This window comes from Cantharellus anzutake (assembly GCF_015039405.1).
Source record: "Cantharellus anzutake strain C23 chromosome Unknown EI90scaffold_125, whole genome shotgun sequence".
Classification (NCBI taxonomy): Eukaryota; Fungi; Basidiomycota; class Agaricomycetes; order Cantharellales; family Hydnaceae; genus Cantharellus; species Cantharellus anzutake.
In genome coordinates, this window is record NW_024067075.1 from 3,576 (window position 1) to 74,314 (window position 70,739).

General features: G+C 50.6%; 5 protein-coding genes and 1 non-coding gene across 6 annotated transcripts; 3 read left to right on the forward strand and 3 right to left on the reverse strand.

The window, feature by feature from the left end:
• Positions 1 to 8,013: 8,013 nt before the first annotated feature.
• Positions 8,014 to 8,670, forward strand: EI90DRAFT_3134765 (uncharacterized protein; the record flags this gene model as incomplete). The annotated part of the gene is made up of 1 exon (XM_039064686.1): positions 8,014 to 8,670. The coding sequence occupies one exon, from the start codon at positions 8,014 to 8,016 to the stop codon at positions 8,668 to 8,670; it is 657 nt and encodes a 218-aa protein (XP_038909029.1).
• Positions 8,671 to 16,476: 7,806 nt separating this feature from the next.
• EI90DRAFT_3087136 (uncharacterized protein) lies at positions 16,477 to 17,564 on the reverse strand (the record flags this gene model as incomplete). The annotated part of the gene is made up of 5 exons (XM_039062219.1): positions 17,373 to 17,564; positions 17,133 to 17,319; positions 16,927 to 17,080; positions 16,716 to 16,878; positions 16,477 to 16,666 (listed from the first exon to the last, which is right to left on the reverse strand). Coding segments are annotated over exons 1-5 (602 nt in total), but the record flags the coding sequence as incomplete, so codon positions are not given.
• A 1,119-nt stretch (positions 17,565 to 18,683) lies between these two features.
• EI90DRAFT_3021703 (uncharacterized protein) lies at positions 18,684 to 19,531 on the forward strand (the record flags this gene model as incomplete). Its single annotated transcript, XM_039057689.1, has 3 exons — positions 18,684 to 18,926; positions 18,967 to 19,383; positions 19,448 to 19,531. 3 exons carry the CDS (start codon positions 18,684 to 18,686, stop codon positions 19,529 to 19,531), a joined length of 744 nt encoding a protein of 247 aa, XP_038909031.1.
• A 1,680-nt stretch (positions 19,532 to 21,211) lies between these two features.
• Positions 21,212 to 22,994, reverse strand: EI90DRAFT_3293774 (uncharacterized protein). The gene is made up of 9 exons (XM_039067398.1): positions 22,806 to 22,994; positions 22,548 to 22,602; positions 22,375 to 22,422; positions 22,202 to 22,218; positions 21,978 to 22,117; positions 21,808 to 21,910; positions 21,716 to 21,749; positions 21,377 to 21,641; positions 21,212 to 21,338 (listed from the first exon to the last, which is right to left on the reverse strand). The coding sequence occupies exons 1-8, from the start codon at positions 22,881 to 22,883 to the stop codon at positions 21,412 to 21,414; spliced, it is 705 nt and encodes a 234-aa protein (XP_038909032.1). The 5' UTR covers positions 22,884 to 22,994; the 3' UTR covers positions 21,212 to 21,338; positions 21,377 to 21,411.
• A 2,644-nt stretch (positions 22,995 to 25,638) lies between these two features.
• EI90DRAFT_3134768 (RNA dependent RNA polymerase-domain-containing protein) lies at positions 25,639 to 29,569 on the forward strand (the record flags this gene model as incomplete). Its single annotated transcript, XM_039064687.1, has 7 exons — positions 25,639 to 26,931; positions 26,984 to 27,130; positions 27,181 to 28,123; positions 28,191 to 28,367; positions 28,432 to 28,466; positions 28,514 to 28,714; positions 28,775 to 29,569. The coding sequence occupies 7 exons, from the start codon at positions 25,639 to 25,641 to the stop codon at positions 29,567 to 29,569; spliced, it is 3,591 nt and encodes a 1,196-aa protein (XP_038909033.1).
• A 180-nt stretch (positions 29,570 to 29,749) lies between these two features.
• Positions 29,750 to 29,822, reverse strand: EI90DRAFT_t257. The gene has a single exon. It is a non-coding gene; the product is annotated as a tRNA-Thr (tRNA).
• Between the last annotated feature and the right edge of the window lie 40,917 nt (positions 29,823 to 70,739).

Genomic DNA, 70,739 nt, shown 5'->3' on the forward strand with positions numbered 1-70,739 from the left:
CCAGAGGCAGAGATGTGACCGGAGTTCCAGAGGTGGAGGTGCAATGGGGTTCCGGTACAGGAGTCTGGAGCCTGTCATATCCGTGCATACCTGACCCCGACCCAACTTCCGGACCTCCACCCTCTTCACCTCCGGAGTCATAACCTACCACTGCTGTTCCGATACTCACCTTCGGTCCTGGCTACACACCTCCTTCTACCCCCCACGCCACCTCTACTCCTCCTTAACTCTCCGACCCTATCTCCGTCCGCTCCGATACTCACCTCGGACCAAACACCGCCCCTGTTGCCACCCTCCTACTACTCCTCCTCCTCCTACTCCACTCCCCCTTCACAACACCTCCACCCTCCCGTCATCCTCCTACGCTTCCCCCGTCCACTCCGATACTCACCTTCGGACCTGACAACCCTCCTTTCCGCCACTCCTTCCCCCTTACCTTTCCCCTCTCTCCTCCCTCTGGTACTCCTCCACCACCCTTCCGCCAAGTTACAACCTTCCACCGCTGTCCCGTACTTTGTACTTGGACACCACTCGTACCTTTGCTCCGAGCCTCCATCATAGTCCCTACCTCGGACTTTGACTCCACCTTGGTCTTAGTCCATTGCATTGGTGACCTCATACTACGTAAACACCATTGCCAATATCCCTCAGACTTTCAACCCTGCCTCCGTAACCTCCATAACCTCTGTAACCTCTGCAACCCCCGAGCTTTGCGGATCACCTTCGGCACTTTCACCGCTTGTAATGTATCTCTCGCATTTACCCCTCATCCCTATTTGGACTACTGCTTCTTCCCATTCTAGCCAGTTAGTCATCATCCCCACTTCTCCTCATCCTCCTGCCCCTCTGGGCCTCGCCCTCCCTACCTCCTTTTGGACATATCACAGGTCCTGCCTTATGACCTTCGGTACCGCTCCGCTTCTTCTACCCTTTGTTCCCGTTCGGACGTCTTCGTTCCAATTCGGTTCCCCTTTGTTTCCTTGTGCTTTTGCCCCCTCCATTATATATATCGGCACTTGTACATACTCGTTTTGGTTCAGTCCGAAATCGACCTGAAATGCCCCCTAGAGACTTCCTGCTCACCTACTGTGAAATTAAGGACCAAATGGACAAACAGCAATGGCACAGCGCTCCGCTTGAGTCGCTGAGGCCAAGGTCCCTCCACGCTAAGTCTCCGATTCCACTCCGGAGTCGTCTGTATCAGCCCCATTCTAACACAACCCTTTCATGGGGTGTCCCCTGACCGGAGCCGTGGCTAGGGCATATTTCAACAATGAGAAGGCTTGTTTGCACGGCTCGTGCCAGATCCAGGGAGCCCCATCTTTCAATAAGTCGAAGAGGGGTCTGGCAATGAGTGAATACTATTCCAAGGAAGGTGCGCAGCGCCTTCCTGTTTTGGGGTTCTTTGATCTCCAGTAAGGCTTGCACCTTTTCCCTGTGAGTGGAGAGTCCCAGGCGGGATACCTTTTGACCCAGTAGCAACAAACTCTGGTATCCTAAATGACACTTGGGCGGCGAAAGCATAAGGTTAGCCCTCTTTATAGCATCAAGAACTCGATCATATGTGTCAAGTGTTGGGCGAAAGACATGGAGTATACTACGATGTCGTCAATGTACACTAGGGCGAATTGCCACAGGAAAGGAGCTAGGACTTCCTGCATGACTCTTTGGAACATGGGTGGGCCATTTCGCCACCCGAAGGGCATCCTCGTAAATTGAAACAATCCACGATGGGTACGAAAGGCCATCTTGTCTCTCGATTCTTGATCGAACTCCAATTGCATAAACCCTGATAGCGCATTGAAGGTTGACATATATTAGGAGCCGGAAAGGGCCTGTAGAATATCCATTTGTCTTGGAATGGGGAACTCATCCGGGATAGTGACCTCATTCAGTTTTCACCAATCCACGCAGAGCCTATTCTTCCCTCTTTGGCTGACGATTATAACCGGGGCGCCCCAGGGACTCTGGGACGGCTCAATCACTCCCATCTCTAACCAGGCATCTAACTGTTTATCAATGATCTCTCTTTTCAGAGGGGAGGCGTGGTATGGCGGAAGCGAGATGGGTTTCGCACCTTCTTTTAATGATATATGCACGCGGGCATCATATCGTCCCAGGTTCCCAGCCGTAGCGAAGGCCCTCCCGTGCTTCTGCACCAAGGCTCGGAGCTGTTCCTTTTCTTCAGGCGATAACTCTGGGTTTACGTCTACCACATCCACCAAGGTTTTGGGAAGGACCTCGTCTCCAGGTATTGTCTCCACTGTCTTTGGTCCAACCAAAGCTCCGTTGATATCATGGACTTCTTCAGGTTGTCCCAGGACATTGGCTTCTGCTGCGACAGCCTGTATTAATAGTCCTTTACTCTGGAACTCACGGATCTGAGGCTCGCTTAGTTGTTCGGCGCCATCTAGATCCTTGTTGGGATTACACATGGATGCTATCGTTGTCCCACTCTGGACTTTGATTGGGTATGGGTTCGGATTGGTCAAGGGCAGCCTAAGGGGATGGGCGGTGTTTACGAGCATAGTCAGAGGTGGCAGACAGTCACCCTGCTTCCATCCTGTCCTCTGTCCTTCGACGAGGCGTACTCCCGAGTTGTGGTCAAAGTTACCAGTGACCCCAACCAGGCGGACTGTGTACGGTTCTAAGGTCACATCCTCCGTGATTTTTAGTCGACCTGTACCCGAGACGTTCACTCGTTTAGGTTCTCGAGAATGAGAAGGACCGGCTATACCTGGATAGGCGGGCATGTGATGAATCTGGCTCTTGAGGGGAACCTGGTGGTCTGAGTCTGCCACTTGCCAGAATTCTCATTCAGGTGGACGCATGGTATGCAGCTGGAACGCTGTCTGCACGTCTTCGGCTATCAACAGAGGGATGGTCATCCCTTTGAGTACGTAAGCTTCCACACCCTGCAACAGGACGTGACCTCGTTGTGAGGGCAGGTATAAGTCAATCGTCGTGTAGCCTTGGCATTTAGCCTTCCCTGTTAGCTGAACCAAATTCAATTTCAATCCTTGCTTAATGCGGGTGCCTTCTCCTTTAATACGGTCATACAGGTCAGTCGATATTAGCATGCAGGCTGCCCCAGAGTCGGCCAACGCTTCTATCTCGATCCCGTCTATTGCGTTGATACGACAACGGACTCGACAAGCGTTAGATCCTAAGGACTGCTGACCTGGGGGTCGCTCGAATATCTTACGGGCTTCATATATCTCACCCGGGACCAGGGTGGCCCCAATGAGTCTCTCATCAGGCAGGATCTCCTTCCACATACAGGCCACAATGTAAGAAAAGGAAGAATCTTCGGCATTATCTATGTCAGGTATGTCCGATGATTCAGAATCGGACAGGGTACAAAACTCTGTGTAGGCCACTGCAAATTCTGCTTCCTGACCTTCCACTAAGGCAGCATAAGCCTGTCAGTAGGTACTTTCCAACTTGGATGAGTTGTCACGTTCCTTACGGTCGTTCCTGGCTCGATCAGCCTTCCTAGGGGGACAGTCGTTGTCCCAATGGTTCGCACTTCCACAGTGCCGACACGGTCTGGGCAGTTTCTTCCGCAACTTGAAGTCGCTCGTAGGGTAGGTCTGGCTTCCAGACGTGACGGCGACGCTTCTGGTCTCGACACGGTCTCCTCCGCATTTATTCCTCTCCAAATTAATGCAGGCGACTCAGTTTGCTAAAGCGTCGATACTGAACTCGTCGCTAGCTACTAATTCGTCATGCTTAAGTTTAGTCAGCCATAAGAGTTCTTCAGCTGTGTCGACCTGATCGATGTTGAGATGGGCCCACCATCCTTTCAGGATGTCTTCTAGAAGTCTTTGGGCCTTGCCCCTCAAGACCTCTGGTCCGGGAACATCAGCAAGTGGATATAGGATGCATAAGAGTCGTAGTTTGCGTGTCGCAAAGTCATGTGGGGACTCCTTAGAGTACCTTTCACCCTTACGGTACCTACAAGTGTGGAATCGATCTCGAATCTTGTCAAGGAAGGCGGGTGTTAAGAAGAAATGTAGCACATATCCGTGTAGATCTTCCCAATTGGTGGTAAAATACAACTTGTCGGCGACCGGTACAGTCGACCACCAGTCTGCCAGAGCACCCTTGAAACGATCAGGAAGTATGCAGGTCATTTGTTGGGCAAAAGCAGGTGAGTGCCTGGCCAGGTTCCGACATATGCTGCACCACGTTATATAGCTGTCAATCAAACCATTGAACTCCAGGAAGTCTGACGCAGTATATTTGCGATCCACGTAAGGCTGCGTGCAGTCGAGAGGAGGAGGTCTGTATCCAGGATTCTGCTGAGGCGCTGCCAACGCCCCAGGTCCGGGAGGCGGGGGAGGGGGCGGTGCCCCAGCGTATCTGATGGGTAGAATGTGCCCCGGGTATGGAGCCCCACCGGGCGGAGGTGGTGGTCCAGGTGGAGGTGGTGGTCCTGATGGGGGTGGTGGACCCGCACCTTGTGGTGGCGGCTGCCAGGGGTCGAGAGGCAGTTGTCTCGGATCATGACCTGGATCTCTGGATCCAATGGGTCCTTCATTCGCCAGATGGTGAGGGACACGAGGGGGTTCAGGTCCACAGTTGTCAGGATCAAGTCTCTCCTCAACAGGTCCCAGCTCTGTCTTCCTTCCGACCTTCAGACCTTTCACAAATTCCATGTAACCCACGTTCTCCTTGGGGTTCTCAAAAGCATTGGTCTCTTGACGAACTGTGACAAATGGCATCGAGGGTTCGTCTCTGAGTAGCATCCCTACAGCGACATTAATGCTTGGTCTAGGCACCGGGAAGGCCCTGGACGGTAGGGTGCATTTACAAACGAAAGTGGTCTCTTCTGTGGGAGATATGAGATCCTCAAATGTAGTCCATCCCGACGGGAGGGCTTCAGGTTGACGAGTGGGTCACATTTCGGTCGACCATGCCTCCTCGACTTGCCCAGGATCCGTAAACTTGGCAGGCGAGACATTCGCCAACCTGAGTCCACTCATGTGCGACTCGTCAAATTCCCATGAAGGACAAGCAGCTTTCTTGATGGCATCAAAATGTTTTTCGAAGGAATTGAAACGCTGGTCTAGGAAGTTCCATGCAATGCTGAACTCGGTAGGCGACGACCATCCTCTTATGGTGAATATCAGGGCGAGGTTGCCTTGGGGATCCACTATGAAATCACCTGCAGCTAAGTTGGCCTTGGTGGCTAGCTGGGTGAACTCGGTAATTTTCATGAGCAGGTCGGTTAGCTCGACCCACCAGACGGTCCCTAGTCGATATCTCAAAGGCTCTCCTTCGAGACCGGCTCCAACAGACTCTTTCTCGAGATCAGTGGGAGCGAGACGACACCAATTTCATATATGTTTCATGTAGTTATTCGAATCCTCAAAAATTCCACCTTCAAACTCTCCAAGAGCTTCGATGAATTGCCTGAGAGCTTGTTGTCTTAGGAATGCACCGGGCGAGGAATGCACATCTTCGCCTACTGGCGAGGTATCTCTTGAATTGGATCTACGATCCGACTGACTGATCCTTGTGGGGCAGGAAGGAGGATACAATTCATGTGTCACTTGGACTGGGGTGACTGGTTCATCTCCCAACAGGGACACCGTCTTTGGTGGCATGGTGCGAGTTTCTCGCACCGGGGTTGGGGCACCAATGTTACGGGGATGGGGGAAATTCCCCATTCCTCGATCCGTTCTTATAGTGGGATGACGAAGGTCATATCTAGTCTGTACCATAACAGGATATGTAATCGATGAGTGATCCCAGTCTTGCCTGGGAGTGGACGATCGAATTCCCATCAATTGCAATTGGTGATGTAGTGAGCTATTAAGGGATTGATGGTAGGTAGTCGGAGATGCCAGGATGGACGGGTCAGCCACGGGTACTTGGTGCTCCTCAATGGAGCGTACTGTGTGCGAGGTTGCGACTTGTGAGATGGGTGAGAACTTCATATAGTTGCCATCGGGTACTTGGCATTCGCAGTGCGAACATACCGGTAGCGGGTTGATATCATAAGCATGCAATGAGGACTGACTAACAGGGCCTTCGGTGACTTGGCGTTCCCAAAGGGAACGTACCATTGGTGGGGAAACATGATGACTGATGAAGGAGGGAACAGATGGTGGATGGGCGGCTACTTGGCATTCGCGTAGCGAACGTGCCAGCATCACGGGAAAGTGGGCCTCAGAGTATTCATGATCTCCATGATCATGATGTGACGTCGTATGTCGAGTACTGGGGGGAGAGCGGAGTGATGAGGACCCATAGGGTACAGATTCCATAGGACGATACACATGTCGAGAGTCTTCAACTTGCGACCTCGAGTTCTCACAGCGAGGGCCGTTAGAGGACTCGATATAACCAGACTTATAAGACATATTGAGAGTTGTACAATCACACAGGTTCAGTTGAGTCACAGGGAGGGTTGTTACAGAAGATGACATGCAAGACAGTTGTAGAGCAGTTGTTAGTTAGCAGGAACCGCCTTCAGTGGTTTCCGTACAAGACGCGTGACTATCTACAAATGGTAAGGTCATGGGAAATCCCGCGAAACACAAGTAACCTCGGCCAGCACCAAAACCCCAATGGGGAAAGCTTTGCATGAGGGGGGGGAAAGGGGTAGAACGGGTAAGGAGGATAGGGTATCGGGATAGAGGATGGAAGGGAGAAAGAGGGGAGGAACGATAGAGAGAAGTCTTTGACCATGTGATGGATATGGTCGTTGGAGACTCCGTATCCATAACGACTTCAAAGGCACTACAGTTCCTGAAAATTTTAATTTTTTTTCCCTAATTATTTTTTTCAACTTTTTAGAAGTCCCTATTTTTCAAATTTTCCTCATTTCCCTTTATATTCCCCCCTCATTCTTCCCCATTTCCCCCTTCATATTCTGCAAGCCCAAAAGTGATTAAGTTGCCAGATTAATCATATATCAGGCCATAAATTTTGATTGTGTATTGTTAAGTCTCAATGTCCTTGATATATAGTATAGTGTTTGATCTAAATGTTAGGCAGTGTCTTGTTGTGTTAGTCTTGTGGTAAGAGGCATTCATGGGGGATCTTCCCTCTTTTTTCCTTTTCATTTTCAAATGCTCCAGGAGCTCCCAGAAGCTTCTCACTGTCAGGGACGCGTCTGGGGTAGAAGGGGTCCAGATGTACCGCCCAGCAGAAGGGCCCTCACGGGGTGCAAACCGGGCGTGCATGCTGGCGGGTCCGGGAAGGGACAGCAGTCCCTGGCCACTTAGACTGAAGTGGAGAATGTGTTATTGTTATCAAAAGGGAAAACTATACTACTTACCTGAAGTGGAGAATGTAAGAAGGTTACTTCTTTGGTTCCCACTTCAGGTACATTTATGTACATGTGGCTTGAGTCACATGATGAGTGCCACGTCACCCTCGGAGACAGCTGCAGGCATCCAGGTATCCCTGCGGGGGATCCCGAGAGCATCCACTGCATGTGCACGTGCTGGGCACAGCGGGGAGCCGTCTGGGGTGTGTGGGCCGGACAGGTCAATAGTACATTGATAGAAAGGAAGGTGGTCCGTGTAGATAGAAGGAAATAAACAAGAAAAGGAAGATGAGAGGAATGAGATAAAGAAAGGGGAAGAAAGAGAGAAAGGAAAAGGGGAGGAGAGACAGAGGAAGGAGGAGGGAGAGGGTTGGACAGTGGGGAGTGGGTGTGGTGTGGCTGGGTGGGTCCGGGTGGACCTGGGTCAGGCGGGTGTGCCCTGACACTCACCCCTATACACTTTGAAGCATTTAAATTGTATTTACTGGATATGTTTGTGCACAAAGCAATGCTCCATGCCCTCCTGGGAGTGCCCTGGAGTATCTGGCCAACTCCAGAGGAAATGAGCTGTTCCTGGACTGGCCAATCTCCTCCTGATTGTCATATCCATGCATTCCTGATCCCAACCCGACTTCCGGACCTCCTCCTTCCCCACCTCTGGAATCCTACCCTACTGCTGTCCGTTCCGATATTCACCTTCAGTCCTGGCACCATACCACCCTTCACCTCCCATGCCACCTCCACTCCTCCATCACTCTCTTGTCCTATCTCCGTCCACTCCGATAACCACCTCGGACCGAACACCACCCCTCTCGCCACCCTCCTCCTACTCCTCCACTCACTCCTCTGCCCCCTCCTCCGCTCCCTCCTCACAACACCTCCACCCTTCCATCGTCCTCCTACTCTTCTCCCGTCTGCTCCGATACCCACCTTCGGATCTGACTCCTCTCCTCTCTTCCTTCCCCTCTCTTCCTTCCCCTCTCTTCCTTCCCCTCTCTTCCTTCCCCTCTCTTCCTTCCCCTCTCTTCCTTCCCCTCTCTTCCTTCCCCTCTCTTCCTTCCCTCTCTTCCTTCCCCTCTCTTCCTTCCCCTCTCTTCCTTCCCCTCTCTTCCTTCCCCTCTCTTCCTTCCCCTCTCTTCCTTCCCCTCTCTTCCTTCCCCTCTCTTCCTTCCCCTCTCTTCCTTCCCCTCTCTTCCTTCCCCTCTCTTCCTTCCCCTCTCTTCCTTCCCCTCTCTTCCTTCCCCTCTCTTCCTTCCCCTCTCTTCCTTCCCCTCTCTTCCTTCCCCTCTCTTCCTTCCCCTCTCTTCCTTCCCCTCTCTTCCTTCCCCTCTCTTCCTTCCCCTCTCTTCCCTCTAGTCCTCTTCCACCGACCTCCCACCAAGTTATGACCTTCCACCGCTGACCCATACTTCGTACTTGGGCGCCGCTCATACCTTTGCTCCGAGCCTCCATCATAGTTCCTACCTCAGACTTTGACTCCACCTCGGTCTTAGTCCATTGCATTGGTGACCTCATACTACATAAACACCATTGCCAATATTCCTCGGACTTTCAACCCCGCCTCCGTAAGCTCCGCAACCTCCGAGCTTTGCGGATCCTCTTCGGCACTTTCGCCGCTTGTAATGTATCTCTCGCGTTTTCCCCTCATCCCTATTTGGACTGCTGCTTCTTCCCATTCTAGCCAGTTAGTCATCATCCCCACTTCCCCACTTCCCCACTTCCCCTCATCCTCCTGCCCCTCTGGGCCTCACCCTCCTTACCTCCTTTCGGATGTATCACAGGTTCTGTCTTATGACCTTCGGTACCGCTCCGCTTCTGTCACCCCTTTGTTCCCGTTCAGATGCCTTCATTCCGATTCGGTTCCCCTTCGTTTCCTTGTGCTTTCGCCCCCTCCATTATATATATCGGCGCTTGTACATACTCGCAGGAGGCTCAGTCTGAAATCGACCTGAAATACCCCCTAGAGACTTTCTGCTTGCCTACTGTGAAATTAAGGACCAAATGGACAAACAGCAATGGCACAGTGCTCCACTTGAGTCGCTGAGGCCAAGGTCCCTCCACACTAAGTCTCCGATTCCACTCCGGAGTTGTCTGAATCCGCCCATTCTAACACTGATTCTCCCAGTGCTCTCCATTCTCCAGAACACTCAGGAGCATAACAATATTTTGCTGATGTCCAACAACATTCCCACACCACATAGCATCAAGGTTGGTATTCTCATTTATTTAATTCCAATTTCTTCATTGTTTCCTCTACCTTGATGTCTGACATCCCATCCATTTCTCATCTCACTGCCTGCATTAGCCAGTATACAGGGTAGTCCTTGTGTATGCCTTTCTGAGATGGGCGGAGGCCGCACTCATCAATCTGAGCCTTTTCCATATCAGCATGCTCTCCAGGATATCCTAGACAACGGGTGAATGGAGGTGCAGTGGTGGTGAGTTTATCATCCTCAGCTACTAGTATGAGGTGGTATTTGTATGTAGATGTCGGACTTTGTTGGAGTTGATAGATCATTCTGTCCCTCAAAGTTGGTTGCTATGGAAATAGATCAATGGGTCAATGCTTTAGCAAAGAAATAAACACTAACTGCCTTTGTTTTCTTTATGAACTTGACACTTTAGAGTGGAAACAGGAACCCAGTTCAGCTAAAAGGAGAAGGGCACTAATAATTACATATCCCACACGTGGAGGCTGTCAGAAACCAGGTCGAGACGAAGGAGTGTCTCCGTGATGGAGGGCTTCGGCCTCAGTGACTTATGCCAGGAGCACTGTGCCTAGTAAACACGTCCGTGCCCTAACTTACTAACTGGCCACCAGAACTGAAGAGGGTAAACTCTAGTCGATTTTATTACTGGAGTGTAACCTATGTACAAATTAAGTAGATATAGTTACAGCGAGGGCGGGTCCACAAATGGCGGAGCCGAGTGGAGTGGAGCTAATGGGGTTAGACATTAGCCAATTGAATATTACGGACGAGTCGGGTTACGGGGTTAGCGGAAAGGCAGTTGATAACCCAGAAACGGAAAGGAGGGATAGGCCTGAAGGTGGGCTTTGCAGGGCAAGTGAGTGTATTGTCCAGCGGAGGTGGGAGTGCGCTAGCAGACATCGGAGCTGTCCGGAAGCCTTTGGGGCTCCATACTTAGGTAATAAATTGAAAGGAGGGGGTGGTGACCATTGAGGGGTACCGAGGGAGTTGCAGAATACGGGAGCTCCGAGGTTAGTGGAGAAGGAGCGGGGGTAGACCAGAGGGATCGGAGGGATTGGAAGTCGATGGCCGGGGATGGATATGACAGAGGCAGCCGATATCAAGGGGTTTCCAAGTGGAACTGAAGGTCCTAAAATTGCAAACATGATAACAGGTTGGCTCATACTCTGTGACAGTTTGAAGGATGATTGCATTTCCGGCTCCAGCCAATTCAGTTCAGCTCAGAATGAAGGGCATTCATTTTTTTTGCTGCAATGACAGTGATCAATAATTACATAGTATATAAAAATAGGAGAACTGAGAATTGGTTCAGACTGAGGTTGAGACAGCAGATGCCAGAGGTTACAACAGGGAAAAGGCCGATCTGTAGTCAGCATGATAGGACTGTCAGGGACTGGTCCGGGGTCGAGAGTGTCCAGGTGTATTGCCCAGCGCTGAGGGCCCGGTGCAGGCAGGTGTCCCTGAAGTGGGAACAGTGTGAATTATCATTAGAAGGAGAACTAAACTACTTCCCTGAAGTAGGAATGGTGAGAAGAAGACTGCTTCTCTGGTTCCCACCTCAGGTATGTTTATATACATGGCACTTGGGTCACATGGGGGTTGCCACGCCATCCTCATGCACAGCCCCAGCCATCTGGGTATCCCCATGGGGGATCCCAAAGAGATCCGCTGCAGGTGCACACGTTGGGTGCACCGGGGGTCATCCGGAGCACCCGGGGCTGGGTGTGCATGCATGGATTGTGGACAGGTCAATAGTACATTGATCAATGGAAAGTCATCCGTGTAAATAGAAATAGAAAGAATAAAGAATGATACAGAGTGTCAGGACACAGTGAGGAGGGGCAGTGTTCCTGGACCTTTCCCCAGAAGGGAGGCCAGAGGTAGAGAACGGGCAGGAGGACCATGGCCTCAGCGACTCAGAGAGGAGTGCTGTGCCTACATTCAGTAACGCTTAAGAGTCTGGTCCTTAACTTCAGAACAAGGGGTGCAAACTCTGGGGGATAGTTGTTTGTCAATTTTGCACTAAGGTGCCATCAACTACAGTAAGGACTTATATACATAATAAGAGACAAATGGGAACAAAGGGGAAACCCAAGAGGGACTTACCCACTTGCTGGGTCAGTGAGCTCGTGAGAGAATTGCCTTATCAAGCATTGTGGAGTGGGTAGGTGAAGGGTGGAATTAGCGACAGCTATTGGGAAGTGGGAAAACCTTTGCAGGGTTGGCAGAGGTCCTAGGAGGTCCATAGTAATATTGGGTAGGTAGAAATATTATTAAACGTTTAGGGTGAGGATAAGAGGTACTGGAGAAGGTACTGGAGATCGGAGGTGGAGGTGGACTGGAGGTATATCAGAGGGTATGGCAGAGGTGTGGGGGGAGGATGGACCAGAGGTGAACCGGAACGGTGGCAGAGTAGGTTGGAGGTTAGTGTTAGAGACCTGAGCGAGACAAAGGAGTTGTCTCCGTGGCAGAGGGCTTCGGCCTCAGCGACTCAGACCAGGAGTGCTGTGCCAAGTTACATGTCCATGCCCTAATTTACTTACTGGCAACGAGAACTAAAGGGGGATCAACTCTAGTCAATTTTATCACTGGAGTGTAACCTATGTACAAGTTAAGTATATATAGTTACAGCGAGGGCAGGTGTCATATCCATACAATCCCGACCTCCACTCCGGGCTCCTGGAACTCTGAACTCCGACTTCCGGAGCCCTACTTCCCTTCCATCACCTTCTCCTTGCCGACTCCCAAAAGGTTATCCCACCTCCGGCTTGGACACCACCTTCAGTCCGACTCCGGAACATTCCGGGTCCGACCCCAACCTCGACACCTTCCAGACGAGTATGCAAAACCTATGCTCCCGACTCTGGACCTCCGGTCTTAGCTCCGACCTCGGACTTTGACCCCACCTCCACTTATACCCATTGTATTGGTTAGCTCATTCCATTTAATTATGTTTGCCAATATTCCGGAGTTTAACTTCCGAGTTCAGACTTTCCGGACTTATGTCGGACCTTGCAACTATTGCATTGCTCCATTCAATTCCGCTATTCTCCCTCATTCCTATTTGGGCTGCTGCTTCCTTTCTATTCAGTCAGCTAGCCATTCCCCACTCCCAACCTCCTTCCTTCCTCCTTGGGCCTTGGCCCTTCACTCCTCCTTTGGGAAACACCATTGAGTCAAACCCTTGACCCTCGGTGTTGTTCCTCTTTCCATCTCCCTTTGTCTCCTTTCATCCTACCCTTGTTCCTTTTGATTCCGGACCCCTCCTTATATACAATGTACATAGTAACTTGTAACCTCAGTCCGAAATCAACCTGAATTCCCCCCAAGAGACTTTCCCTCTGCTAGATCCGAAATTAGGGACCCCCAGGACAACCAGCAATGGCACAGCGCTCCACCTGAGTCGCTGAGGCCGAGGTCCTTCCATGCTAAGTCTCCGATTCCACTCTGGAGTCATCCGAATCCGCCCATTCTAACAGCAGGCCTGTGAATAGCGGGACCGAGCAGAGCGGAGCTAATGGGGATAGATGTTAGCCGACTGAATATTACCAACGAGTCGGGTTGCAGGTTTAACGGAATGATGGGTTAAGACCCACAAGCGGAAAGGAGGGATAGGCCCAAAGGTAGACTTGCAGGGCAAGCAAGTGAATTGCCCACTGGAGGTGGGAATGTGCTGGTGGATGTCGGAGCTGTCCGGAGAGCTTCAGGGCTCCATACTTAGGGAGGCATAGGTAATATATTGAATTGGAGGGGTGGTGACCATTGGGGGGGTCGGAGGTGATTGCAGAAACTGGAGGCTCCAAGGTTAGTGGTGGAGGAGTGGAGGTAATCCAGAGGAGCGGAGGTGGTTGAGGGTGGTGGCCATGGATGGATATGACAGTTCCTGGAACCAGGCCAGCAGGTCATCATATTGTTCTTGTGTCACCATAGCAAGGGGGTGGGAGGGGTGAGGGGGGAATGAGGTTGAAGTCTTCTTCTGCTGTCAGGGACTGGTCTGGGGTCAAGAGCATCTGGGTGTATTGCCTGGCGCTGAGGGCCCAGTGGGGTATGAAGCAGGCATGTGTGGCAACAGGCCTGGTGCAGGCAGGTGTCCCTGAAGTGGGAATGGTGTGAATTATCATTAGAAGGAGAACTAAGCTACTTACCTGAAGTGGGAATGGTGAGAAGAAGACTGCTTCTCTGGTTCCCACCTCAGGTATGTTTATATACATGGCGCTTGGGTCCCACGGGGGTTGCCACGTTGTCCTCATGCACAGCCCCAGCCATCCGGGTATCCCCATGGGGGATCCTGGAGAGATCCACTGTGGGCGCGCATGCTGGGTGCACCGGGGGTTGGCCAGGGCACCCAGGGCTGGGTGTGTCATGCATGGATTGTGGATGGGTCAATAGTACATCAATCAAAGGAAAGTCGTCTGTGTAAATAGAAATAGAAAGAATAAAGAATGATACAGAGGAAGAATGGAAAGAGGGGGAAGTGGAAGGAGGAGGAAATAGGAAGGAGGGAGAAGGGGGTAGCGGGTGGAGTGGAGCTGGGTGGAGCCAGGTGGAGCCAGGTGGGGCAGGTGTGCCCTGACAAAGACAGAAACCATTATTTATATGTTAGATTTCTTCATTGTTTCCTCTACCTTGATGTCCGACATCCCATCCATTTCTCATCTCACTGCCTGCATTAGCCAGTATACATATCATATGGCAAGGGAATAAGTTGTCATGACCGACAAATCCTGGGGCTCTGTCAGCGGCAAATCAATGCCGATAGGCAAATCCACCGACCTGAAACCCAATCTAACCAGCCCCAATCCAATGTCTGGCCCCCTGCCCTATCAACCATGCACTGCATCCAGACCTCCACCCGCATCCGGACTTCTGCCCACATCTGGACCTCCACCTGCATCTGTACCTCTGCCCACCTCCACACCCTCTGGACCTCTGCCACTCCTGGTTGCCCTCCACACCCTGTGGTCAGGCCAACACTCCCCTCCGACCTTGCTGGCCATCATGCTGCCCTTGTTTGTGACGGCACTGACGGACCACCCTTGTTATGGAAATGGGAATTTCCCATTTTAGACTCTTATGGGTTCTGTATCACATGATTTGTATAGTAATTGAGTTTAACCAATCAACAATTACCAAAAAACCCGCTGTGCTAACATCTGTTACAACTAATGTTAAACTGCCTGTGATAACATCTGTATAACCATATGAACCCCATTTCCCAACCTTTCCCTCTTCCTGCGCTAAGGACGGACGAAAATGGGTGCCTCCGGCCCCATTTTTGTAACAACCCTCTGTTGCGGACTTGTCAGCACCGCACTGATTTCCATGTCCCTTCATGGACTTGTGTCGGCACCGCACCGACCCCGCTTATTTGCGGACTTGTATCGGCTGTCAAAAACCCGGGTTGGAAGGGGGGGTAAATGCGTGAGTCCGAATGCAGGCGGGGCTCAACTAGAGGGGGTCCAAGGGCTCCAGTAGTGAACCGAAGCTTCTCAGGGAGCCTGGTTCTGCTGGATGGTACAAGAGGCTCTAAGAAGGACGTGGCCTCAGTGACTCGGAGGGAGCGCTGTGCCTCCGTTACGTCTCAGTTAGTCCTTGTATTTCTTATGTCTGAGGTGTCTTGTAGAACAGGAACGGGAATCACTCAGAGGGACTTTGGGTGGCATTTTAGTCGAGATTAGAACTGAGGAACTACAGGTTCTAATATATGGGTATTTATAAAGGAGAATGGGGAGGACTTAGTCAAAGTCCGAAATGACAAATGGGACAACACTGAAAGGTGCCGAATGATACTGAGAGGTACTGAAAGGTCCTGAACGATATTTAAGATGGGGAACCGAGGTGTCGGGCCAAGGAGGGCGGAGTTGGAGGCCGGAAAATGAATGGGGAAGACAAATGGGTAAAGGGGGTTAGCCGACTGAATGGTAGTAAGGAGGTAGTCGTGCTAAGAATGGAAGGTGACTAATAAGTGATAACGTGAGGGAGATCACCGAAGGATGCGGGTAGCTCCGAAAGCGGAGTTGCGTATCCGAAGGATGTTAGGTGACTCCAATAAATGAAATGGGTGGAGGAATGGTTTAAGGGCATGTCACGGGATATCGGAGGTCCGTTGGGATATCGGAGCAAATCCAGGGTCTCCGAATGTTCTGACTCAGGACCGAGCTTCTGGGATGGGAGTGGCCAAGGTTCGGTGTGCTGCAACCAGACCGGAGCTGAGACAGTCAGGAGGGAAGGTGACTTGGGGAGTGGGGAGGCATGGTGTAGGGGATGGTGAAGTTGTTAGGAAGGTGTGGTGTGGTGGGAGTGCGCAGGGTTGGGATTCCGGGATATGACAGTGCCGCACGCTGACCTCCACTTTTCTCTGGCCATCTTGTCACTTGGCAGCATACCATTCATTCGCTTAACTTGCCAATATTGGCACTTGATCCATGTGCTGATGCACTTCTTATTACCTGTCAATATTGGCACTTGATCCACTTTTGTTTAGTTCATTGCCTTCCATTTCCCGGGCTCTTGTCCTTCATTCAGTTGACAATCCCTGCTTATTTCCGCGCTGGACTGCACTGGACTGACCGGTCCTTCTGTGTTTCCCTCCTGCCTATTTATATCCTGTAAATACTTTCAGGGACCTTAGTCTGAAATCAACTAGAGTACCCCCCCTGTCTGGTCTGAGTCCCTCCTTCTGCAAAGGGGGCCTTCCCCCTCTGAGTCCGTGCTCGCGGAGTCCGTGCTCCTCCTACAGGTCCGCTCCGCCTGCAAGTTTTGTTTGAAGTCCGCTGTAAGGTCAGTTTGTAAATACAGGATCTCCCCCAAACGTCAAGCTCAGGGCACAGCGCTCCACCTGAGTCGCTGAGGCCACAATCCCACTCTGCTAACCTTGAACAGCGCTTCCGGACGTGCCGCATATTTCCGCCCGCATATCCGCGCATGCGCGCTCCAACAGACCTCTGCATCACCTCCGACTCCGACAATAATCCAGTCTCTGACATAAGTGCACATTCCTATGTAGGATAGTGTTGGTGCAACCAAGTTGCCCAGGAGCCCATTGTTATTTATGTACAAACATAGTTCAGTGGGTAAGCTTGAGAACGCTGCCAAGAAATCTGTTTACAGCACACAGGATTCCCTGTCACTCAAATGTAAAGTAAACTTGCTGAGTATTAGTAGTGTTGCCAACCTGGAGGAAGGTTTTAAATATCGATACAAGGAATTAGATTGAAACTAACCCAGTCATGGAGGAGACCGAGGATGAGTGGTAAGCCCTCGTATTGTGGTCCAATTTCATATTCCTCTGAATAGAAGACGGAGCCTCCGCCACCACTTGCAGCGTTGTACACAAAAAATATCCACTGTTCTCCACTACTTACACATCCTCTGAGTACTGATAGGCTGAGTAATGGTGTGAGGATAGTATGGAATGAGAATACTTTCTCGCACCTATGTTGTTTACAATGAGATGCAGCGGCCATGATGGCTTGAGGAATGGCTGCTTTCACGTTGTCACGCTTCGCCTCAAATATGTCTGAGGTCATGGGTTCCTTGATCGCGGTTGGGTTTCCAAGGGCAATCGTTGGATTTCCAAGCAAATAACCTGCACAACAGAAGTCAAAATTTAGCACGGAAGGACCATCGTATCTTCCTACGGGTATATCGACCAGGCAGTTTGGTGATGAGGAAGTCTACCACACCGCCGAAGGAGCGATTGCCAGGAAACAAGGTCTTAGGAATAGGATATTCGGGTATGATGTTGACATCCATCTGGTCAGTAGACATGGCGGAGGCAACACGGAGTAATATGAGATTTATCAGAACTCGGCACCCGGCCTCAGTCTAGCAAATGCCTGCAATGAGTTAAATAGAAAAACACAGTACATCTTACTTACCACGACAGACACATGCTTTCGAACCAACTCTATCAGCTCTTTCAAAACCTCCATTGAAAGTGCCTTGCCCCCAATTTCTGTCGATCCCTGTTCTTCGGCTAAAGCCTTCTTCTCTGAAACCAGGAATAGGGGGCCTGACTTGATGTTGACTTGCGGCAATACGAAGGAGTCAACTTTAGAGAAAGAAACGTGCTGTTCGGGCATCAGCAAGTTTCAAATAGATCTGTGCACGCCTTAACAGTTTCAAGCTTCGTGCGGAATTCCTCTAAAGTAGTGATGAGACCAGATGGAAGGTCTTCATCGTCTTCGTCTAGGGCCGTTTGGAACTCGTTGAGTGCAAGTAAGAGCTCATTTCCATCATCGGCAAGGTCAGATATCTTTCGCTTCTTGGAAGGCATTTAGCAAGGTTGTGTTGTTGTTTTGTTGCCGCGTTTGTACGTAGCAACTCTTCAAGTCGGGCGATGCCGACAATAGCGACTAGCTGTGAAACCTGGTTGCCTGTCGGGACCGCTTTGGCATTCACATGCCTCCCCTTACTAATCACGGATCCCTCGTGATTTCTTGCGCAACTTAGCCTGAATGGGTCAAGGGACGCTGCCTCGGACGTATTCTGAATGTTTCGGCGCAGACGCGCGAAGCGGACCATTCAGTGGAGGTACGTACTGAACTTTCGCTGTTGGGGAGAGGACTCATATTGCCTAGGCCGTGCTTATAAAAAGGGGCCCTAACGGCTCCCCTTTCTCCTCTCCCCATCGCCTGGTATCTCGCGCTCCCTCGGTGAGTGAGATCCAACTTGCCGCTTGCTTTTTCCGGGCTTACTCCTTTAACCCGCTGCCACTGCTGCTACCTACACACTGCCCTCCCCCGGACTTGCTGCTGCCAAGACCTTTCCGCGGTTTTCGCCCGCGGTTTTCCTTTGCCTCAGCACTCAGCCCTGTCTCCCTCCTCCCCGCCACTCCTTTCTGTTTGTATATTTTACATTATCTATAACTTCTTTTCGCCATTATTTTTTATTTTTGTACATTAGCTTTTGTGTTTGTTTTTTATGTGTCAATTTTACTCTTATCCTTAGTTTTGTCTCCGTCTTTGTATGTATTGAGCACGGGTCACGCGTCGCGCGCATGCTGCCTGCCAAGTAAATCGAGTCTTTTTGGTCCAGTGATCTATTTAGCTGATCTCGTCGGCCTTTGCCGATTCAAGTTCCTTCACTACCTAACAACCTCGATCTACATCGAACAACCCGAACACACCCTCTCTCGAATTCCCAGCTTAAGGCCGGCCACCTCAGCTTTACCTCCTAGTTGCAACAATATGATGAGACTCAGGAGCGGTCGTGGCTACGTGCCTTTGGTAAGCCGACGTGGCCGATCTCTCTCAGTCGACACATTGGGAACAGTTACTAACGAATTTTCCGTGCACAACGGGAGCCTGTTGGCAGAAGCTGCCGAGATCTCTCCCGAGATACAGAACGAACAGGACACGCTAGCGACGACACTAGAAGTCGAGCTAGGTGCCAGAGAAGCCAACGAGAACGACGGACACGAGATAGATCCAGTAAGAACCTGCAGCTCCGGGGATCGACCCCGTCGTTAAGAGCACAGAACTTGCAGCTCCGGGGACTAGCCCCGTCAATACCTGCAGCGCGAATGACCGCAGCGCGGATGGAACCTCTAGTGACAGAACGTTCGGAGACTACCTCTCAGACGAAGAGGCAGATATGTCGATAGCCAGCGAAGACGACCTTCGTCCAACGGGGCAAGATAACCCAGAACGCCCCATTATTCCCGTGCCCCCTCAGAACTCCCCTGACCCATATCCCCGATTCAGTGAGAAATCTTTCTCATTGTCAGATATCTTAGCGATGCCGGACGACGCTCTCAATAAGATCCTTCGCTTCGAATATATTCAGCTACTGGCACTCAGACGGCTCGTGCGTCCACGTCTACTGAAAAAGGCAAAGGACGCGAACTACTTTCGCCCACGCTGCCAACACCACGTCAGTCGAAAGGCTGTACGTGCGGCTTGTGGGCCAAACGTTCCCGATATAGTTAGTTCGCAATGCAGCACCCTCGTAGATGACTGAAGCCATTGCATGCGATGTGCCCCACTTGCCCGCACGCGGGCGGTTGATACCCTGCCTGCTAGGATTCGAGTGCTGATAGATATACATGCATATGTATGGCAGCACGGACGCTATGCTCAATACATTCTGCAGCAGTTCCAGAGGGGAGAATTTCGTCTGGGATGGCAATCCGCAAAGCGTACATCTACATGCAGGAAGTGTTTTACAGAATTGTGGACAGTGAGGAGACTGTCGGGCCATGTGCCTTTGATATTCTTGCGCTCCCTCAAGTCGTGTCATTCGATAACCATTATATTAACCTCCGACTGGTATATTTGTCCGCCGCTATTTTTGCGAACATGCCATAGTTACGGTGGACTTATGTTCGTTTTTCAGCGTATCGCCCACTGCGCTCCCATGCCCAGTCTACCTGCGCATATTGGGCTGCATCTCCGCTATGATAGGGTACTGCCCTCAACGAACCTTACAATCATGTCCTTGCTTCATGCGCACACCTAAACTCCAACCCCACTGCTACATAGGGTATGTTCACCTGATATAATGATGCCCTGCCGATTCTTTGTTGTTGCTTGGTGGGAAAACTCATCACAGCTCTCGATAGCAGCTGATCACAACGCCTTGGGCTTCACTTACGAATGGAATTAGCCTGTCGGTGCCATGTTCCATGTGGTCGATTATTTTGCCACCATCAGAACAAGAATTCGTTAGTAAACTGCAAATATACGGGCATTCGTAGAATTGATGCAAATAACAAAAGAATTCCCAAACACGCTTTAAGCACCATTTCGCTCCCAGTATGTACTCATCTAGCGCCACCTGTATCATTGGCATCCGTGCAGGCGACTAGCATCGAGGATGATTCTGACCCAGCAGAACCACGATTCTCCCACTGGTTCGCGCTTCCTCTTTGGACGAAGACGGTTCCCGGTTCAGTAATTGTTAGGGGAGGTCCATCCTCAAGGACGGCGCTAGTTCTCCCGACACTGCAGCACGCCAGTGTCAACTTTCGCGATATGGCCGGAATTCAACCACTTAGAATATTGTCATGGCCCAGAGTACTCGTTCGGTGGTCAATCCTAGGGGAGCAGCGAGACTTTGGCCCATCGGAATGACGGTGCCTGGGGCAACATCACCGATAATGAATTAGTCTGGAAAAGACCAGAACGATCCGCAATTTCATCTTTCCTGTCTTTGCTGAGGGATCGCAGATTATCTAAGTTTGCCAATGAATTTCCAAGAACAACAGTTGGTGGATAACTACGCATCGCCAGAATTATCTGTTGGACATCCCCTAATGACCCAGAACCTTGTGCGAGCGTTGGAAGCTATGAGAACTTCGCCATCGAAAATGACGCGATACGGCGCGTTGGCCCAAAGGGAATGGGTGGTACGAAAGTCGTTTCAGACATCTTGAAGACAAGATGGGGCTGGGAGTTGGCACGGACAGGCCGGGTCGGTTGATCGTGCTTGCACGATACACTCGTGTACGCAGCTAGCTCTGAGAACGAGCGGTAGCGCGCGTTTTCAACCAGACCATGGAAGCGATCCGAAGCCAATGAGCTACGATAACACGAATATCTGATCACTAGTGCAATGCGTTCTGTTGGAAAGCGTAGGTGTCAACCGGTATTCTGCCGTGCCGTGCAGCGTGCAGCAGGGTGTTGCGTCAGGTGTTGTTGTATGAGGAATTGAAAACCATCGGAGACGGCACGATTTATACGATGTCAAGAGGCATCACAGGCTACTTATCACGTTGGCCTCCATGAAAATATCGGTATGTGTTTGATAATATAACGGAGCATCTGCATGCCTACCGCCCTTGTCCATATAAGTTACAGATGGGATTAACCTAGTCAACCGCTTTGCCACCATGAGAACAAGATCGAATTCGTGAACGTCACATAACAAGTATTTGCAGTATCGATGTGTGTTACAAAAGAGTGATCTACATATACGTTAAGTAGGGGCTTTCGACCACGAGTGGTACTCCTCCAGCGTCACCTGCGCTCCATCTGCATTCGTGTAGGCGAAAGGTTTAGCATCGAGGATGACGAAGATGACTCTGACCCAGTCAGGACCACGATTCTCCCACTGGTGTGCGGTCCCTCTTTGGACAAAGACAGTTCCCGGTTCAGACAATGTTAGGGGAGGACCATCCTCAAGAACCAGCGTCAGTTCTCCTGATACTGCAGCAAGCCAGAGTCAATTGAGGAAATCTTTTGTGTGATGGTTGAGATCCAACCCGTAGTGGCTGACTTACTCAGAATACCATAGTCAAGAGTACTCGTTCGGTGCTGTTCAGAAACGTTTCGACGAACAATCTTGGGAGTGCAGCGAGACTTCGGCTCCTACCATTGGAACGACGGCACCCGGGGGGACGTCCTGGGCAAGAAAATTTGTCCCATTAGTCTGGAAGATACCAGCACGATCCGGACTTTCATCTCTCAAGTCTTTGCTGAGAATGGGAGGTGATCGAAATTTGTCAACAAATTTCCGAAAACGATCAGCGCATAGATACTCACTTATCTCCTGAATTATCTGTTGGCCATCCTTTAGTGACCCAGAATCTCGTGCCAACGTTGGGGGCACTGGAAACTTCCCCATCGAAAATGGTGGTGCTCTTCCCATCGGGAGTATGGCCAGTGACGATACGACGCGGTGGCTTGAAGGGATTGAAGTCGTTTCAGACATCTAAGGATGAGATATAAGTAAGGCTAAGCCCCACAACGGACGGTGAGGGTCGAACCTCTATACCAGTGCGTGCTATCAAAAAGGGTCAGACATAGGTGCCAAGCGGCATATATACTGCCGTGCAGCGTGCAGTAGTAAGGAAGCTGCGTCAGCTAATAATATTGCTGTGTGGGAGATCGAAGACTTGCAATTGGGGACGACACTATTCGTAAAATGAATGTGACGGACGGAGCATCATCATTTCGCCGTCAAGCGCGCGGTGGGTCTCGTGACTGTCTAAAAATGGTAGGGAATCAGGGTCAATAGTATATTACGTCAGAAATTTTAGCGCTCTGTGTGCGCACTTTGTAAATACGCACAGACAAACGTTCACAAAATCATCAGTTTTTGCCTAAGCTTACATCTGATCTCGCGAGTGTTGCTGCTGAGGTAGCGGATTGCCTTATACGGTACCCCCTATTTCACGTGTATACGGTTGCCGAGCAGGGCCAGGTCTAAGTTTGCATCCGACTCAAGCGCCGCGCGTCACGACCTCATCGCTACGCGTCTATACATAAGTCAATTTGCGTTTTAATGGCTCCAGCGCTGTTGTGGACATACTAGGCACCACACCAACACTTTTTCTCGCTTTTTCCGAGCGAAATTCATGCCTTACATACCTGCGCTTTGAACTCACCGCTACGCGTCTCTACATAAGTTAACTGCATTTTAAGCGACTCTGGCGCTGTTGTGGACATACTAGGCACCACACAATCACTTTTTTTTGGCTTCTCTTCTCTGGTTAAAATTTGGACATTCTTGGAGTCTCTTTGGTCCGCAAACCGCTGATTGATCAAGCTATGTGTCACATAGGTTATGTATTACATAGTTTTGTATGTATACTGGTAACATCCCTGACTACTATCACCCACTTACGGTTGCCCAGCAGGCCAGGTTGAACGTTAACGTTCGCATCATGGCCACAAGTCACGTGATTTTTTTTTTTTTAATTTCATTTTTCTGTTGAGCTCACCGTTACGCGTGTTTACACTGCTACAAACACCACATCAGACTCGTACCCAGTTGTTTTCACTCTGTGGACGTGCGCGCGACACTGCAATGTGGAAATGCGACTAAGTAGTTTTGTATTCAATGTAAAGTCACGTTCTGCTTTCAATACAAAGAGTCACATGCTACTCCGCGCGGCAACACCTCACACCTTAGCAGTGGCAGTCCACTTACGCATTTGCCAAATTCGACGCGATCCTCTCAGAAAACAATTCTGGAACACATGAGGTTCCCCATGTCTGCACAAATTTTCGGGGTAGCATGTGACTCTTTGTATTGAAAGCAGAACGTGACTTTACATTGAATACAAAACTACTTAGTCGCATTTCCACATTGCAGTGTCGCGCGCACGTCTACAGAGTGAAAACAACTGGGTACGAGTCTGATGTGGTGTTTGTAGCAGTGTAAACACGCGTAGCGGTGAGCTCAACAGAAAAATGAAATAAATAAAAATAAAAATCACGTGACTTGTGGCCATGATGCGAACGTTAACGTTCAACCTGGCCTGCTGGGCAACCGTAAGTGGGTGATAGTAGTCAGGGATGTTACCAGTATACATACAAAACTATGTAATACATAACCTATGTGACACATAGCTTGATCAATCAGCGGTTTGCGGACCAAAGAGACTCCAAGAATGTCCAAATTTTAACCAGAGAAGAGAAGCCGAAAAAAGTGATTGTGGTGCCTAGTATGTCCACAACAGCGCCAGAGTCGCTTAAAACGCAGTTAACTTATGTAGAGACGCGTAGCGGTGAGTTCAAAGCGCAGGTATGTAAGGCATGAATTTCGCTCGGAAAAAGCGAGAAAAAGTGTTGGTGTGGTGCCTAGTATGTCCACAACAGCGCTGGAGCCGTTAAAACGCAAATTGACTTATGTATAGACGCGCAGCGATGAGGTCGTGACGCGCGGCGCTTGAGTCGGATGCAAACTTAGACCTGGCCCTGCTCGGCAACCGTACGTGTACCATCCAACAGGCACGTATCATATGGGCCACGGCGCTTCATTTCACGGAGAGTTGCGCATTCTGGTTTGAATATGAATCTCTTCATTGCCAGTGTCCTGCAGCTCAGGTTTCACATCAATCAGACTATCTAGGAACTTCAGCAGTGCATTAGAGTAATGTAATGACACATGTAGACATAATACATTGGTCGGCCACGCGTCTAAGGCGTGCCTTCGTGCGTACAGGCACTGCCGAGAAATCCTGCGTGCTCAACTTGTAACAATAAGGTCCTTGGCCGCAGGTTTGAGGTGTTTTCCCATTACATAATTGTGATGGGTATGTGGGAATTGAAGAGCCTAATCTCCATTTTTGGCGGTGCCACTGGGACAGGATGATGGGCACTTATTTTTCGCCTAAATCATCAATTAGATGAGTTGTGCCCGATATATCCATTAAAATCGGCTGCGCTGTTGGTTTTGACGGCGGCTGAGGCCATCACTCAACTCCAAAATATAAAACTTTGGTAATCTCTTGACAATGATAGTGACCTCTCACATAAGTCGGTTTGGCTAACCGAATAGCTTCTCGTTGCTTTTCGATTATTGGCTCTCAGCTGTTATGCATCCATCGTAAAATGAACTAAAGGCAACCCTTTCCCGTATGATGGTCCACTTACCGCGTGCGATGACATGGGCGGCAAGCTTTGTGAAAAAAATATACTTTTTCGTGGAGTCTCCTTTTTCTGTGGTCGATGTCGCTGAGTTTTAGTCTTCCCCTTTTCTCTCACTATGTGGAGAATCCAGGAAGAGTCTTGGTTACCTGTTTTTCATCTTCTTGCTTGATTGTCGCTTGGTACAGTTGGGTTTACACTTGATCAAATTCTTTTGCAAGACGCTACTGACACGACGCAAAAGACGGTTAGGGTTCTCCAGATTTTTCCAAGTTGCGAGTCGTTACGGAGCAGCGATGCAGTTTCTAATGAGGGAATCCTGTATGGATCAAACGATAACCCCAACGAATACTGAGCGCTTGATATCCCCGATTTGAAATTCCTTCAAATTAGGCAGGTCTATCAGAATAGGACCCCCCAAACGAGCTTGGGGAATCCAAGCGCTGGCATCCGTCTACATTATTGGCGACGAATGTTTCAAGTCCGCAGGCCATGGCTCCGACATTCCTTCAGCAGGGCATGCCGGGTAAATTATTCAGTTGGTTTCTTGTCTCACTCTCTGTTGTACGGAACTCCTAACTTTCGATCTATTCCGGCACATTGACTTTTTCAGCGCGTCATTGATAACCATCGCAACTTAGGGCCGCGCGGCTTCCTACCAAATACTCATATTCCCCTTTCAAGTCACATGAAGCTAGCCCGGTAGGATCCAACTGCTTCATCGCTGTCGCTATCCTAAGTCGCCGCCAGCTTGTGCAAGGCGAGCAGATTTCGTTAGCTTAAGCGTGTTCAAACCACTGGCCTCTCACTCGTCAAGTAATTCTGAACCATGGATATCTTTTTGAAAGCCATCAATCGCAGGGGCTCGGAATTTGAGCTACATGAGCATTTTGCTCGCATCCTCCATAACCCCCCATATCTTGCTCGTCCCTCGGATACACCAGTAAACTTCAGGGTACGCTTTACAAGGGATAGGAAAGGTCGTCCCAGAATGGCCATATTGACCATCTCGGACGTCGCTGTCGCGGAGGCGCTTCTTCGCGCCCAGTCCACTGTGCCTCCATTTCAAGGGACGAGGATTGGGATGCAGCGGAGCAACCGCCCTTTGGATAAGGTTCTACTGAACCTTCTTCAGTCCACACCGTACGAAGGGCCTGGACCGCTCCAAAGACTCCAGGAGGCACGCGACAGACTTGCAGCGGTTATAAATTTCGACACTCTTGCTTTTGGCTGGATCGATCGGGATAACACTTATTCCATTGAATGGAAGACTCAATGTCGTGAGGGTTCCCTCAGTTTTGATGCACTCAACTCGACCATCGAGGTCCAGTTCGCCCAAAACCCATCCTCAGATGACTCGCTGGAATCGATGCTCAGATCACTGTCACTACGCACCGTGCTGAACCATATATCATGTCCCTTTAGGCAACTTGATTCCTTGAGACATCTTGCCACCACCGAAACAGCATACATCGAAATCACATTCAAAGTGCCTCCCGTATTCTCAACGGTTACCACGATGCTGCAGGATGACCCTGTTCACAAAAGGGTGAGGGCCACGGCGATTGGATTACCAAGACGCAAAGTCGGGTTCATCTCTTTGGCTATGATCTTAACGTTGCGAAGTCCTTTTCAATCAGCCCTTAAAAGCTTTAAAGAGATGGCCAGATATATTAATTGCGAATCAGTGCCCATGCAACTGCCACCGGCGAAGCGTCATCACTTTCAACTCAGTTGCCTCGATGACATTGAGGGCTGGATTTCGACGTTCCCGTGGCCAGCGTCATTTCATTGCGCCTCACTTCTCCATAACTGGTTGCTCAGCGCGAAGGAACTCCGCGACATTCGTCCATTCATAAAAGAAAGTACATCAGACATGTCTGGTGACACGCTGGAGAGATTTTTCGAGTATCTGGCTATGAACCTGAGAAGTATGATCGGCGATCGGATTCAACCTGGACCGGAGGCTGGGGAGAAAATTCGAGACTCTCTGGAAAGTTGCGTGCGAGAAGCGGAACAGAGCGCTAGGATCAGGCTACCCTACCAGTCCGCCCAATTTTCGTGCCTATCGGTGAAGGTTACGCCTACACGGATCGTCCTTGAAGGTCCATTTCCTGAACAAGTGAATGTCAACTTTCTTCCTGTTGCATCTGGAATAACTAACGCAGTATCAGTCGAACCGAGTGCTGAGAAACTATGCCGGGAATGAAGACGCGTTTATTCGTGTGCACCTTACGGACGAGGATGAGCATCCTCTCAGAATCGGGGGTGACATGGACCATGGCCAACTTGTCAGGGACATTGTGTGCCAGACATTAAAGGTATGACAACGTCGAGCCACGCCCGAGCTACGCTCAATTTCACTGCGCAGAACCCACTGTCAATTGCTGGTCGGAAGTTCAAGTTCTTGGCTTACTCAAATTCAGCTTTGAAACAACACAGCGTATGGTTCGTTGCTGACTTTGTGGACCCAAGATTAGGACTCGTAACTGCATCCACAATCCGGCGTACCTTGGGGAACTTTGATAAGATTATTACTTGCCCTGCCCGAGTGGGAGCCAGAATGTCTCAAGCTTTCACATCGACGGATCCGACAATAATTGCCGAGAACATCGAATCCATTCGTGATATCACTTCCGAGTTTTATGATCACCGGACAGGCAAAGTCAGGAGCATCAACTTCACGGATGGGATTGGGACGATATCCAGAGAAACCGCCGAGAACATCACTTCTGTGTTGGAGGCCCGTAGCATGGTAAAGCGTCGTCAACAAATGATGAATGTTCACAGTGCATTCCAGATTCGACTTGGCGGGCATAAAGGGATGTTGTCCGTGGATTATACTCAACGGGGCTCTGCGATCCGAATCCGTGATTCCATGACAAAATTCATCTCCGAAGATTTTAAGTCCATAGAGGTTGCACAGACCTTTGAACGCCCCAAACCTGCATACCTCAATCGGCCACTCATCATGATTCTCGAAACTCTCGGAGTGAGAATCGATGTTTTTGAGCGTCTTCAGAGCGGCACGATCTCGTCCGTACAAGCAGCTGCATCGACTCTCGTTGGAGCTCATACGTTGCTTCAGAAGTATAACTTTGGCCGTGCTTTGAAGGTCACAAAGGTGCTATCGGGCCTTCACAAACTTGGTTTCAGAGACAACGTCAACGACTTTTTCCGTCGAGCAATGGACTGTGTTGTTTACGATATCCTAAGGGCCCTGAAGTATCAGGCGCGAATACTTCTTCCAAACAGTTTTACTCTCGTGGGTGTGGCAGATGTTCATGGATATCTCAAGGAGGGCGAGATATTTGGTAAGATTTTGTAGCCATATTCGATGATTCAATCCGTTCAGGTTACTTTGTGGCCCTGATGCATTAGCTTGTGTCCAGGAAGAAGGATGCGACCCGATTTACCTCAGGGGAAGAACGCTCATTACTCGTTCACCATGCATACATCCTGGAGATGTCCAGATTGTGAAAGCAATCGGTCGCCCACCTCCAGGCTCACCGTTCATCCACGAACCGCTGACGAACTGTGTGGTCTTCCCCTGTCAAGGTTTGCTATCCTGTATCCCTGTCTGTATCCTCCGACCTCACCTCTGTGTTCCTTTCGTTTCAAGGAACGCACTCACTACCTCAGTCGCTTGGAGGCGGAGTAAGTCGATGCTAAGTTCTCTTCGACCCTGACGTAATTTCGTGTAGGATCTCGATGGTGACGAATATTCTTTGATTCAAGTCCCAGAATTGTTCCCTCCACGCACTGTGGACCCTGCAGATTATGAACCTGTCGTCTTGAAGCACCTGGACGAAGGGAGGCAATGTAACTTGGATACGAACGAAGAAGTTGCCGACTTCGTAGCAGATTTCATAATCCATGATATTCTCGGAATAATCGCAACGAGGGTGTGTGGTAATATTAATTTTGCCTGACTAGTCCCTATTCCAATGGTTCCCTCACCATAGAACTTGATCATTGCCGATCAAAGTGATCGAATGTCTGAGGATCCTGACTGCCTGTTTTTGGCCAAGCTCGCCAGTCAGGCGGTCGACTTCCAGAAGTCGGGGACTCCCGCTAAATATACCATGTTACCTAAAGAGCGATCACAACTGAAGCCTGACTGGTACATTGGGGAGCAAGGTCGCGAACAGGACACATATCCTAGCCCCCACGCGCTTGGTGCGCTGTACCGTGCCATTGAACTCGGATATATGGACGTCCCGACGAGTGGAAGGGGGAACCATGACCTTGATCGCGTGCTTGGAGCATCTCGCAATAAGGATGTGTTCCTAACTTCTCTGAGATCCCCCGCGCTACTTCGAGATCCCCTATCTAGCAAGCTTTTCTTATATTTGCGAATGCACGGATGCCGATTCATTCTTGATAAAAGTCTTGTTTACGCTGAAACCCTGCCCACCATGCAACACTTTTCTTATCGCATGCGGAACCTTTCCTATCGCATGTCTCTCACATCACGACCTTTATCTGAAGAGGAGTGTTGGGCTGGCGCTATTCTGGACCACTCGCGCCTCCCAAAAGTCAGGAGGGATCGGCAAGCCGATCTTGTGGATCGGTTGTCCAGGCTGTGTGAGGAGACACGCGGGATGCTAATAAATGCGGCGCAGGGTGCTCATGGACGGCTGGACCAGTATTGGGCAGCGTGGGTTGTTGCCAGACATTGCTCGTCGAAGGGTGTTTTTGGGGCAAATTGCTTCCAATTTTTGGTTCTAGGAGAAATTTTTGCATACTTGGATGTATAGCACGTCAGGGATCCATTCAGGCCTTTCTGAAGAATGTATGCACATTAGCCAGTAATATCATTGTTTGATGGTCAGATGGTGTTGGAAATGCGAACCAGGTTGCCTTATCTGGAATGCCGTTTACAAGTTAACAGTGTTGGAATTTGTACACGTGGTCTTGGGAACCTAAATGCTAAAATATGGACATTCTGGGAGTTGAACCGCAGAACCCTGCATAGGTACCAAGAGTGTGTTACCATTACACTAAATGCCCACATTAGGTGGAGGTGGTTTCTAACAAACAGACGGTGTGCCCTCTCACACCATAGTCACTTTCAATTCCTGCTACTCCATAGTGGGTCCTACATGTTTTTCTTGCCAACTCAATTGCCCTATGCACAGGGTCCTTGTGAGGTCTCAGGGGTAGCTCAGCACACCAGAACCGTAAGTGATTCAAAGATGTGTATAAAATGGTAGTGTGTAAGTGTCAGGGCACACTGTTGGAGGAACAACCTCGAAGCATGTATTTACTATTGTTTTGTGGTAACACTTTCCTAATTAAGAGTCCACCATATTCTCGTCCAGCTGCCCTCAACTTGGTTTTCTCTATAGGTTATGAGCCCAGGCGGCTTGCCTGGACAAGCTTAGGTATCAAGGAAGTCCACCTGACTCTCACAGCAGTTGGTCAAAGTGCAGTTGACCACCTTCATAAGTCCTCAGCAGAGGCAGGGGCAATCCCCTGTATCTTAAGTCCTATGTGGCATCTGTTAAGTCTAGGGGTCCGGGTGGATGGGATTATCCAGGATGATCCTGAATTTTTGATCCTGGATGCCGGATTAGGATTGGGGGTCAGCGTGTATTTTTGATCCGGGATTGCTATCCTGGATGATCCTGGATAAGTCTCAGTGTAAGACCACAAGGCCATAGGCCTCAAACTGTGGATGTACACTGTATACGTGCTTTTATTTATTGTTATTCCACGCTCCAAATATTATACAACACACCATGTGTATGCTACCTATATAGTTCTGGAAGTTTCTGGGGTTATTGTTACCTTCAAATCAGGCTAGATATGCTGACACCTCGTGACATGCCCAACCCATCATTGATCACAACTGAAAAATGCATTCCAAGGAAGTGTATACTACCAGATGATGGAAGTTCACAGGGTACAGGCCAACAAATGTGGAATAAGTGCACTCGGGACATCATGCCCAGAAACACTTCTGACCACATGGAGACAAATGCACCAGCCCCAAATACACCTAGCCAATCCACTGCCCCACCAACCGCTACTGATCCTGACATCCAACTCATCACACCCAGCTTGAGGACTGATGACACTGATCACCGGCTTCAAATGCAGTACCGACCTGGTCAAGATTGTGCTGCAGACCACAAAGCATTTGCATTGTCAAAATCTCTCACCTGGACCTTCCTACAGGTTCAGAAATGTAGTGAAGAGTATAATGAAGATGGGAAATTAATTAAGTGTGAACTTGCTTGCGCATTCTGTAATGCGCTTAGTTCATTCAAAAAAGCGTGGGCATGGACGCAGAAGGGGTATGGTCGAAGCACAGGGAATTTTGATAACCATTTTGCTGCTTCCCATCAGGCTATCTGGTGGAAGTCTCTAGAAATTGATGGGGTCGCAAGGGGGGAAATCAAAACTACCGCTACCCAGGGCCAAATTACCTTAGATGCATCTGTGAGTGTTAATCCCAGTAGGTGACTTATAATAACTTACTTATCTTCTAGAGGTTCAATGTGGATGAAATGTATCAGCACATCATAAAGTGGATAGTCTCCTCTTACCAGCCATTTACTGAAATAGAAAACAAACACTTCTGTCATATGCTTTCGTACCTGCAGCCACACCTTGAGCACTCACTAGTAAAGAGTGATCAACTAAGGGAGAAGACCATGAAGGAGGCAGCATCAGCAAGGAAGAAATTGCGGAAATATGTAGAGGAAAGTTTGGTTTACACACTGGCAGTGATGTTGGAAACTGACATATGGGCTTCAACACAGAATCTTCCTGGGAAGGTGGCTTTATCCTGTGATGCCTGGACATCTGGGAATCAGATTGCCTTCATATCAGTAGCTGGGATGTTCATTGACTCTGCATGGAATCTGTGTGAGATTGTGCTGGGTTTCAAAGAACTGAAGGGGCCACATACTGGGGAGAATTTGGCACAGGCTATTCACGAAATCTTAAAAGAGCTAAATTTAGAGAGGAAGGTGAGTTAGTTTGATGCCCTGGTCTTCAGCTTCACAAATGACCCTTACAGTTCATCTCTGTGACGAGTGATAATGCATCCAACCAATGATGGACCACCTAATCCGGCGATTAAGCAAGGCTAATCCACTCTCAGACCTTGATAAAGACCGGTCAACTGTTCGTTGCCTTGCCCATATCATTCATTTGGCTGCTATGGAGGTTCTTGTGCATGTGCATGCAGTGAGGCACGAGAATGTCAAAGCCGGAGATGTTGATGTGGCAGTAGATCTTTCAGAGGAACTGGCAGAGAGCCTAGTGGGTACTGGAGGAGAACTAGAAGGGAAACCTGAAGATGGAGTTGGGGATAGTGACTTGGAGATGGATGGTGCCAGTGTGGCATCAGCAATAAAGCAAGTGAGCATCATGTGATCAATGAGAATAATATTGTAGCTCACTCCCCGTCACTCTCCCAAAACTTATAGATACGAGCTGCTGGGAAATATGTCCATGCATCTCCACAGCGCTGGGAACTCTGGAAATCTACCATCAGGGCTGTGAATGCTAGTTTAGATCGCTCCGGACCTGAAATTGCCGACAAGTTTCCCATCCTTGACGTGCCGACCAGATGGAATAGCACATACTTCATGTTTGAGTGTGCATATGAACTCCATGAGGTGAGGCCGCTATTCATTCTAGCCATATTCCTTGATATCTTAAGATTTTGAAGGTGTTTGATTACTTGTCTGAGCACACCACTGCATATGCTCAGTTCCGTCTCTGCATATCTGAGTGGGCCCTCCTCCACAAGCTGAGTAAACTGCTTCAGGTATGTTTGTCAGGATCTGGTCAATCTTTATCACAATTTTGATGTATTTTCTTGTGGTGAATAGAAATTTCGTGATGCATCCACAATTCTATCCAGTTCAAAATATCCAACCTTGAGCTACAGCTTATTTACGTTCTTAAAGCTTATAAAGGCAGTAAATGATGCAAGAAATGAGTTCAGACACCTTGATAATCCATACCTTCAGGCTGGATTGGATGCAAGTGAGGCGAAGTTAAACAAATTTTATGACAAATCAACGGCTGAGTCAGAATACTACTCTTTTCAACAAGTAAGTATTCCATGTATGTCTTCTTATGTCTAACTAAATAAATTCTCCTAGTCCTTGACCCACGCTTCAACAACCGAATGTTTAAGAACCCAAGAAATAGTGACTATTTTTCGGAATCATGGCTTAAAGATTGCCACAAGAGCCTAATTAATCATATGAAGAATCTCCACCTCCCTCCTGCATCTGGGGAAACCATACTCTTGTCCAACACTTGTGTTAACAGGGAACCATCAAGTTTTTTTGATGATGCTGACATCCTCGGTGACATCAGGGACGAATCACCATTGCAGCAGGAGACTGCTGAAGATGAACTGCAACATTACACCCGTGCTGCCCATTGTCCAATGGAGACAAGCCCCTTAGAATGGTGGAAAGCCAATGGTCACTCTTACCCAACTCTCACACCTATTGCCTGTGATGTGCTCGCAATTCCCGGTATGCACAAGTTCTTTCCTTGCTACAATTTAAACACTTACACAAGAGGTGGCATTTGCAATTAGGTGGATCCATACTGGTAGAATGGTCATTTAATGGGGGCCGAGACCTTATTTCTTTGTGTCGTGCATCTCTTGGTGCGGCAACTATTGAGTCCTTGATGCAATTTCGTGCATGGCTCTTATTTGAGGAGGATTTGTAAATAAATGTTAAAATGCAACTGGTTTCTTGAGATGCTGGCGTATCCAGGATGATCCTGGATGATCCTGGATTTTCATCTGCTGGATTCGGATGGACCATTGAGGAGGGTATCCAATCCGGGATTTGTGATCCCAATCCGATCCTATCTGATCCACCCAGACCCCTAGTTAAGTCCTGTACACCAGGCATCCTTTTAAGTCCTACACGGCATTGTTTTGGGGCACTAAAGTCCAGCCCAGCACCGACTGTTAAGGCCGGTGCATGGCATTCTTCAAGTTTGTCTTTGGGCACAGAAGTCCAGCCTGGTGCCCACTATTAAGGCTGGTGTGTGGCAATTATTCTTGTTTGGGCTCGAAAGTCCAACCCAGTGCCCACTGTAAGGCTGGTGTGTGGCATTCAAGTTTTGTGTTGGGCCCACAAGTCCAGTCTGGCACCCATCTTTAAGGTCGGACTTGGCACCCCTTCGAAGTCCTGGAAGGCAGTAATTGGCAGCCCCCCTTCTCTCCTTGCTCTAAGTCCTCAGACAGGCATGCAACACTCTTATTTCCCTTCCCTTCCTTGCCACGTCACCATTTTTTCATTTTCCCACGGTCCAATTGCATGCGCGCTCAAAGGCAGCAACCCAATCCCACCTTGCACCTGGCACCAGCAGGCCATTGGGGCCACTTGTCAGGGCATGGGAAAACATTACCATGACTCGCCATCAGCGACCGTTAAGGTCTGCTACTCTGGCATAACAGCCCATTAAGGGCGGGGATGACAATTGCGGCGAAACGGGGTTTCGGCTTCAACGACTCGTTTGTGAGCGTTGCGGCTTGTACTTGACACGGCCCTGATATTTCAGAGGGCAGAGGGTGCAACTGAGTCAGACAGGGAGTGCAGGGGGTAACCCTAGTTGATTTTCGAACTACAGTACGAGGTAGTGTACAACCGGTATTTAAGTGTAACGGAATGAATAGAAATAAGTCACCAGATCTCATGGAGATTGCGGGCGGGCTTAAGAAGGAACGAAAACAAACAAAGAGCATGGGAGAAGGACGGCCATGCACGGCCATCAAGAAAACAAGCATGATAAGGAATGACTCATAGGCCTGTGATGGGCCATGGAACAGGTAGCAGTAACAGGGAGGGGTGATGGGCTTGTTCAGGCGGCATCGGGTGGGCAGTGGAGTTGATGGGGTCGAAGCGGAGAAGGGAGAAGGTGTGGGGAGTGGTCACCTGACTGTGGGAATTGCCGGGTCATGACAGTATCCCCCCCTTGGGACTGAACCCTTGAAGTCCCATGGGCATGTGAGAATCCTGCAGCCTATGCTGGGTTTGATTCCGACGGCGATCTTGTCATGGCCCTGCAAAGTCCCCACCCTTCTACCACTTCCATCACTTAGCAGCGCCGATAGTGGTTCCCGTCTACGGCCCCATAGTGGCGCCTCCTTCTTTCTCCCACCACCACTTGAGCTCCTCAGCCATTTGGCCGATATCATTTTATTCTTATTCATTTGCTTAACTTACTAGTGGCCGATGTTGTCGCCGCTGATCCGCTCCTTGTTGACATTTGCTTTATTCCTTTATTGACACTTGGTTATTCCTTTATTGACATTTGATTTATTCGTATATTGGCATTCTGATCCGCCACCATATTGGCGCCTAGATTGTCGGGCTATCCATTCTGCCTCCCAACTTCGCCGTCCTCTGTCCCATTCATTTCTTCTGTTCCATTTCCCTGGTCCTCATCGCTCTTTTAGTACTTGCCATCCCGCTCCCGTCCTGCGCCGGACCGACTGGCCCCTTCTCTGTTCTCCTTTCGTATTTATACTTGTAGTTCACTGTCAGAGACATGATCGAGATGAGGGAGTGTCTCCGTGACGGAGGGCTTTGGCCTCAGCGACTTATGCCAGGAGCGCTGTGCCAAGTAAACACGTCCATGCCCTAACTTACTAACTGGCCACCAGAACTGAAGAGGGTAAACTCTAGTCGATTTTATTACTGGAGTGCAACCTATGTACAAGTTAAGTATTTATAGTTACAACGAGGGTGGGTCCGCAAATGGTGGAGCCGAGTTGTCAGGGCATGCCCCGCCCGACCCTCGCTCCGCTCCCCCGCTCTGCACCGCCTCTCCCTCTCCCTTTCTCCTTTCCCCCTTTCTTCCTTTCTTTCTTTCTTTCTTTCTTTCTCACATGGACCACCTTTCCCGCTGCTCAATGTATCACCGGCGCGCATGCCCATTTCCCCCTCCTGTATCTCACCGTTCCTATATCGCCGCCACCGCCACCGTGCTCACCCTGCACCCACAGTGGGCCCTCTCGGGATCTCCTGCGGAGGCACCCGGAGAGCCATGGCTGTGTGCGAGGGTGACGTGGCGCGCCCCACGTGACCGATCCCGCATGTATATAATAACAGCTGGAGTGGGAACTGAAGAAGTAGCCTTCTTCTCACATTCCCACTTCAGGCAAGTAGTGTAGCCTTCCCTTCTAATAATAACTCACATTCCCACTTCAGACTAAGTGGTCAGGGACACTCACCCCGTGACCAGATCGCCGCTATGCACAGCCGCTACTCGTCCCACTGAGTCCCGCACGCCGGGACCTTGCTGCTTTCGGAGCTGTCCCTGACATGAGTGGAGCGGAGCTAACGGGGTTTAGACATTAGCCAATTGAATATTACCGACAAGTCAGGTTACGGGGTTAACGGAAAGGCAGGCGATAACCCAGAAACAGAAAGGAGGGATAGGCCCAAAGGTGGGCTTTGCAGGGCAAGCGAGTGTATTGTCCAGTGGAGGCGGGAGTGCGCTAGCGGACGTCGGAGCTGTCCGGAAGCCTTCGGGGCTCCGTACTTAGGGAGGTGTAGGTAATAAATTGAAAGGAGGGGGTGGTGACCATCGAGGGGTACCGAGGGGATTGCGGAATACAGGAGCTCCAAGGTTAGTGAAGAAGGAGCGGAAGTAGACCGGAGGAATCGGAGGGATCGGAAGTCGATGGCCGGGGATGGATATGACAGTTCACTGTCGATGTACTTCAGTTCGAATATCGACTAGAATTCCCCCCAAGTACTCTCATCTTAAGTTTGCCTCTCAGTTCCATCTCCGCTTAAGTCAACGTCGCCGCAAGGTAACTCCTGCTAACTTGAAATACGGGACAGCCTAGAATGCGTGGCGCAATGCTCCAGCCAAGTTGTTGAAGCCGAAGTCCCAACCACCACGATGCCTTGCAATGGAGTAGCTCATTAGCTAAGTGTCCACTCATGCCGCCATACTCTGCTCCACTTCCCGCGAATACCTCGAATACAGTTTCTGACAGATCTGAACAAAAGGACTTAACTTTGCTGTCACAACCCAAGATGCCCCCTAAGGCTCACACGATGGACCTCTCTTCCTGGAAAATTGAAGACCTCCAGTACGACTCTGGCAACGAGCAGGAGCTCATGCTCCAGAAATGCCAGGAACACCACAGACGGCGCCAGGTTGAGGCTGATTGCATGGGGAATTGCGTCGCGCAGAAGAGGCTCGCCGCGAGGCAGAGTGACTAGCGGCAGCTCATCTCACTGCTGAAGAAGAGGAGAAGAAGAAAAGGAAAACGGCTGAGTCGGTGATGGGGAAGGTGAGTAGTCCTGGTCAACTGATCGGGGGCGCAGGGTGCTACTGATCATCCTGATCATCTCGATCACAGCGTCCTGCAGCCAGTAATTGACCATCTACAGCAGGAGATGATCCCCCACCTTGCGATCGTTGCGTCCAGCATAAGGTTGCCTGCATCTTGGGTATGGGCAATCGTGGTGTTTGTGCCGAGTGCCAGAGACTGAAGCAGAAGTGTTGACATGGGGACTGGACGTCACCCGTGGCAAAGCGCCCACAAGTGAAGGGGCCTAAGGAGGACACGGAGGTGTTGGAAGTGGATGATGACGAATCGGACGATGATGTCATATCCATACAATCCCGACCTCCGCTCCGGGCTCCCGGAACTCCGAACTCCGACTTCTGGAGCCCTACTTCCCTTCCGTCACCTTCTCCTTGCCGACTCCCAAGAGGTTACCCCACCTCTGGCTTGGACACCACCTTCGGTCCGACTCCAGAACATTCCGGGTCCGACCCCAACCTCGACACCTTCCAGATGAGTATGCAAAACCTATGCTCCTGACTCCGGACCTCCGCTCCGGAATCCCGTTTGCGTCTCTGTCTCCGGAACCTCCGGTTCTAGCTCCGACCTCGGACTTTGACCCCACCTCCGCTTATACCCATTGTATTGGTTAGCTCATTCCATTTAATTATGTTTGCCAATATTCCGGAGTTTAACCTCCGAGTTCGGACTTTCCGGACTTACTCCGGACCTTGCAACTATTGCATTGTCCATTTCAATTCCGCTATTCTCCCTCATTCCTATTTGGGCTGCTGCTTCCTTCTATTCAGTCAGCTAGCCATTCCCGACTCCCATCCTCTTTCCTTCCTCCTTGGGCCTTGGCCCTTCATTCCTCCTTTGGGAAACACCATTGAGTCAAACACTTGACCCTCGGTGTTGTTCCTCTTTCCATCTCCCTTTGTCTCCTTTCGTCTTACCCTTGTTCCTTTTGATTCCAGACCCCTCCTTATATACAATGTACCTAGTAACTTGTAACCTCAGTCCGAAATCGACTTGAATTCCCCCAAGAGACTTTCCCTCTGCTAGATCCAAAATTAGGGACCCCTAGGACAACCAGCAATGGCACAGTGCTCCGCCTGAGTTGCTGAGGCCGAGGTCCTTCCACGCTAAGTCTCCGATTCCATTCCGGAGTCGTCCGAATCCGCACATTCTAACAGATGAGGGGGAACATTCCACTGAGGATCACCTTGCGCGAATCCACGAGGCAATCCTGGCCATGAACAAGACTCTGATGGGCCTGACCGCTATAGCGGGCCACCTACTCGAATACATCACCAATACTGAGGAACGACGCCTAATGGACATGCGGTCGAGGAGGGAACACGTGGAGGCTGAGGAGCGGGGTGCAAGGTTGGGTGGGGAGAGAGTGGGGCAGGCTGAGACTAGTACCTCTGACTCCTATTCCACTCTGTTGTTAGATTCTGCCTTTACCGATTAACAATCCCATCCTCTGTTGTCAAGCATGTTGTGGTCCCAGCTTCTGTTAGACACTGATCTGGAGTCGGCACCGAAGGTCGCCGATGCAGGCCGCTATAGGCCGCGATGGCCGTGATGCTGCGAACAAGGCCCGGGGGTAGGGCATTTGGCCTCAGCAACTCTAAAGGGAGTGCTGTGCCCCCTAGCTGTCTCTTGGCCCTCATTTCGGACTCACTGGGGTTGCCTTGTTGGGGTCAGGACTTAGGGGTCATGGTCACATTGATATTAGAGCTAAGTGTCACGGCCATGCATTCCGGCCCGTTAGCCGCCCGTCCCAATGCCGCCCGAGCCCATTCCCGCTATGCGAGCGTGAGCGCGAGCCCCAACCTCAGCCCTATCCTCCCTGAGGACTCCCTGCTCACTTCCCCGCTTGCCCCTAGGCTCCCCTACACTTGGCCGACTCCCCTGCTGCTGCACCAACCTTCCCACCCTGAGTCCGCCTCCGGCACCGTGCCCAGCACGACTCCCCTACCCCGCCCACTTGGCCCCTACAGGGCCGCTATCATCCCCGCGCCCGACTCCGGCCCAACTCCGAGTCCAGTGCCGCTACGATACCATCGCCGCTATCGCGGCCCTACGCTCTTTCCTTTATTTATCTGTTATTGTTTGATTTGACCCTCGGTCATTGCCGGCCGCTATGCGGCCAACCCCGCTCCTTCTTCTTGTTTGCTTCCGGACCCTTCGGCCTCCGGCCCGGGTCCGCTTCCATTCATTTCTTCTTCCTATATATATCCTGTATGATACTTTATTGTACCTTAGCTCTAATATCGACTTGACCACGACCCCAAGCCCTGACCCCAACAAGGCAGCCCCAGTAAGTTCGAAATGAGGGCCAAGAGACAACTAGGGGGCACAGCACTCCCTTTAGAGTTGCTGAGGCCAAATGCCCTACCCTCGGGCCTTGTCTGAGGCATTGCGGCCATCGCGGCCCTTAGCGGTCCGCATCGGCGACCTTCGGTGCCTGACCCCGGATCAGTGTCTAACACTAAGGTACAATAAAGTATCATACAGGATATATATAGGAAGAAAGAATGAATGGAAGCGGACCCGGGCCGAAGGCCGAAGGGTCCGGAAGCAAACAAGAATAAGGAGCGGGGTTGGCCGCATAGCGGCCAGCAATGACTGAGGGTCAAAACAAACAATAACAGATAAATAAAGGAAAGAGCGTAGGGCCGTGATAGCGGCAATGGTATCGTAGCGGCGCCGGACTCGGAGTTGGGCCGGAGTCGGGTGCGGGGATGATAGCGGCCCTGTTGGGGCCAAGTGAGCAGGGTAGGGGAGTTGCGCTGGGCACGGTGCCAGAGGCGGACTCAGGTGGGGAGGTTGGTGCAGCAGTGGGGGAGTCGGCCAAGTGTAGGGGAGCCTAGGGGCGAGCAGGGGAGTGAGCAGGGAGTCCTCATGGAGGATAGGGCTGGGGTCGGGGCTCGTGCTCACACTCGCATAGCGGGAACGGGCTCGGGCGGCATCGGGACGGGCAGGGAGCGGGCCGGAATGCACGGCCGTGACAGCTTCGCCGGATATCGTGCGTGGAAATTGGCAATGAGATCTGAGGCATGTTCCAGCTCAGTAGCGGGGAGCCACTTGGTTTCCTCGTCAGTGCCTTCATACCCAAGCCAATGTACCAGGTACAGCAGCTTGCAGCTGTGCCATCGGTCAGTCTTGGAATCCAGGATCTTGGCAATCTCGTACTCGAGTTTGCTGTCGATCTCAACTGGCGGTGGCGGAGGCTGTTCCCGGTTAGGGATGGAATTGGGTATTGCGGGCTCAAGTTGGGAGACATGAAAGACTGGGTGCACAGCCTTCATGGTGTTGGGGAGGCGGAGTGTGTGTGAATGAGAACCTGGCTGCGCAATGATCTCAAACAGCCCAAGGTTCTTCTCGGCGAGTTTCGCTGACAGCCTAGTAGTGTGGAAATACTTGGCTTTGACGAACGCTGAGCTGCCGATGTCGAACGGCGGTGCGGGGAGCCATTGAGTGTCTGCAGGGCCTTGGTAGCGCTGCTGGGCGTGGGTCATCTCTTCACGGAGGAACTGGTGGAGGGAGTCAAGATCGACTGAGTACTCTTGTGCTCGCGCTGAGGTCAGATCTCGCTTGGGGTGGACAGCAAGGTTGGGGTGATACCCCTTGTTGGCGAAGAATGGTGAAACCCCTGTGGTAGCATTCGGGGCGTTATTGTAGGCGAACTCTGCGAGGGGCAGGAGTTCCGACCAGTTGTCCTGCTGGTAGTTACAATAAACGTGGAGATACTGCTCCAGGGTTTGGTTCATCTGCTCAGTTTGACCGTCGCCTTCAGGGTGGTATCCCGAGGTGAAGTGTAGCCATATATCGAGGGCCTTGCCCAGGGAGTGGAAGAAGTGGGAGATAAACTCGGATCCCCTATCCAAGGTGATGTGGGAGGGAATGCCGTGCTTGGAGAAGACGTGGAGTAAGAACAGCTTTGCCAAATCCGGCGCTGTGATGGTGTCCATAGATGGTACGAAGATGCACTGCTTGGACAACTGGTCAACAACGACCAATATGGCAGTGTACCCAGAAGAGGTGGGAAGGTGTTCTATGAAGTCCATGGAGATGGAGTGCCACGGGCGTTTGGGGATTGGGAGCTGTTTGAGCAGGCTGTACAGCTTGTGGCAGGGAGTTTTGGTGCGGGCGCAAGCGGTGCAGGAAGACATGTAGTCTTTGACATAGGTGCGCACACCCGGCCAGGTATACTCCCAGCAGACAAGATCCAAGGTACGGTTCCATCCAAAGTGCCCAGAGAGTGGGTGGTTGTGCTTGTATCTCAGTATACGAAGCCTGAGGTCGTTGGTGTCTGGGACATAGATCCGGTTGTCTAGCCTTATGAGGCCATCTGTGTCCCTAGACCAGCGGGAATCCTATGGCAGGGTCAAGGGGAAGGGTGGTGATGATGTCCTTATGGATAGCGTCGACGTCAACAAGGGAGCTTGCGCGGAGGATGGGTTCAGCGAGGTATGTAGCTCTTAGGGAGGACGTGAGCTGCTCCTGCATGAACACCAGTCTGAAGTTTTGAGGGTTAATGCGAGCGTAGTCCCTATCCCCCTCTTTGGGGTAGACGTCCCACCATCTAGTCAACGCATCCGGTTTCGTGCCCAATTTTCCTGGGCAGAAACGGACCACCATGTTGAATTGGGATAGAAACTCTGACCACCATGCCTGATGGTGGGTCAAGAGCTTCGTGGTGCAAAAATATTCCAGGTTTTTGTGGTTGGTGACCACGTCAATGGGTGTTCCCGAGCTCTCTAAGTAGTGCCACCATCCTCGAAAGGCTTCATAGATGGCTAGAAGCTCCTTGTTGTGGGTGTCATAATTGAGTTCCGGCACCGTCAGCGTCCTTGACCGAAAAGCAACAGGGCATATCTCATCATCTGGGCAGTGGATGGAGATGATGCCCAATATTGCATAATCAGAGGTGTCTGTCTCGATGATGATCGGTGCGTCGGGGACCCAATGGGTTAGGATGGGGGCAGAGGTAAAGGCCTGCTTTAGGCATTGAAACGCCACGCAGCAGTCGTCAGAGAACACCCAGGGGACTCCCTTGTGGGTGAGTCGGGTCAGCAGTACCACAATATCAGAATATTCGTGAATAAAACGCCGATAGCAGTTAGCGAATCCTAGGAAGGACTGGATGTCCTTTACCTTACGGGGTTTGGGCCAATCTTGGATGGCCTTAACCTTTTCTGTGGACATGGTTAGCCCATTGGGGGAAAGGATGTACCTGAGGTATTCCATGGTGTCTGTGTGGAATTCGCACTTCTTCGGGTTTGCAAAGAGGCCATGTTGTCGTAACCGGTGGAGGACTTCTCGGATGTGCTCCTTGTGGGAGGCCTTGTCTTCTGAGTATATGAGAATGTCATCTAGGTAGACGATGACACAGACGTCAAGGAGGTCGGCGAAGATGGAGTTGACAAACTGCTGGAACGCTGCAGGCACGTTGGTGAGACCGAATGGCATGACTAGCCATTCATAGGAGCCATAGCAGGTGCAGAAGGAGGTCTTCCATTCATCACCCATGGCGATACGCACAAGATGGTATGCGTGCCGCAGATCGAGCTTTGTGTAGATTTTGGCTTGGCTCGGGGCGTCCAGTAGGTCCGCTATGCGTGGCAGCAGGTATCTATCCTTCTTGGTTATCCGGTTGAGGCCTCTAAAGTCCACGCAAAGGTGGAGTGAACCATCCTTTTTGCAGACAAAGAGCACTGGCACGGCGTGCGCCGACGAAGACGGCCTAATAAAGCTGGTAGCTAGGTGCTCGTCGAGAAATGCTCGAAGGGCCTCAAGCTCGGTCGGGGATAGGGAATACAAGGTTCCCAACGGGGGGTGTGTACCTTCCTCTAGCTCGATCCTCAGGTCGAATTCATGATGTGGTGCCAGAGTGTTAGCCTTGCTTTTGCTAAACACATCAGCATATTCATGATAGGCCTTTGGTACGGCATCGAGGTCGGCAGGCTCGGAGGTCGCAGTTGCACGCAGCTCGCTTGCTCGAGATGGGATGCTCAGGCTGAACGTCACAGAGCCGTCAAGTTTTGTGGCCCAGGCAAATGCTGCTGGGCTAACAAACTCGATGGAAGGGGCCTGGTGGTCGGGGTTACATGGCGTGTTGGTGGCAGGGACCGGTGTGTCTGCTGGAGGGACTACACCCGGCGGGGTTACAGGAGAGCTCTGGGGGGTCGGCCTGGGTTGTTCAGACGTCCGGAAAGATATACTGCTCTTTGCCCAATCAACCAACAGATTGTAGCAGACGAGCCAGTTGTGTCCCAGGACGATAGCACAAGAGCCATCCAATGGGGTGACATAGAATGTTGTCAGGGTAACATCGCCGGTAGCAAAGTGGATGGGGAGATCGACGGCTGTCATGGCTGTGCATTCCGGCCCATTCCTGGCCCATCCCGATACCGCCCGAGCCTGTTCCCACTATGCGAGCGTGAGCGCAAGCCCCAACCTCAGCCCTATCCCCCATGAGGACTCCCTGCTCACTTGTCAGGGCACACCTGCCTGACCCGGCCCCACCTCGCCCGGTGCCCCACCATCTGCTCCTCCCGACCTCCCCCCTCTTCCCCTTTTACTCTTCTCTTTCTTCTTTCCTTTCTCTTTCCTCTTTATTCTTTTCTTATCACATGGACGACTTCCTTTGTATCAATGTACCATTGACCCGGCTGCAGTGTAACACGCCCGGACCCGGACACACCAGATGACCTCCTGCATACCGGACGCTCCTAGGACCTCTTACGGAGGTACCCGGACGGATGTGGCTGTGTGCATAGATGACATGGTGCTTCCCATGTGGCCTCAACCACATGTATATAAACACAGCCTAGTGTCAGGGCTCGGTCCTCGATCAGGGATAGCCCGACCTCAGGCCTAGGTGTGTGCGGTGCTCCGGGTGGTTGGGCGCTAGACCCGGTCCTTAGCTCCTCAAACTCACTGAAGGGACTAAGCGGGGATTGAGTTGTCATGTATTACAGAGGGTAACTACAACTTGCCTAAGCGGGGATTGAGTTGAGAAGAAGGGTAAGTTTCCCTATTCCCCGCTTGGCTACTATAAAAAGGAAGTGTACTGTACAGTTCATAACATGACTCCGGGTAGAAGCCGAGCATGTTCCCGCGACTCGGAAAAGGTGTCACATGGGTTAAGGCGAGTTGCTCGCCTTAACCCACGTGATTTTTCCCGCGGGCTCACATGCGGGCTGAAGTTGTGAGAGGTATGTAGGAATGGGGAGGTCTGGGAAGGTGGTTCTGGGGTGTGGTTGGGTGCCCTGACAGCGGGGTCAGGGGCCGATCCCTGACATCACCCCCCCTCTATGCCACTTCGCCTCGAAGTGGCTGTGGTCCGTGGTTGGGGGGTTTCCTTTATCCTCCTTGGTCTGGGGGCTTCCGGGTGGGCCTGGTGGAATTCTTTCAGGAGGTCTGGGGAGTTCTCCAGGTTCTCTCTGGGGAGCCATTCATTTTCTGAGTTTGGCCAGCCAGAGAATTTGACGAAGTACCAGAGCCGTCCATACCGGTACCTGGAATCCAGGATTTTCTCCACTTCATACTCCTCTTCTCCATTCACGATGTCCAGGCCAGGGAGCGGGTCTGCATGGCGTTCGGAGATTCTGTCTGGGGCGTAGGGGCGGGTGTTTGAGACCGAGACTACCGGGTGAATTCCTCTTTGACGGGCCGTAAGCTGTAGCTTTACTGCTGCTGGGGATACCACCTTGACGATCTGGAAGGGGCCGATCCATCTGTGGTCAAGCTTCTTGGTTGGTCGGTCTGTCGTGTAGTTTTGAGTGTTGAGCCAGACTTTGTCCCCAACTTGGTAGACTGGTGCTGCCTTCCGGTTCCTGTCATAGTACCGTGCCATCTCTTCTGCTGCATGCTCTAGTGCTGCCTTTGCTTCCTCTTGCATCTTCATCATCCGAGAGGCAAAGTCATTAGCCCCTTCGACTTCAGACATGCGGGTCGGTTCGGTCCCCATGCGTGGGTGTTGCCCGGAGTCAAGCTCAAAGGGGGTGCGGTGGGTGGAAGAGTGGATGCGGTTGTTATAGGCGAACTCGGCAAGCGGCAGCCAGTCAGCCCAGTCATCTTGCCTGTGGTTGACGAACACCCGGAGGTAGGTTTCTATTTCCTGGTTGACACGCTCCGTCTGGCCGTCAGTCTGTGGGTGGTAGGCTGTTGAAGGGGCGAGCTTGATCCCTAAGAGGTCTGCTAGCTCCCTGGAGAAGCGGGAGACAAATGCGCTGCCTCGGTCGCTGAGCACTTCCTCTGGGAGGCCATGATGCCTCCAGACGTGTTCAAGGAAGAGCCGGGCCACGCCTGCTGAGTCTACTGTAGTGACTGTGGGGATTGCGTGAATGCGCTTTGAAAGTCGGTCTACCACTACCAGGATTGCGTTGTACCCCTTGGAGTCTGGGAGTTCTCCAATGGTGTCTACTGAAATCACCTGCCACCTGCGGGTGGGGACCTTGTTCGGGATGAGCTTCCCGACTTTCCGAGATGGGAATGTCTTCACTCTGTTGCAGGTGTCGCACCCCGAGACGTACTGTGCGACATACTGTGCCATCCGGGGCCACCAGTAGTTTCGGGAGACGAGCTCCACAGTCTTCCACCGCCCAGGGTGGCCTGTTGCCACCGAGTCATGGTGGAGTTGTACCAGGTCATGGCGGAGCTGTGGGTCTTTCGGGACATACACCCGGCCCCGGTGGAGGATCAGTTCCCCTTCCTTCTCCCATTCATCCGAGTGTAGGGTTCCCCTTTCCAGCTCTCTCATTGCCTTTACCACTCCCTCGTCATGCTCCTTCCCCCTGCGTATCCTGTCCAGGATGTCTGCCTCTTCTCCCTCCACTGTGACCCCCTCCATAGCTCTGACTTCAAACCAGCCCGGGTGTAGGAGGGTCATGTCCGTGTTGTCGTCCTTCCCTTTCGGGTGGTCCGGCCGACGTGAGAGGGCATCGGGCTTCCCCATGAGTTTCCCTGGTTTATGGACTAGCAGGAAGTGGAAGCGGGAGAGGTAGAGGGACCACCGTGCCTGATGCCGGTTTAGCCTCTGGGCTGAGCGGAAGTAGGAGAGGTTTCTGTGGTCGGTGTATATGTCGAACCTCTCAGGGGTGCCTTCAAGGAAATGGCGCCACTCCTCCAGGGCTCGGACTATGGCAAGCATCTCCTTGTCATAGATTTCGTAGTTCCTCTCTGCATCTGAGAAGCCCTTTGACATGAACGCCACCGGGTGGAATTCCCCATCTGTCTGGAGCTGGGAGAGTACTGCCCCTGTTGCGAAGTTGGAGGCATCACACTCCAGTCGGAACTGACCTGAGTCCGATGGGAAGGTGAGGACCGGTGCTGAGGTGACAGCCTCCTTCAGCCCGTCAAATGCTTCCTGTTCCTTTCTCCCCCAGGTCCACTGCTTTGACTTCCGGGTGAGTGTGTGAAGGGGCCGGGCCTTCTCGGAGAAGTCCTGGATGAAGCGGCGGTAGAAGTTGACGAACCCCAGGAAAGACTGGACCTCTTTGACCTTCGTGGGTGCTGGCCAGTCAGTCACTCCCTGAACCTTCACTGGGTCCATGGCAACGTGGTTCTCCGAGATGACAAGGCCCAGGTAGTTGATCTTCCGCTGCTCAAACTTGCATTTCTCCGGTTTGAGGAACAGCTTCCGGCCCCTCAGTGTGGATAGGACCTCCCGGACGACCTTCCGGTGCTCCTCCAGGGTGGGTGTGAACACCAGGATGTCGTCCATGTAGCAGATGACGACCCCTCGGTCTATGAAATCCCTGAGGATGTCATTCATCATGGTCTGGAAGGTGGCCGGGGAGTTGCACAGTCCGAAGAACATCACCATTGGCTCAAACAACCCTCGGTTGGTTGCAAAGGCCGCCTTCCACTCATCTCCCTCCTTGATGCGGACGTTGTTGAACCCCCACCGGAGGTCGAGGGCTGAGAACCACTTGGCATCCCGGAGGTGGGTGAGGATGTCGGAAACTAGGGGGAGGGGGTAGGAGTTCTTGACAGTGATCTCATTCAGCTTTCGATAGTCCTGGACCAGCCTTAAGGAGCCGTCCTTCTTCTTCACGAAGAACACTGGGGCCCCCATGGGGGATTTGGATGGGCGGATCCGCCCATTTGCCAAGTTCTCCCTGAGGAAGTCATCGAGCTCCCCTTGTTCTGCAGGGGACAGTGGGAAGGTCTTTCCTCGTGGCAGCTTAGCCTCGGGGGTGAGGTCAATGGCGTGGTCCCAAGGTTTCCGGAGTGGTAGTTGATCAAAGGCCTCTTTCGAGAAGACGTCCCTGAAGTCTCGGTAGCACTCGGGCACCATCTCCTCGAGAGGCTTTTCCCCTGGGGTGGGGTCCTGCGCTCTTTGGGCCATCCGCTGCGATGGGGTGGTGGTCGCCCTCAGGTCGTGTCCCCATCCTGGGGGAATCACGGCTGCGTACAGTCCATCCCCGGGTTCTACTGTGAGGTCAGGCTCCTTCGGAGCTATTGGCGCCACCCTGAGCCTTTGGCAGGCAGGTGGGCAGCGGGACATGATGACCTTTTGTCGGGCCCAGTCCACCTCCGGGTTGTGGTGTGTCAACCACGAGTGACCAATAATGACTGACTGGCGCCCCAAGTTGGTCACTGCAAAGCGAGCTCGCTCCGTGTGTTGACCAAACGTAAGGAGTGCGTCCACCTCCTCCGTGATGGATCCATTCTCATTTGGGGTGCCATCCACATTGTGGACCGGGATTGGTTGGGGTAGGGGGGTAGTCTCCAGGCCATGCTTCCGGACGAATTCACGACTGACAAACATCCCTGTGGCCCCTGAGTCTAGGAGGGCGGAGGTGGTCACTGAGGCGAGAGAGGTGGTTGCAGTCAGCTTCACCAGAAGGTTGAGGGAGCGAGGAGGGCGTTTGGATAGTACGTAGATCGTGGGTGGGGGAACAGCAACCTCAGCCGAGGCGCATTGTGGGTTCTCTCTGCGGGGTTTTGTGGGTGTGGCTCTTTTTTTCTTAGCGATCACTCGGTGTAACTTAGGTTGCGCTGTAGTCCTGGAATTGCCATGGTATCTACATGCAGGTACAGTGACGCTGGGGGACGACCGGGGCACATCCCTCACCGGTCGTCCTCCTGAAAATCCTCAGCAGGTCTCTCCTCCCCCACTTCCTCCTCTGCACGGTCCCGCTCCTGGGTGAGGGGGCGGTCCTTTAGCAGGTCTGCGATCGCCCGGAGGTCTTCCGGGGCCAGGCGGGTCGTCTCCCTAGGGGCCTCCCCTTGTAATGTGGCCCGGGCCTGATAGGGTCTCGGCCTCAGGCAGTCTCGGGCTATGTGCCCTAGCCGATTGCAGTTATAGCAGGGTCCAGTGCGCCTCTGCTCGGTCCTGGGGGGGCGGATGCGGTCCAGGTCCATGGGTTGGGGGCCGACTTTCGGGGCTGGGGCTGAGGGTGTGGATGCAGCGGGAGGGGGAACGGGCCCGGGAGGAGGTCGGGAGTGAAATGGGGATGGCTTGACAGCCAGGGGGCGGGCTTGAGCTTGGGTGGCTTGGAATCGTCGCCACTGATTGTCGAGGAGGGAGGCTTCACGCTTCCATTCTGCCCATGTCGTGGGCATGGGCCGGAGGCGATAGATGTTTTCGCGAAGGCGTGGGTGAAGGGCGTGCTCAAATCGGTCCACAAGAGCAACATCTCCCATTCGTGACACTGGGCCGTGCAGCTCAAACTGCTGGATCAGTTTGTCTACCGACTCATTCCCTTGTCGGAGTGAGGCAAGCCTTTGACGGGCTGTGGCTTGTCGGTTTGGGTCTGCAAACATAGAATCGAGTTCTGCCGCAAAGTCATCAAAGGAAATGGCTGGGGCTCCTGGGGCAAGGAGGGTGTTGATGCGTTGGGTGGCCCACGGTCCGGCAGTCCCTCCTTTCATGTATGACAGGACAAACAGAACTTGGCTGTGTTCGTCCGGGAACTCGGCATGGCGCATGCTCATGTAGAGTCCACACTCTGCCTTGAAGCGGTCTAGGTCATCTTGTGACCCAGAGAAGGGGGTAGGGGTGGCTACTTTGGGTGGCTTATGAGCCGGAGTGGGTGTAGGGGCCGGGGCTGGGGCCGTGGGTCTGGTCTGGGTGGCCAGTTGGGCCTGGAGATCTTGGAGCTGGCGGGTCAGCTCCGCTATCTGATCTTCCAGCAACATCGGGGGGGATAGAAGTAGGTTGAACCCTTCTTCTGCTGTCAGGGCTCGGTCCTCGATCAGGGATAGCCCGACCTCAGGCCTAGGTGTGTGCGGTGCTCCGGGTGGTTGGGCGCTAGACCCGGTCCTTAGCTCCTCAAACTCACTGAAGGGACTAAGCGGGGATTGAGTTGTCATGTATTACAGAGGGTAACTACAACTTGCCTAAGCGGGGATTGAGTTGAGAAGAAGGGTAAGTTTCCCTATTCCCCGCTTGGCTACTATAAAAAGGAAGTGTACTGTACAGTTCATAACGTGACTCCGGGTAGAAGCCGAGCATGTTCCCGCGACTCGGAAAAGGTGTCACATGGGTTAAGGCGAGTTGCTCGCCTTAACCCACGTGATTTTTCCCGCGGGCTCACATGCGGGCTGAAGTTGTGAGAGGTATGTAGGAATGGGGAGGTCTGGGAAGGTGGTTCTGGGGTGTGGTTGGGTGCCCTGACAGCGGGGTCAGGGGCCGATCCCTGACACCTAGGTGGGAACTGAGAAGCAACCTTCTTCTCACATTTCCCTTGTTAATAACAATAACACATTTCCCACTTTAGCCTGAGTGGCCAGGGACCCTTGTCTGCTTCAGGCCCGTTGTTACATGCGCCTGCGTCATACCTACCGGACCCTCAGCCCTGGGCGATATACCCAGGCACTCTCGACCCCAGGTCGGTCCCTGACATCACTCCCCCGCTTGCCCCTAGGCTCCCCTGCACCTGGCCGACTTCCCCACAGCCACCCCAACCTTCCCACCCTGAGTCTGCCTCTGGCACCGCACCCAGCGCTGTAGGAGAAATAATGGCCACACTATGGAAACCCATTATGGAAATATGCCAGATAAATCACAAAACCTCATACGACAAGTAGATATGAGAACATAGAAGGACCTGAATTTTTACGAATTTTTACGAATTATTATGACTATACACGATAAATCGAAAGAAAGAAAAATAACAAAAATACTTCAAGCTTACCATCAACGAGACGGAATTCTCGGGGGAATTTATAGCAAATATTAAACCAAGAATTAGGACAATCGACCAAGATTTGACTATAAAAATAATCAGAGAACCTCCACGGAAACTACTTTCCCACGTCCGCACACGTAGCAAGGATGGAAGTACCACGGAACAAAGATTCCTCAGGAACTAATGCAAAAGTCAAAGTCGTGTTTATAATAGGAAATGTAGATGTCCCCCAAACGGAACCAATGAGAGTAATTACAGGGGAAACTACCCATAAACGACGGAGATATGACTAAAACTCCTGCAAAACGAGGACAATGTCTAAAAAGCAAGTGCGAAGATTAACTAGTAACGACCGAGACAAGCTTGATAGCCCATTAGAAAGGAAGAGATCTACTCTTAATCCTCCCAAATTTCCATAATAAAAGGATCATGCGTTAATGAGAAATCCAATAACGGGAATAGCGACATCAAAAGTCCGAGCTCAGGGACAAGACGATGATTGCGTAGGATCCATAATTAAAACATACAACGAAATTTACACGGAAATTATGAAAAATAGGAAACTATAGTTATGCAAATTCTCAGCCCAAACGGTCCAGCCGTTGTGAAGTTATACCCATGACGGGAATATAGGAATCCGCATCATGTGTAATGACACGTGAGGGTGGCAATGCGCAGGGAACCGGCCGTCGGAACCGAGATCCGCACTTCGGCAGATCGCGAAGACCAATTTCCGTCCAAATAAGGAAGAGCCCGGTCAAAACAAAGCACGGAAAGTGCAAAACAACCTTAGAACATGAGGGAAAAATCTGAAATAAATCACAGAAGCCCATATGAAAGAAACAAACACCCGCGCATATCATAAATCCCGAACAACTAAACAAAAACGGCTCCCACATACGAACAACTATGGGAATGACGCACGTGATTACCGAATGTGCGCGCGAAACTTTGCTAACTCAACGAATACAGGGAAATAGGACACAACCTTAGTACCATTGGAAAGATGGGAATAAATGAAAATTTATGATACCAAGAACGTGAGAAAACATCCAGAAATGAATGAGATACAAGGACATGAAGTTAGAAACCTGAAAACACGTGGGAAGACAGCTTCAAGAGGTCTAGAGCCCTAAATAAAATACATAAAAATATGATATCTTCGAGGACGACCTACTATAACAACGAACAATACATATGGAGGATTAGGATGTGATAATACAAAGGGGAATCAGGGAATATGAACGAAATTCATGAAAACTACTAAACTACGACGGACCATGGCGGGAATTTTAGGGAACGATGTTCTAATGAAGTAGAGAGCTATAACACATTCGTTTGAGTAATTCTTGATTACTAGCAACTTTTTCTTTCAGTTTTAAACCTGAATAATTCACTCATTTATCATTTCAGTCTCATTTTAACTAAATGTCACTAAATAAAATTGGAATAAATCAGCTGAAGGTCTCAGCACAGTCGCACGCATAGTAATGCGAGGTTTGAATTCAGTATGACCGAGTCATAGCGAACTTAATGGGAAATATGGGGAATTTGAAATAGGGAACTGCGGCAAATGCGGCGCAGACAAATTCTAATTAACCATTAAAATAGCTTAGGCGAGGAAGGACAATAAGGATTCCAGGCGCAGTCTGACCGCAGTAGAGCTGCAGTTCAGCGCAGCAAAGCGCAGTGGAACTATAGCGTGAAAATTTCACTTTTTATTCAGTTTGAGAAAAATACACTGTAAATAAATCCTGTAAATAGAAGGTAGAGCGTGAAAAAGGAAGGCGACCCAAGGAGTATAAAAGGGAGACCCTTTCTGCGACTTTTCGCCCCCCCCCCCAGAGAAGTAAGAAAATAGAGTATTATTTTTCTCAAGCATTTCTGGTTGTCACTCCAGTGCGAAAAAGTGATATACAGTTAAGATTGCCACTGTAGTAAAAGGCAGCAATTAAGGAGAGAAATATTAAGTAGATATTTCAACAGGAGAGCTGGTTAACACTCCAGATTTCAAAGTGTAAACACAAAACAGTTATTTTGCTACTGTTAAAACAAGCGATAAAATAAAGACAAAAATAAAACGAACTCAAGGGACACTCCAGACACCATCCAAATTCATTAACTGAATAGAATCTTTGAAACTTCACCAAGTAGAAGATTAAATTCAAGTTTAAATCCAAATTAAACAACGCTACACAGAATTACACCTAGACAAATTAATAAATTTCAATAAAGAAACAGCTCCGCAGGGCTCGGTTTATCTGTAAGTCAATTCCCAGGAACTTTAAAACTAACCCATAAAAATAGAATTAGCCAAAACACTCGGATTGGTACTTTATTTACAATAAATAACACTAGTACACTTCCCCATCCTAACTAAAGAACCAGGGAACAGCTTGGTGGTGGTCTCGTTTGAACCTCCCAACTGACCTTCCTTCGTTCTCTCCTTCAGCGCGACTCCTCTACCCCACCCACTTGGGCCCTACAGGGCTGCTACCATTCCCGCACCCGACTCCAGCCCAACTCCGAGTCCAGCGCCGCTACAATACCATTGCCACTATTGCGGCCCTACGCTCCTTCCTTTATTTATCTGTTATTGTTTGTTTTGACCCTCGGTCATTGCCGGCCACTGTGCGGCCAACCCTGCTCCTTATTCTTGTTTGCTTCCGGACCCTTCGGCCTTCGGCCCGGGTCCGCTTCCATTCATTCTTCCTCCCTATATATATCCTGTATGTTACTTTATTGTACCTCAGCTCTAATATCGATGTGACCACGACCCCTAAGTCCTGACCCCAACAAGGCAACCCCAGTGAGTCTGAAATGAGGGCCAGGAGACAGCTAGGGGGCACAGCACTCCCTTTAGAGTTGCTGAGGCCAAATGCCCTACCCTCGGGCCTTGTTCAAGGCATCATGGCCAATAGCGGCCCACATCGGCGACCTTTGGTGCCGACCCCGGACCAGTGTCTAACAATGGCGCACATTATCATGTGATTTGTCGTGCTGTTGAACAAGTGAAGCTGCATCATGGGTACAGAGTAGGTCTGTAAATTGTGTTTATTAACCAGCTTAGTATCAATGAAACAATCGGAGGAACCTGAATCAATTAGAGCGGGAAAAACAAAAGGAGGATCACAGTTGGTAGGAGAAAGTGAGGGTGGACCATTAGCAGAAAACATTTTTGAATGGGGGATAGAGGCCCCGGAATTAGAAAACAAAGGAGAGCCGGGGGCATTCCCCTTGAAGCGGGAAATCGACCATCACAGGAACCGAAAGAAACAGAGAAAGAAAGAGAATTGGGGTCAGATAGGGTGGATGTGTTCAGGTGTACCTCCCTCTTCACACGAAGGGGTTGAGTACAACCCTCCGATCGTGCGGCATCCGGAGGGTTGCCAGTTAGTTTTTTGTGTCAGACGACAAGTCTGACTCTGGCTCTGGTGTCGTGGCCGGTTCTGGGGTGGCAACTTTGGCCACTCTGGCTTTGCATGCACTTGAGCCGGCCTTGTAGCAATCCTTAGCTACGTGTCCCGACTTACTGCAGAACATGCATAAGTTGTTGTCGAAGCGCCGTTGATGCTCTTCTTTGGTCAGCCTGCCATCTTTCCCGAGTTTTGCGGCAAGGTCAGACCTTGGCTTACCGTCAGGATGCTTGTCCTTTGGTTTATTGCTAGTGGTTGTGGAGGGTGTGGCGGGGGAAGGAGCGGCGGATCGGTGGGATTTGGCGGGGTGTGGTTTTTGGGAGCCTTTATCATGGGTGTCAGAGGCAGGTTTATTGCACCGATCAGTCTGGGTCTTTCGTTCCCAGTAGTGCATATCGATTTCATCGGTGACGTCCCATAGGTCGTATAACAACATTGGCTTACCAAACCGAGTGATTTCATCTTTGATGCGATTGGGCAGACTGCAGTAGAACAGGGTGCAGAGGGCTCCTTCACCCCAGTTGTCCAACTTACCCACATAGCGGTTGAACTCGGTAACGTACTTCCCGATGGTCTGTCCATCCTTCATTGTTAGGTTGAACAAACGCTCTTCAGCTTTGCCGATGGGGTCCGCAGGCCGAAGTTACGTTTGAGTTCTCCCACAAACCTTGTCCAGTCGTTCATCCACCGTGGTTCTCGACCGGGCCAGTGGCCACGAAGGATATCGGGCTCAAACCAGTCCAGTGCCACCCCCTTCAAGTAAGAGACGGTGAACAGGACTTTGTCAGCCTCGGTTGGGAATGCTCGGGCGTGGGTCATAAAATTCACTTCGCATTGGATGAAGAACGTACGGAGTTTGTTACGGTCAGAGCCGTCGAATAGTTCAGGTTCATGGACCTTCTTACGGGCCGGTTCAGGTCGAGGCAGTGGTGGAGGAGCTGGGGGTGGTGCCAGCGGCAGGATCATCTGGCAGATGTCGTGAGTGGTTCGAGCAAGGTCGCTGATTGCCTTGGTGAGTATGAAGGCCATACGTCCCCTCAGCAGGGCTTGCTTGGCTTGGTCAATATCGATCTCTTCGATCTCCTTGTCGACAGTAACCGGCGGATCGGCAGGTAACTCCTCTCATGGCGCTGGCTTGGGTTCTGGTTCGGGTTCTGGCAACGGCTTGACTGGTATCTGGGCCGTTAACTCAGCCTCATTACCAAGTGAATCGCTGTTGACTTCACTCAGCGTTCATTGCCAGCAGTATCGACAGCATTTCCCTGGCGTTGAGGACCATAAGTCTGCCCGGTCTGCTGTGAAACTCTCAAATAAAGGTTCATCTGGTTCTTCCCTATCAAATAGTATGTGTGAGGTATACTGCATGTATGGTGATGCGGAAGTACCAGCCACTGGTGGGCAGGTCTGAGAATGGGTTCTGGGTTTGCGAGACATCGTTTAACGTCAAGAGCGAGGGGAGTTCGAAAATACTGTCAGGGCATGGGAAAACGTTACCGTGACCTGCCATCGGTGACTGTTAAGGTCCGCTACTCTGGCATAACAGCCCATTAAGGGTGGGGATGACAATCGCAGCGAAACAGGGTTTCGGCTTCAACGACTCATTCGTGAGTGTTGCGCCTCGTACTTGATGCGGCCCTGATATTTCAGAGGGCAGAGGGTGCGACTGAGTCAGACAGGGAGTGCAGGGGGTAACCCTAGTTGATTTTCGAACTACAGTATGAGGTAGTGTACAACCGGTATTTAAGTGTAACGGAATGAATAGAAATAAGTCGCCAGATCTCACGGAGATTGCAGGCAGGCTTAAGAAGGAACAAAAACAAACAAAGAGCGTGGGAGAAGGATGGCCGTGCACAGCCATCAAGAAAACAAGCGTGATAAGGAATGACTCATAGGCCCGTGACGGGCTGTGGAACAAGTAGCAGTAATGGGGAGGGGTGACAGGCTTGTTCAGGCGGCATCGGGTGGGCAGCAGAGTTGACAGGGTCGAAGCGGAGAAGGGAGAAGGTGTGGGGAGTGGTCACCTGACCGTGGGAATTGCCGGGTCGTGACACCACTCCCTTACTGCCTTACCATGGAACACTGCGGATTCAGAGGGTGATCCCCCCCTTTCAAATATCGTATTAATTCTCATGCACACTTTGGACAAGTTGGACACCCAGGATTGCTGAGAAGGCTCACCCCACCGACTGCCTGGCATGGCATCCACTCAGATTTGGAAGACAACCAATCACCTGGACTAGCACCCTTGATCATGCATCCATTGGATTTCACCCTTCCACATTCCCTTCACCACTCCATTCCCATTCAATTTTATTCCATTCTTTTTCAGTCAATTTCTTCACACCGGTTTCATTGGATCATGGATTCATGTTAGATGGTTACATGTTCTTTTATTTGAGAGGGTGTGTTGGAGGAACAACCTTGAAGCATGTATTTACTATTGTTTTGTGGTAACACTTTCCTAATTAAGAGTCCACCATATTCTCATCCAGCTGCCCTCAACTTGGTTTTCTCTATACACACCTGCCTGACCTGGCCCCACCTGGCCCCACCTCACCCAGTGCCCTGCTATCCACCCCTCTCCTACCTCCCCCCTTTTTTTCTTTCTTTCTCTTTCTTCACTCTGTTCCTATTTTACTTTCTCTTTATTCTCTCTTTATTTCCATGGATGAGCTTCCTTTGTACTAATCAATGTGTTATGGAAATGGAGAATCTTATGGTCCGTGACAGGCAACCAGACCTTGAGGCCCCTTGCTATGGAAATGGGCCTAGACTCCTATAGACCAGGCACACAGGTAAGATATTTCTTACCTCTTCTCACTTCATTCTCTGCCAAACCCCATGCCAAGCTTACCCACTGGGTTTTGGTGCTGGCTGGGGGATTTGTTGATTTCCAAGGGACTTCCTTTGGCCATTATAACATTTGTATTAGATAGATACAAGTCATATGACATGTATGGTAATTGCCGAGATGTTTTCTCATTATCAAATACATAACCCACAAACCTTGTACCGTGATTGTAACATCCTCACCATTGTGCCACCACTGTAAACTCAACCTGTAACCCTGGAACCATGTCCACCTCCCTATTCATCCTCTCCATGACAAAACCGCAATGAGGAGGGCATTCCCATGCCCAACCTCCTGCTGCCCACTCCCACCAGTCCACTGGGTGGTTGAGCGGTTACTCCCATCCAACCAGAAGTTCCCTATCAGGAACTGTAACCTATCCCAACTCCTTCGGAGAGGGATATGGTCCAGGCAGCTCCAGGATGCCTGGCCACACACCTGCGGGTCCCACTTCCCACAGTCACCCACTACTGTGCACTGGTCCACCAGCCCGCTTTCCCCAACAACTCCCGCTACCAGTACACTCCTGTGAGCGCCAAGTCACCGATAGCCACCAACTGGGTGACTCCCTTTGGGAGTCCCAGTATCCCACACTACCGGTACGCTCCATTGAGCGCCAAGTCACCGCTAGCCGACCACTCCCAGCACACCCGCTACCAGCACGCTCCCAGGAGTGCCAAGTCCCCGTTAGCAGACAGCCAGGTGGCTCCCTCAAGGAGCCCACATCATACTCACTGCCGGTACGCTCCCAGGAGCACCAAGTTACCATTGGCCAACCCACAGGTTGTATTAAAATTAAGACTATGTCGCGTAAGACTCAGACTCGAATAAGAGATCTAAGTTGTAAATACCTATGTTGCATAAGACTGCAACAAGAGTTATACATGAGTTATAATAGGAGATATAGAATGGTTCTTGTCATATCCATTCCGGCCATCGACTTCCGGGCTCTCCGAGCCCTCCGTTCTAACTCCGCTCCCCCCTCACCAACCTCGGAGCCCCCGTATTCCGCAAACCTCTCGGTACCCCTCGATGGTCACCACCCCCTCATTTCAATTTATTACCTACGCCTCCCTAAGTACGGAGCCCCGAAGACTTCCGGACAGCTCCGACGTCCGCTAGCGCACTCCCGCCTCCGCTGGGCAATACACTCGCCTGCCCTGCAGAGTCCACCTTCGGGCCTATCCCTCCTTTCCGTTTCTGGGTTAACGCCTGCCTTTCCGCTAACCCCGCGAACCGACTCGTCGGTAATATTCAGTCGGCTAATGTCTTAACCCCGTTAGCTCCGCTCCGTCCGGCTCCACCAATTGCGGAACCGTCTCCGCTGTAACCATATATATACACTACTTGTACATAGGTTACGCCCCAGCAGATAAATCAACTAGAGTTACCCCCACTAGGTTCTAAGTGCCAGTCAGTAAGTTAGGGCACGGACGTGTCACTAGGCACAGCGCTCCTGGCAGAAGTCGCTGAGGCCAAAGCCCTCCGTTACGGAGACATTCCTTCATCTTAAATCTGGTCTCTGACAGTTCTCACCTCAGACTCGAATAAGAGATCTGAGGGAGAAAAGTCTAAGAAATTCCTCCCTTATATATGCGACATTCCTGAGTGGCAACGTCGTCGTACAAAGGGAGTTTTAAGTTGAATAAGAGAGGCAAAATTCCCCCAACACCTCAAAGCGCCCCAGAATGACCGCTACGAATAACCGCTACAGAACTACCCGTCCATGCACTCTCGGATGAAATGTTGTCTAACGCAGATGTGTTTAGTGCGAGCGTGGAAAGTGGGATTGGCAGCTAAGGCAAGAGCGCCTTGGTTGTCGCCGAGAATGGTGTGTGGGACAGAAGGTGGACTAAGGACATCACCAAGAAATTGTTGTATCCATATGGCTTCTTTAGAAGCATGTGTCAATGCCATATATTCTCCCTCCGTACTCAAAAGTGCCATCGAGGATTGTTTCTTCGAGCTCCATGAGACAGCGGCTCCTGCAATCTTGAACACGAACCCGGAAATTGATCGATGATCGCGTGGGTCACCAGCCCAATCGGAGTCGGAGTACCCTGTGAAGTCATTGTCGCGCGTCTTACCATTGTAAACTAACTTATAGTTTTGTGAGTGATTGAGATACCGGAAGACGTGGTTGATGGCAACGAGGTGATCCTTTCCGGGATTCGCGGAATACTGACTAAGAGCGCCCACTGCATACACAATGTCGGGACGCGTACCTAGCATGGCGTACATTACACTGCCGATTCGAGATTGATAGTCACGGATGTTGACTTTGGGTGTATCGAGTCGGGGTAGCTTGAAATTAGATGCAATTGGAGTAGAAATAGGGCGAGAATTAGTGAAATTAAAACGAGAGAGGATGTCTTTAACGTAGCATGACTGGGAGATATAGATTAAGCGCTGTGGTCGATCGCGAGTGATCTCGAGTCCTAAAAACCAGTTGATCTCGCCAAGGTCCTTCATATTGAATGCCTTCATGAGTTGGGCCTTTTTGTGACTGAGTAGTTTGAGGTTGTTAGACAGAATCATGAGATCATCGACGTAGAGCACGATGATACAGAAGATCTTCCCCTTCCCACGGTGAACAAACACGGCATGATCAGAGTCGCATCGGAGAAACCCGAGTTTCCTGAACTCCTCTTTTGCCTTCTCGTACCAGGCTCTGGAAGCCTGCTTCAGCCCATACAAACTCTTCTCTAACTTCCAAATCATGTCGTCCTTCCCATAATCAGCGCAGCCTGCTGGTGGCTTCATATAGATAGTGTGCTCCAGGTCGCCATTCAAGAACGCGGTTTTCACGTCCATCTGATGGACTTCGAGATCGAGCCGCGCAGCGATAGCGAGTAGAATCCGGATTGAGACCCACTTGACAACAGGTGCGAAGGTCTCGTCGTAGTCGACATGATAAACCTGACCAAAACCTTTGGCCACAATTCTAGCTTTATAGTGCTCGATTGCTCCATCAGCCTTTTTCTTTAACGCAAATACCCAACGACATCCAACAACATTACGAACCTCAACTTCATTGGTTTTAACCGGGACATAAGTCCGGGTTTCTTTGAGGGATAGTAGTTCGTCTTGACAGGCTTCAAGCCACGCATCGGAGTCGGGCCTGTTCATGGCATCATTATAGGTGAGTGGCACTTCGGTTTGTGCTATGTGAGCATGTTCAACGCCCACTGGTTGGGTGTCTATAGGTTGATTGGTTTGATTGTAGGAAGTAACAAAATAGCGGTCATCGTCGTCTCGGATTCGCGTACGCCGTTCGCACGTTGATCGTTGGGGAGCTTCTGGGATGACCTCGTCCTCCACATCTCCCCCTAAGAGTTCATCACCCTGTCCACCATCCCCGACTTCCTCCTCGCCGTCATCCATTTCATCGATCTTATCTCCAATCTCCTCTCCTTCTCCCATTCTTCCATCACCATTACCATTTCCTCTTGCCTCTTCATCCTTATCAACAACATGCGACGATGGCTCTATGACAGGGGACTCAATCGTGATGCGTTCAGGTTCGGGAGACTCCTCGAAGAAATGTACATCGTGAGATTCATGAACCTTGCGGGCTTCAGGCTCATAGATCACAAATGCCTTCTTGCCGACAGCAAGACCCAAGTGGATTCCCGTGATAGACCTAGGGGCAAGTTTGTCCCATTGCTTTTCGGGGATAGCAAGCGTAGCTTTGCAGCCGAAGGTACGTATGGTGGAGACTGACAGCTTATTTCCCGTCCAGAGTTCATGTGGAGAGATGCCATTGGGGAGTGCGGAGTGGGGAACGATGTTTTTAATGAGCGCAGCATGTCGAAGTGCATAAGGCCAAGCTGTTCGACCCACATGCGACTTCACGGTTTCGAGCATGGCAATCATCATTGTGACGAGTGTTCGGTTAACTCTCTCGGCGACGCCATTTTCTTGTGGTGTATTGGGATTTGTTTTCTCGTGGACAATACCAATCTCCCTGAGGTAATGGGAGAATTCATTGGAGAAATACTCACCACTGCCATCAGTGCGCAGGATCTTTAGTTTCTTCCCCGACTGCCGTTCGGCTTGGGCCAAGAAATCTTTGAACGTTTCGAGCACATCGCTTTTCTTTTTGATCGGGTAGACGGTCAGGTATCGGGAGTGGTCGTCAACGAAGGTGATGAAGTACCGATATCCTTCGCGAGTCACAGTCTGGACTTCGCAAACATCGGAGAACATGCGTCCAAGAACTTCGTTCGAATGGGTGAGTGTCTGTTTGGGAATGGGGGAACATGTATGTCCTGAGGCCTCGCATTCTTCACAGTAGGTCGAACCTCCCTTTCCATCTCCAACTACTTCCATACCCGTGGCCATCCCGCTATGGACCATCTTCAGTATTGACTGAGTCGAGATGTGTCCTAAGCAGGCATGCCAGACATCAAGAGATGCTGTTGCCATTGTTGTTCGAGCGACTAGTGCGGTATCGACATTCCCAGTCCCAAGATTCTTGGTGATGAATGCAGATTCCAATCGGCTGACGATGCAGGGTAGCCTATAGAGGCCATTTGATGCCTTTGCAATGCCGAGTAGCTCATTGTTTGGGTTGAGGATCTTACAGCAATTAGTCGAGAACTGGATTCGCGCTCCAACGGAAGTTAGGTGTGTAACGGATAGGAGGTTAGTGCCAATCTTTGGACAGTAGAGGATGTTGCTGATGATGATGCAGCGATCGTTAGTCCCGTTATTTAGGACAACTTCGATCTGTCCCTGGCCAGTAGCAAAGAGAGCTCGTTTATCACCTAGGTAAATTGGTCGAGGAGGGTGGAGAGGTGAGTATGTCGAAAACCAATGCCGGTTTGCGCAAATATGAGATGATGCACCCGAGTCCACGATCCATTCAGTCATGTTGTCGCGATTGCTCCTTGCAACGGCCGCACGTTCCTCTGCCATGAGGACATCGACCTTAGCGTCCTTCCTCTTGGCCCCCTTTGACGAACTCTGTCATATCCGTGCATACCCGACCCCAACCCGACTTCCGGACCTCCACCCTCTTCACCTCCGGAGTCATAACCTACCGCTGCCGTTCCGATACTCACCTTCGGTCTTGGCAACACACCCCTCCTCTTATCTCTCCTCCTTCCGTCACTCCTCCGCCACCCTTCTGCCAAGTTACGACCGTCCACCACTGTTCCGTACTTCACACTTGGACACCGTTCGTACCTTACTCCGAGCCTCCGTCATAGTCCATACCTCGGACTTTGACTCCACCTCGGTCTTAGTCCATTGCATTGGTGACCTCATACTACGTAAACACCATTGCCAATATTCCTCGGACTTCCAACCCCACCTCCGTAACCTCTGTAAGCTCCGCAACCCCTGAGCTTCGCGGACCGCCTCCGGCACTCTCGCCGTTTGTAATGTATTTCTCGCAATTCCCCCTCATCCCTATTTGGACTACTGCTTCTTTCTATTCTAGCCAGTTAGTCATCACCCCCACTTCCCCTCATCCTCCTGCCCCTCTGGGCCTCGCCCACTCTACCTCCTTTCGGACGTATCACAGGTCTTGCCCTATGACCTTCGGTACCGCTCCGCTCCCTCTACCCTTTGTTCCCGTTCGGATGTCTTTGTTCCGATTCGGTCACCCTTTGTTCTCCTTGTGCTTTTGCCCCTTCCTTATATATATCGGCGCTTGTACATACTCGTCTGGTTTCAGTCCGAAATCGACCTGAAATGCCCCCAAGAGACTTCCTGCTCACCTACTGTGAAATTAAGGACCAAATGGACAAACAGCAATGGCACAGCGCTCCACTTGAGTCGCTGAGGCCAAGGTCCCTCCACGCTAAGTCTCCGATTCCACTCCGGAGTCGTCCGTTTCCGCCCCATTCTAACAAACTCTGTCCTTTGTCCACCTTAGGTGGACGTTGTCCCTCCGATCCTCCCCCTTCAGCCCAACATCATTCAAAGGTGTGTCCGAGTTTGCGCTTGCAGTTTGGATTCGTGCAGCGCGGACGTTCTTTGTTGGATTTCCTTCCATCAGACTTACTGGAGTTTTTCTCAGGTGTCTTTCCAGATTTGGCAATGAGGATGGTAGATGAGGATGGTTTTGCCTTCCTCTTTTCTTCTCTGAGGATTTGTGCTATCAACTTTTCACAAGCCAGTGTTGACACATCATCAATATTGGCCAGCGTCATTTGTTGTAGTGTCTCATACGAATTTGGTAGCGCCTCCGATACAATCATGGCGAATTTAGCATCAGTGTAGGTATCGCCAAGACTTGCTAAGCGGTCTCATAGTTCACACATCTGGATCAGTTGAGGCTCCATTGGCTTGGAGTCGTCCAGTTTGAAGTGGTGAAGCTGAGTCATAACTCTCGCAGCATCTTGTGCCCCAGCACCGTTGTAACGTTTGAACAGGGTTAGCCACGCTTCCTTCGCGGTATCCTTCCCTTCGATAATGGACAAAGGCATGTCTTCGAGGGTAAGTCCGATCTGGGTCAGTGCATGGCCATTCTTTCTGTCCCATTCGTCTGCATCAGGGGTGGATGAGGCGGCAGCTTGTTTACCAGAAGAGGATGAAGGGGAAGAGGGGGGAGGGGGAGAAGGTCTGGTCGAGTACTTTGATTTGGGATTGATGATATCCCAGAGTCCTCGATCAGCAAGAATCATTCGGCTGCATATGGCCCACATTCGATAGTTCCGTCCATCGCTTTTGAGTTTTTCGATGTTGTAAATACTCTTGGAACCATCAGCTGTAACATTAGTGGTCATAGTTAGGCTCATAACCTATTAAAATTAAGACTATGTCGTGTAAGACTCAGACTTGAATAAGAGATCTAAGTTGTAAATACCTATGTCGCATAAGACTGCGACAAGGGTTATACATGAGTTATAATAGGAGATATAGAATGGTTCTCACCTCAGACTCGAATAAGAGATCTGAGGGAGAAAAGTCTAAGAAATTCCTCCCTTATATACGCGACATTCCTGAGTGGCAACATCATCGTACAAAGGGAGTTTTAAGTTGAATAAGAGAGGCAAAACGCCCCCAACGCCTCAAAGCGCCCCAGAATGACCGCTACGAATAACCGCTACAGAACTACCCGATGTAAACAAGGTTGGTATTCTAATAGGTTGTACTTCCAGACACTCATCCCATTCCACTCTCCCTCCAATGGCTATGCAGCCACCTCCATTAGTGAGCCAAACGGTTCAGATTGGGTTCCCCAGAACCCATTCCTGTAACACAATGTACCATTGACCCACCTGCAGCACACCTACAACACACCCAGCCCAGGCACCTTGGGTGACTTCCTGCTGCATCCAGCACACATGCTTGCAGCAGATGCCCTCAGGATCCCCCATGGGAACACCTGGGTGACTATGGCTGTGTGTGAGGGTGATGTGGCACCTGTCATGTGACCCAAGCTGCATGTCTATAATGTACCTGAAGTGGGAACCAAAGAAGTAGCCTTCTTCTCATCCTTTCCACTTCAGGTAAGTAGTATAGCATTCCCCTTTAATAATAATAACATCCTTCCCACTTCAGTCCAAGTGGCCAGGGACCATTGTCCCACATTGGGCCTGTCAGTATGCATGCCCAATTTGCACCCTGCCAGGTCCTCAGTGCCAGGCACTATACCCAGGCCCCCTTGACCCTGGACGAGTCCCTGACAGTAAGTGGTAACAGAAGTTTCCACTTAACCACATGATTCTCTACATACAACTTTGTTACATGTGACTTGGGGTTTGGGGCTATTGCCCTGACATTCTCCCCCCTTGTGTTGCATATGTGATGTATACATGGTTAAAAAGAGAGAAAGTAAAAGTAGAAACATTGAATTAAAACTTTGTCAATGAATGTTTGTTATCACTGTCAAAGACTGAATTCAAGATGAACAAGAACAACTCAGTGTTTGGAGGGCTGTGGCCTCAGTGACTCAGCCAGGAGTGCTGTGCCCAGTAACACGTTGGGGCCCTAATTTATGGACTGGGAGTCTTCTGGAAAGGGGGGTTGATTTTTCACTAAGGTGTCCAGTATCGTAGTTGTCAGGGATTGGCCCTTGACCCCACTGTCAGGGCACCCAACCACACAACCCCACAACCACCCTCCCTGACTTCCTCCACTTCCCTGACCTCCCCATCTTTATCTCTCACAACTACAGCTTGCATGTGAGCCTGCAGGAAAAATCATGTGGGTCAAGGCGAGCAACTCGCCTTAACCCATGCAATGCTCATGGTCAAGTTGTCAAAGACAAAACCCCATTCTGCCACAATAGTCAACCCCAACCCAGGAGTCGTCCCCTGACATTAAGCCAAGGTGGAGTCAAAGTCCCAGGTCAGGGACATGATGGGATCCCAGAGCAGAGGTAGGAGTGGTGTCTGAGTTCAGGGTACAGGACAGAAGTGGGAGGTCATACCTTGGCAGAGGTTGCCAGAAGAGAGTCAGAAGGAGAGGAAGGTGGTGTCAGGTCTGAAGTTGGAGATCGGAGCAGACAGGGATAGGGTAGGACTCCAGAGGTGGTGGAGGGGGGTCCAGAAGTCAAATTGGGATTGGGTATGTATGGATATGACACTCACATCAGCAAAGTCTGGTCACAGATTGTAAGGTTGTTAGGGTTGAGTTTGTGAGTGATCTTGTGATAGTCAAGTGTTGCCTCACACTCCCAGTCCATCAGATATATGCTGTATGTAGCTATATTATCAATGGGGGAGTAAAGGCTTTTCCTCCTTTATCCCCACTCATGTAGGTTAGATACAAGATTGTAAATACATGTGATTAATGCGGCTTGGGACTGCATGGTACAATGAGAAAATGAACTATCATGTTGGGTACAAACCTGACATGATAAATTGTCAGGAACGTGTCAGACGTGTATCCAGGTGACCTGTGAGGCGCATGAAGTCGTCTGGGCTTGTAAGGTCGGAGGGGCAGGACTTTAGCTTCAGCAACTCAGGTGGAGCGCTGTGCTTCGTTCTTATGTTGGTGTCCCAATTTCAGACAGAAGCCTTACAATGAGGATAAGAGTCTAGAGGGGGAATCCAAGTCGATATATGAACTGAGGTACATCGGGTGTAACCTACATGCATTATAAACACAAGTAACTAAATAAGACCGGCCCGGAAGGAGTGGTGGATCAAGTGCGATATTAATGAATGAAGAAAGAGACAAATAGTTAATATCGGCAAACTTGGTCAACAAAAGGCAAGCAAGAAACAAAAGGAGGAACAATAGTCTGCAAGCGGACAAAAGAGAAAAGGCCATCCAGCCATCTAGCAAGCCATCCGGCTGGCAGGTGGACAACAACAAAGTGGGCAACCTAGGTTGGAAGGTATGCGCTGAAGGAGTGGAGCTGGATCACCTTATGTAACCAGTTTCCTACGTCCAATAACGATATTAGAGTTTGTGCTGATTTGCGTACTGACCGTGTTTTGGTTGCCAAATATATGATTGTTCACTGTCTAAACAACAATAAACACCCCCCAACGATCTCACCTGACGTATAGATCGTCTATGGATAAAATTCTATATTGACTTTACTATGATTTCTAGTCAATATTACACCTATATTTACCACTTTTCAGTAGGATGTGATTTTCCTGATAATTTACTGAAGGAAAACTGCTAATAGAATAATTCCACAATAAATGTTACTCAATACAGGAGTGACCAAACTGCTCTTTCTATCGCTTAGAGTGCGTGCTAGTTATCTAGCAGGTTCAGGATCGCTCACTTTTTTCCTGTGGTGTGATAACCAAAAATTGCTGAGAGATTATTCAATAAAGAAGTCCCTCCACCAAATTCTCACTAATTCTCACTATGACACTTTTGTTCAGCTGTGTCTAACTGACCCTAACTCACGCTTAGAGTGACGTGTTAGTTTTATATTAGCTAACAACTAATATTTGCTTTTATCTTTTGGAGCAAACGAACCAACCACTGGTGAGGAGAATTAAACTTTTATTTCTACCTGAGGTTTGAGAGGGGGCAGAAGCGGCGGCCTTTTATGCTTTTCAGAGGCCTCTCTACTCCCACGCCTCGCACTAGTTACATGTGCTACATTTGTATTATAGATAGTTCTAGAATGATATAGGGGCTTGGGCTGTGTAAGCTTAATAATGGACTTAGGACATGACTCAGCAATAAGTAATTCATTTCTTTGTCTTTTGGGCCGATCTTAGCGGGATCTTGTAGCGCTGAAGCTATGCTCTACACCGCCTTAATTACGAACAGTTATCTTTAGAAATGACTCGGCTATAAAGGAACTTTCTAGACTGTTCTCTAATTGACCCCTTTTTGTGAAGCCGCATCATTACTAATGTTCTAGAGCCTTCCCAGTTAATTAACTGATCCGCGGACTTCTGAATCACTTTATGCTTATGATCCGAGATCCATATCATCAATCATTCCTTTGTTCCGATTTATTTGAGCTTAAAATCAAAAAGTTTTGATGAATCATGGGAAAATATACAAGATCCGGTTTTTTAGCATTTTCTCCTCTTCTGATGCGATCAAAAACTGTCCGCCCGCGCCGTGGAATACTCTGTCATATGGTATTTGGTCCGCCAGACTTCCGGGCGCCAATATATTTCCCTTGAGTCACATTACTTTTTGTAAGAATTAGCAAATAAATATATATGAATTATAAGGTGTTTCGCCGTTTGAGCAATATCTCCGTCAGTTTTGAAGCTTTTAGAATGAAACAAAACCGTGGATAAAGTTAAGAAACAGTCCTTTCAGATGGTAAAAAGATTACAGTCAAAGGTTTACTGGTTCCCGAGATATTCACATTTCTTTCCCAATGTTCCTTCTTATTCTGCCGTCTATGTGCTATTTTCTTGTTGTAGGGTTATATTCTTTGAATATTACACCTATGCCAAGTTCTAGGCATGATTGTAGTAGATTCAATCTCATACTACATGGGTGTAGATAATTTATAATGATCTAATGTCTGTCCAGTCTCATAAAGATCATGAGATCTGTTAAACGTCTGAACTTGTCACCTGTTCGTTGACTATTCTGATAGATCATTGTTTTATTCTTTGAATATTATTTCTCCTACAGCGCACAGGGGAGGAAGTGCGGATGAGGGTGACAGGTGGACAGATGGATGGACGGATGATGATGATAGCGGGCAGGACGGGCCAAGTGGCACTAGGACGTGTTGACGGAAGTGATGGATATGTTGGGTCATGACATAAATACAGAATGAATTAGGGAGGGCTGCAAGTACGTGGCCTATCTCCCTTACACAGATCTTCAAAATGTGAATCAGATCTAATTCAATATTAATTCAGTTAGGGTACCCTGTAGAACTGGTTGGCAGATTCTCAAGGTTTTGGGTGGTAGGGACCTGTCAAAACCCTAGCAACCATGAACTACCTGTGTGCAAGATTTGCTGATGCACACATCACACAGCCATGCTGGTCAGAATGTCTGAACAAAATTTTTGGCACACTCCCAACTGTCAGGGCACACCCCACCTGACCCCACACCGCGCCACCCTACTCCGCTCCCCCGCTATCACTCCCTGTTTCTTCTTTCCCCTTTCCTTCTTTCTTTCTATTTCCGTTCCATGGTCGACTTCCCCTTCTCTATGTATCACTACACACCTAACCCCGCTTCCCCGATCGCCGCACCTGCTGTGCGCATTTGTCAGAGACGGGATTATTGTTGGAGTCGGAAGTACTGTCAGAGGACAAACTGAAGATGGATTGGGTTTCTGTCTGAGTTGGGGTCGGAGATTGTGGCCGAGGTCTGTTGGAGCGCGCATGCATGGATATGCAGGCGGAAATATGTGGCGCATCCGGAAGCGCTGTTGAAGGTTAGCAGAGTGGGATCACAGCCTCAGCGACTCAGGTGGAGCGCTGTGCCCTGAGCTTGACATTTGGGGAGATCCCATATTTACAGACTGACACTTACAGCGGACTTCAAACAAGACTTGCGGGCGGAGCAGACCTGTAGGAGGAGCGCAGACTCCGCAAGCATGGACTCAGAGGGGGGGGAAGCCCCCTTTGCAGAAGGAGGGACTCAGACCAGACAGGGTACTCTAGTTGATTTCAGACTGAGGTCCCCAAAAGTATTTACAAGGTATAAGTAGGTAAGAGAAATCAAAAGAGGGACCGGTTGGTCCGGTGCAGAAATAAGCGGAAATGAGCGGGGACTTGTCAAACTAAACCAAGGATGAGAACCTGGGAAATGGGAGGCAAGGAATGAATAAAGTCAAAGTGGATCAAGTACCAATATTGACAGATTAAATGAATGAATAGGAAAGTGCAATAGCACACAGATCAAATGCTAATATTGGGGTGAACACAATAGGCACTTGGCAAGGAATGAATGTTATGTTGCCAAGTGGCAAAAATGGCCAGAGGACAAAAGTGGAGGTCAGCGCGCGGTGCCAATACAAGTCCGCAAATAAGCGGGGTCGATGCGGTGCTGACACAAGTCCGCAAACAGAGGTTGATCTGTCAGCACTGTCACACAAGGACAGCATGGAGGCCAACAGAGGTACAGAGGGGAGTGGGAGTGTTGACCTGACCAGAGGTGTCAAGGGCAACCAGAAGTGGCCAGAGGGTGCAGAGATGGGCAGAGGGTGCAGAATGCACAGAAGCGGGGCATGGCTGTGACCACATAGCAGGAAGCAATGAGTGTGGTTCAGATGGAGACAAGGCAGGCATAGGAACTGGAGGTAAGGTCGGAATACCAGCAGGGTCTAGGTTCTGATTATTGGCCAAGTCTCATGCAATAAGGCAGGGGGCCAGACAGTGGGTTGGGGGCTGGTTAGGATGGGTTTTGGGTCAGCGGATTCACCTATTGGCATTGGTTCGCTGCTGATGGAGCCCCGGGATTTGTCGGTCGTGACAGCATTCCCGCTCACAGAGCGGCACACCTCTGGGATCTCCCACAGAGATACCCAGGGGAGTGCGGCTGTGTGCGGAGATGATGTGGCTCCTCCCACGTGACCCCAACCGCATGTATATAATAGTGCCTGGGGTGGGAACAGAAGAAGCAGCCTTCTTCTCAACTTCCCACTTCAGACTAAGTGGTCAGGGACTGTTAGAGATGGGCAGATTCAGATGACTCCGGAGTGGAATCGGAGACTTAGCATGGAGGGACCTTGGCCTCAGCGACTCAAGCGGAGCACTGTGCCATTGCTGTTTGTCCATTTGGTCCTTAATTTCACAGTAGGCAAGCAGGAAGTCTCTAGGGGGCATTTCAGGTCGATTTCGGACTGAGCCTCCACAAGTATGTACAAGCGCCGATATATATAATGGAGGGGGCGAAAGCACAAGGAAACAAAGGGGGACCGAATCGAAACGAAGGTGTCCAAATGGGAACAAAGGGATGACAGAAGCGGAGTGGTACCGAAGGTCATAAGGCAGAACCTATGATACATCCGAAAGGAGGTAAGGGGGGTGAGGCCCAGAGGGGCAGGAGGATGAGGGGAAGTGGGGATGGTGACTAACTGGCTAGAATGGGAAGAAGCAGTAGTCCAAATAGGGATGAGGGGAAAACGTGAGAGATACATTACAAGCGGCGAAAGTGCCGGAGATGATCTGCGAAGCTTGGAGGTTGCAGAGCTTATGGAGGCCGGGTTGAAAGTCCGAGGAATATTGGCAATGGTGTTTACGTAGTATGAGGTCACCAATGCAATGGACTAAGACTGAGGTGGAGTCAAAGTCCGAGGTAGGGACTATGATGGAGGCTCGGAGCAAAGGTACGAGCAGTGCCCGAGTACGAAGTACAGGTCAGCAGCGGAAGGTCATAACTTGGTGGGAGGTTGGCGGAAGAGGACCAGAGGGAAGAGAGGGGAAGGAAGAGAGGAGAGGTGTCAGGTCTGAAGGTGGGTATCGGAGCGGATGGGAGTAGAGTAGGAGGACAACGAAAGGATGGAGGTGTTGTGAGGAGGGAGCAGAGGAGTGAGTGGAGGAGTAGGAGGAGGAGTAGGAGGAGGGTGGCGAGAGGGGTGGTGTTTGGTCCGAGGTGGTTATCGGAGCGGACGGAGATAGGAAAGGAGAGTGACGGAGGAGTGGGGGTGGCATGGGAGGTGAAGGGTGGTGTGGTGCCAGGACCGAAGGTGAATATCAGAATGGACAGCGGTAGGGTAGGATTCCGGAGGTGGGGAAGGAGGAGGTCCAGAAGTTGGGTCGGGATCGGGTATGCACGGATATGACAGGGACGCTCACCCTGTGACGGGACCGCTGCTACACATAGCCGACGTCTGTCCCATCGAGT

Bases quoted from the DNA above. Each gene is read 5' to 3' on its own strand.
- EI90DRAFT_3293774 (XM_039067398.1), bottom strand. From the start codon at position 22,883: ATGTCCACAACAGCGCCAGAGTCGCTTAAAATGCAGTTAACTTATGTA. The intron at 22,603-22,805 runs GTATGTAAGGCA...CACGTGAAATAG, and splicing joins GCGGTGAGTTCAAAGCGCAG to GGGGTACCGTATAAGGCAAT. The intron at 22,423-22,547 runs GTAAGCTTAGGC...TACCATTTTTAG, and splicing joins CAACACTCGCGAGATCAGAT to ACAGTCACGAGACCCACCGC.